Below are 72,089 nucleotides of genomic sequence, written 5' to 3'. Positions count from 1 at the left end.
AAACAAAAACTGTTGAAATAACGCTAATGACTGCATATATGTCATTTGTTATTTTGCCCATAGTTTCACTTTTAAGTTAAGCTATCCTAAAGAGGAATATTGGGAATACTGTTGCTAGTCATAGGTATCTATAAAAAGCCTACTCTAGTTTAATTTTCTAAAACTGGGGATGACTGACTTAAATAAGGTAACTCAGAGTCACTAGTTCTCAGCTATTGATATAGCAATATGCAGCGCTAGTATGATAATAATCCAATAACAAGACATATAGTGAATGGATGCACGATAATATCCAAATATTGCACTCAAACTATATGATGAAAGAATATTGCACTATATATATATGATTATAAACATATGTGAATATAGTGCCCAAGAGTGCTCAACAAACTGTGATCCAGTAATTATGTGACTGGATGGGAATATGAATAAATAGTGAGCACAGATATTGCACAAAAAAAGTAAATGTAAACATAGATGAATAAACGAATAAATAAAGTTCATAAAGTGACAAAAATTGCTCAATGATCCATAATCAAGTAAACTCGTGACTGGATGAAAATCAAAACGTTATCAAACTTCAAACACAATAGTGATTCTGGTGACAAGGATTAGGAATGAATACAGTGCTTGTGACTTCAGGTGGTGAATAATTAGTATGTGCTTGCTCTTACCAGAAGCGCAAGTCATATGCACATGTAGTAATGATATCCCAACAAAACCCTGGTGGTCATCATGGATCTGGTCATGGGCAAAAGGGGGGCTCCGCTGGCACACTCATACAGCAGGGGAAACACTCCACACATCCAACGGACCAATCCAGCACAAGGGGTGGGGAAGGGACTGCTCCTTATTACTTAATTCAGCCACGGCACTATTAGATGTCGATCTTCCTCCTTAAATGGCTCAGTAAAACAGGCCACCAGACAAGGATCATATAGTGTAGTAATTTATTTGAATGATGAGCCAAGTATTGCAAGTAGGTAAATAAAAAAAATCCAGTTTACTTCGTATGAGATAAAGATGGCGACTGGACCAACATGCGGCCTCGGCGACGTGACGTCAGCACGGCAAGGCTCCTCTCTGACGCGTTTCGTGCGACAGTACGTTCTCGAAGGGATGGTCTTGCCGCTGATGCCGTCCGCTATTTATAGCCCCCGCACGCATGCGTGACGCGGGCGCCATTTTGTTGAGGTCCGGCAAGGCACCCGGACGGAACGGTATCTCCAGGGAAAACACTTAGCTCACCAGGGAATACAATGCGATAGGTAGTAACCTCTAGACAGCTAGGGATATTATATAAGTGTATAAATGGCAAACTAAGAGACGGATAGAAAATGTATAGAAAACACGATGTGTAAACAACTGACGGCCGCCATTTTTTTGAAGATAAGTATTGCCATAAATGATAGGGTAATAGTATCCATTTTATTCTAGAACTAAAAATGATTATGATATATTAGAATAGAAATTAATGATATATTCAATATGAGGAGTGTGCATTATTGGTATACTAAATATTGGAATACTAGAAAAATATTAAAATAATCTGTCAAACAGATAGTTACATCACATTGCCAATCCTCTGGAGGACTACAAGTGCAGTGATGGGTCTATGGGCAGAAACAAACTAATTACACTGCAACAATGATATTAAGGGATGACTGTTAAAAATGAACTTTATTAACCTTTTGCCGCCCGGCCAATGGCCGATTGGTGACCGGAAAAATCACTGAAAGTTCCGGGTGGACGCCATATGGCATCCTTTGGGGCATACGCAGTGTGTGCGCCTGCAGAGCCATGCAGCGATGCGATCTGTCTCCGGCCGTGTACCTCGGACACGGCTGATGACAGATCTGAGTACCGGCCCCGTTGCCAATACCATATGACCTGCTGTAACCAATCACAGCAGGTCACGTGACAGTTGTATATAATGAATAGCTCCGTTCATGCCATCCATTGTATACTAGTGTGCCTAGCTGTGAATGGTCACAGCGATCACATGCACAAGCTGGGCCAATCACAGCCCAGCTGTGTCATGTGATTAGCCATGGCCAAATCACAGCTAAGCACAAAAAAAAACCCTGAATGAATCGATGTCATTCAGGTAAATGCTTGCTTATAGCAAAGTAATTCTTTGCTATAAGCAAATTGTGCAAAAAAAACACTGAACCGATGCCACTAACAATTGGTCGTCCAGGTGGATGGATGGGATTTTTGTGTATTTTTGGCAAACAGTAGAGTACTGGAAGTTTTGGAGCTATAGGACATAGGAAATCCTGCTCTTTTTTATTCAAAATACCAGTATCATAGCCTTGTTTAATTAGACCTTTAAGTTCCTTCTTATAGGAAGAAATAGGATTCTTCAATAATAATTTATAGGTATTGGCATCATCCAAGATAGTTTGCACTTGCTTAATATAGGTGGATTTATCTAGCAGAACCACACCTCCACCTTTGTCAGCTGGGCGAATTACTAAATTCTTATTTTCAAGGAGAGACTTAATACCTTCCTCAACGTTATGTTGTTTGTGCCATTTTTTTATCTTAAAGGCATCAAGATCTTTAGTCATATTACAGAAAATTCCAATATGGGAGTGTGAGGGTGGGTTGAAAAAATAAGCATGTTTTAATTGTGAGGATTTCATAACATTATTATGAATAATTTCTCTAGTAGGTGGGTTACTAATAAAGTACCTTTTAATGGATAATTTTCTGGTAAATTTGTGCACATCAATAAAAGTTTGAAATTTATTGAGCTTAGATTTCGGGGCAAATTTAAGGCCTTTATTTAGTAAATTGAATTCCTTGTCAGTCAAAATAGTTTGACTTAGGTTGAATATGCCATTATTGCTTACATCCTCCTTTTCTTGGGGTCTGTTGATTCTTTTGCCACCTCGTTTTCCTCTATGCGTACATTTCGCTTTCTTGATTGGCCTCCTCCTAAAAAATGACTTTGTTGATTATGAGTCTGAATATTGTGTGTATAATTTCCACTAGGGTTGTCATGGTTGTCATCATAATTATTACCCTTATAAATGTGATTCTTAGGATATTGGTAGTATGATCCTGAGTGATTTCTCTGTGGTCTTAATATTAACTTAACCTACCAATATAGTCAACAGGAGATTAATTTTTTAGACCTTACTCTTATTAACACAGCTATTAATATTATTACGAAAACATTTTTTAAAGTTACAGACCGTAATAGTTATATACCGAGAGACAGTTGTCACCATCCTGTCTGGTTAGATAATATCCCTAAAGGACAATTTTTAAGGTTACTTCGAAATTGTAATAATTTAGAAGATTTTCTTTCACAAGCTGATATTTTGAAAAAGAGGTTTTTAGAAAAAGGCTATGATATGGCCAGTTTGGATTTTGACATTAATGAGACAGCCAAACTAGATAGAAAAGACCTACTCACTGTGAACACAGGTGTAAAAACAACAAGAGTTTGTCCTTCTGTAACTAATTATTCGGTACAGCATAAAGATATTACCAGATTGCTTAAGAAAAATTGGGGTATATTGAAAAATGATCCAGTACTTGGTAATTCTCTCTCAGACAAAACGGAAATAGTTTTCCGTAAAGCCCCCACTTTGAGACATCAATTAGCACCAAATGTGGTTGACCCGCCTACGAACAATGGCCTAAAGGGGTTTTTCCCTTGTAATAAATATATAATTTGCACATGCAATGGATCTCTCAAGAGGAAGATAGAAAACTTTACTTCAAATGTTACAGGGAGAACATATGAAATAGAAACATTAATAATTTGTACCAGTACCCATGTAGTATACCTGCTTGAATGCCCATGCAAAAAGCAATACGTTGGTAGAACTACTCGGATGCTCAGAGATCGTCTCAGGGAACATGTTTGTAATATAAAGAAGGGTTACAAAGACCATTCATTATCTAACCATTATAGGTATCATCATCGGAGAGATCCAACCAGTTTAAAATTTGTTGACATTGATCTAATCCGACATCAATGGAAGGGCAATTTCAAAAGAAGGAATTTCTCTAAATTAGAGACCAAATGAAAATATGAATTAAAACCCCTGACCCCCCTAGGTCATAATGTGGAATTAGATAGAAATTGTTTTATCGGTATATATATATATATATATATATATATAAAGAACATTTTTTATAATAATTCTATTGACAGCAGTTCATTTTATCGATGTGTATTTTTTTTCTATTCCTATTTTTTACAATTTTTACTTTTTGTGTCTATTCTAGTTCATTTTATTTGTGACTATTTATTTATTTATTTTTTATTTCAGGTTCTTATATAGCACCGTCAATTTATGCAGCGCTTTACATATAGGTTGTACATTCACATCAGTCCCTGGCTGTCTAGTGGTTAATACCCATCACATTGTATTCTCTGGTGAGCTAAGTGTTTTCCCCAGAGATACCGTTCTGTCCGGCTGCCTTGATGGACGTCAACAAAATGGCGCCCGCGTCGCGCATGCGTGCAAGGGCTATAAATAGTAGACAGCATCAGCGGCAAGGCCATCTCTTCGAGAACATGCTGTCGCAGAAAACGCATCAGGGAGGAGCCTTGCCGTACAGACATCACGCCGCTAAGGCCACATGTTGGTCCGGTGGCCATCTTTATCTCATGTGAAGTAAGCTGGATTTTTTTGATTTGTCTACTTGCAATACTTGGCTCATTATTCAAATAAATTACTACACTATATGATCCTTGTCTTGTCGCCTGTTTTACTGAGCTATTTAAGGAGGAAGATCAACATCTAATAGTGCCGTGGCTGAATTAAGTAATAAGGAGCAGTCCCTTCCCCATCCCTTGTGCTGGATTGGTCCGTTGGACGTGTGGAGTGTTTCCCCTGCTGTATGAGTGTGCCAGTGGAGCCCCCCTTTTGCCCATGACCAGATCCATGATGACCATCAGGGTTTTGTTGGGATATCATTACTACATGCGCATATGACTTGCGCTTCTGGTAAGAGCAAGCACATACTAATTATTCACCACCTGAAGTCATGAGCACTGGATTCAATCCTAATCCTTTTCACCAGAATCACTATTGTGTTTGAAGTTTGAAAGCGTTTTGATTTTCATCCAGTCACGAGTTTACTTGATTATGGATCATTGAGCAATTTTTGTCACTTTATGAACTTTATTTATTTATTCATTTATTCATCTATGTTTACATTTAGTTTTCTGTGCAATATCTGTGCTCACTATTTATTCATATTCTCATCCAGTCACATAATTACTGGATCACAGTTTGTTGAGCACTCTTGGGCACTATATTCACATATGTTTATAATCGTATATATATAGTGGAATATTCTTTCATCATATAGTTTGAGTGCAATATTTGGATATTATCTTGCATCCATTCACTATATGTCTCCTTATTGGATTATTATCATACTAGCGCTGCATATTGCTATATCAATTTTATCAGAGGATTTAGAGGTTCTATCCTTTATACTAGCAGCTTTTTGTGTGTGTTAATTGTGCGCTCACCTATTCTATATTCAGTTCTCAGCTATTGTACACACAGCTGCACACAGGAATACAGTCTAAGTATTACTATGCAAATTCAAAGCAGTCTGTAGATCAATTACCATGCATGCATAGTCTACATATAATTAAGGTATATTTCCAGTCAGCCAATTATTTTTATGTACAGTGTTTCAAGAATCCATGATGAGAAATGCATTTTATTGCCTGCAAGTTTTCTTTTATATGCTTAGGATTAGCGGGAGGCTTTCAAGGGCTTCAATTTTATTCAGAGTGTCAGGAAATCAGATTATTGTATCCAGCTGCAGCTGCTTTGATTGAACTAAAAGTCTGATCCAATTTGGTTCAAATGGCAAATTGCTCCTCTATTTATCCTTGAAGCAAATGTACTGATGAAGTCTTGTTTTCAGTAATATTTCAGTATGGTAGTGACAGAAATGTTGTACAGTTATCATTCATTTAATGGTTTTCTTGGTACTGAACATGTTCCCCACTTTTGCAAAGTGGTTTAGAAGAGTGTCAACTCAGTATATATTTCTATGCACTCAAAGGCCACAGTACAATTGTTTTATATGCATGCGTCTACATGGTAATCTAATTTAAAAGCATTCATGCATACCATTTAGTTAATAACTCTGCTCTGTAATCATGGTATGTTGTAGAACTGCATGGGGATACGCTGATGTGGAGATAATCTCACAGGAGATGAGGTCATTATTATCATAAAACAAGGTGTAGCATATGCTTATTCCCAGTTTGTACAAATTGTTTACTTGGGGAAGAACTCTGGATTCTGTACCAGAGAATGACAAGGGTGCCATGTGAAGTTGAACCCCAAGCATCTGTATCTAGATACATTGTCAAACTGAATTTCAGGTAAATGTGAAGGACACAAATTAATGCAAATCTCTATTCATTGGTACATCATTAAATACATTTTTTTTAAATGCAAGTCGTGTAAGTACCTGAAATGACCTGGTATCCACCACTTACAATCTCTTGTACAGCAAAGCTCAGACTAGCAGAGGAAGAAGCAGCTCAAGGAGCCAATCAACATATGAGCTAACAGGGAACATGTTGACAGGAGGAAAATGCACAGTGAAAGAAACTGATTCATCAGCATGACACTTCTCCTGTTCAGTCACAAACTGTGGGAAGGACAAGTGTAAATGTTAATTAACTGCAGTAAAGAACAGTTAATTTCTGGGGGGGGGGGGGGTTAGCGCACCAGATTGAATTGTAAGTAAGTGGGTGTAAATGGACACAAGTTTACACCCCCTAGTCCATAGCGATACAAACCATCCACTCAGTTTGCCTGAAAAACTGATGGGCAGACCAGATCGGACCCCTCCATGTGAAAGAAGCCTAAACCTACAAGCATGTTTTTGAAGTGTGGAAGAAAACCCATGGACGCATAGGAAGAAATTTATGCAGGCAGTGTCCAGAATGGAGACCAAGGACCCCAGTGCTGCAAGACAGAAGTTCTAACCCATAAGCCATGATTTAGCCCCTGAGTATTTCTCCTGTGAAGTTGTATAATGTATTAGTTATAACAAGAGGTGGTAGTGCAGGTAATACAGTATACAAATTGTTTCAAAGACACATTGATATTATTATTAATAATAATAAGTGCAGTCAGGTAATGTCGACTCCTGGCAACCACATGGATAGTGTTTCTCCAGAATAATACATCTCCTTTTTGGGTCTAGTTCTTGCAGTTGCATGTTCATAATTTCTGTAACTGTACCCATCCACCTTATTGCTGGTCAGGTAGTAAAAAAGAAAGTAATCTTAGTTCATTGATTGAAGGTAATGCCTTGAACAGTATTTATTTATTTATTAAAACTGCATGGTGCAAAATCTGGTGCTACTCTGCACAGAAACCAATTAGATTACAGGGTTTATTGTCAAAGTTTAATTGAACAAGCTGAAGTGGGAAGCTGATTGGCTGCGATGCACAGCTGCACCAGATTCTGAGCGCACCAGTTTTAATAAATCTCCCCCTATGTGTGCTTGCCTGGGTAGTTGAACATTAAAGTAAAGTGGAAGTGAAAGTAAAGGCCAGGGGCGGGTTGACAACTCATGGGGCCCCCGGGCAATAGGGGATCATGGGGCCTCTATGTCCTTGCCCAAACTCAAAAAAGCCTATGAAAAAAGTACCAGGGGCATCTCATGGGACTCCCTACTGACCCTGGGCCATCAGGCAGTGCCCGAGTTTCCAAATGGTCAGTCCGCCCCTGGTAAAGGCTACATATAAGTTTGCTTAAAAACACTGCTTCCCCTTCCTCCTACCTATGTAGTATACTGCTGGTAAAAAAGATGTGTGTAAATATCTTTTTTCTTTTTTTTTTTTATAGTTTTTTATTCCAAGCAATTCTGAAATACAGAGCATAGTATTACATACTAAATGTGAAACAGTTATAAAGTTATCATAAACATTAAGACAGTGTTGTATAAATGATAAATGCTTTTTTTAATCTGCTGTGGTATGGTCACATAATGCAGATTTCTTGCTCCTCAGTGTCATTGAGTGGCTGCTGCAGGAGAGAACAGAGAGTGCTGACAATGGACAGGAAATGGAAGCCAATAATGACGCCAAGAATTTAGCTCCGTTGTTAAGCGCTCCATGACACAGGGGAGCCAGAGCTTCTGCATCAGGTAACTCCACAAAATCAAACTGAAAAAAAATGGTATTTCTTTTTTCAGATCTTCAGAGAGTTCTTTGCCATGAGGTGCCATATTGAACTTCCAGTGACCAGTATGAGAGAGTGAGAGCGATGACACCAAATTGAACACGCCTGTTCCCCATTCATACCTGAGACCTTGTAACACTAACGAGTTACATGACTCCGGGGAGGAAATATTGGGACCAATTTTGACATTTTCACTTAGGGGTGTACTCACTTTTGTTGCCAGCGTTTTAGACATTAGTGGCTGTGTGTTGAGTTATTTTGAGGGGACAGCAAATTTACACTGTTATACAAGCTGTACATTCACTACTTTACATTGTAGTGAGTGTCATTTCTTCAGTGTTGACACATGAAAAAATATAATAAGATATTTAATAATAAAATATTTACAAATATGTGAGGGGTATACTCACTTCTGTGAGATACTTTATATATATATATATATATATATATATATATATACAAGATGATACAGTTAAAGCATCAGAAAATCATCCCCTAGACTGTTTCTTGAGCCAATGGAGTGACTGTCCATGTGTGCCTAGCTGCAGGGCAACTATGGAAAAAGAACCAGGGACATACAAAAATTGATGGCTCCTAAGGGGATACTGCTACTTAAGTTAGCCAATCAAGGGTATCACCCGAACATTTTGCATACACTTCAGTCAAACAGTTGTTGACCAGGAACTTGTGTGATCTGGGGTTTTGGGAAGCCCTGAGGGCTCTGAAGATAAACTGAACCCATGAATAGGCACCTGGAGTTGTCTGCTAAATGGAGACTGAGCCACATTACAAGTTAATTTGGGCTCATATGCAAAAGGTGAAGGATTGCAACTAAACATAAACAACACAACATAAACAACTATATATTAGACAACACAATGTAGAAACAAAATGAAAAATGGACTTGCTGTGTTTACAACTTTGCTGCTGCCAAATTGTACCCTGCTACACTAGCCATTGGCCTTCAAGTGCCCTAAGGTAAATATTAAAGTGGATACTCAAAGCTTATGATCTCCACATCCAAAGTTGCAGATCCTCATATAAACAGACGTTGCAAAGACAATTTGTAATTTTGGCTAATAGATTTGTAGCATAACATTTCCATTTTAATTCTATGTAAACTGAAGGGCCTATCAAAAAAGTCACCATGTTTTTTTAAGCAAGCTATGGTCTACACAATCACTTATTTACATGTGACTACATCTGATTTTCTTCAGATTTATTATTACATTTATAAAAGTCTAACCCTAACACTTTATTCATATGCAAAACTGCTTAGAAGTCATATAAGTTATAAATCATAAAACATAGACCCACCAACACACATCTCAAGATTTGCCTCAGGCAAAGGGAAAAATCACAATAAGAATAGAACATTGCACTTTCCTGCAGAGGTCATTTAGAGAATAAGAATTTGGTTCTGTTTAAAGGAAAAAATAAAGCAAATTACAGTATTTCAATGTATAATAGTTATTCTTGTAGCCAAAGGCTGTTCTTTTTAAATGAAAGCTTCAGCTTCATCCTAGATGTGTACTAAATAACATTTTTATATGCATATTTGTGGAATAAAGGTTTCATCTATTTTCTTTAAAGTGGTTGAAAAGGCTCAAGTTTTTTTGCCTTCATTCATTCTATGCATGAAGGTAAAAAACCTTCTGTGTGCAGCAGCCCCCACCCCCTAGTAATACTTACCTGAGCCCCATCGTGGTCCAGCGATGTGCATAAAAGCCTCAGCTCTCCATGGACTCTTTCTTCTCATTTGCTGAGACAGCAGTGGGAGCCATTGACTCCTGCTGCTGACAATCACAGCCAACGAGCAAATGAGAGAGAATAAGGCTGGGCCAAGCCGTGGCTTTGTGTGTGAATGGACACACAAAGCAGCGGCTTGGGAGCGAAGGATCAGTTTAGGGAGGGGTCAGGAGTGCCAGGAGGGACCTGAGAAAAGGAGGATCGGGGCTGCTCTGTGCAAAACCACTGCACAGAGCAGGTAAGCATGACACCATTGCTTCTGGATAGAGCATTCACAAGTGTCCCTGTGTTGAGTTGGCAATAGCCAGCTGGAGCTAAGAGCGCTGTATGCTTCATCTAAAGATTGGGGAATTCTCCCTATGGCGGATGCACTCTGTTTGATGCATAGTCATCTATATTACAGCAGCAGACAGTTGGCACGTAGACGAATCAGCAAGCAAACAACACATACATAGCTCCTGCCTGCATTGTGCCTCTCTCTTTCTCTTCTTTGTGGACTTTATACCTTCTATAGTGCTTGAATGTGGAACTTCATTGATCGTGCCAAGAATATATGGATGGCATTAATTAAAGTGCACTTAACTCATTTCATTATATGTGAAACAGCTACTAAGCACAACTGAAATTAAAGAGTGCTCAGTATTATTATTGAATCCAGTACGATTTCATTCTGCCTGCTTGCACTGTTCCTGGACATATCATCTAGTGCGCTACTTAGCATACAATTGCTGACGATCTGCAACAATCTTTGAATTTCTATAGGACAACATACTAACAGCAATGCTCAGTACACTAACTCACATTATCTCTGATTGCTTAATTGCAGTTTATGCACTAGCTTTGTGTGGACATAATTACTGTTTTACTTGCAGTTGTATTTCCATATAAAGGTATAATTTATATAAGTCATGATCTAGTATCCCCATAGTTTCAGACATTTTTTTGTTTGTGTTATAGGCTGATAGATTATCCTCAAATTGTTTGACCATTAGGGTCAAAACTTTAATTTGATTTTGCCCAGGATTGAATGCCTATACTATTGGGGTCATCCTATGATGTACATAAACGCATTAATAGCCTTACTCAATAGCATTTGTCAGGAGTCTTGGCTTTACTGAGGTCTATTTGACATGTGCTATTGACTTTTGGTGGCCGCTGCAATCCGGATTGCTATTTTTAATGTCTGAAGGCTAACTTTAAAGTCACTCTGCTTCTGGAAGTTATAAGTACTTACTTTTTTTTCTAGATTTAAGACCTTTTTAATGTTTGACGATAAATATTATGTGTCCTTTTTTCACCTTTGCTACTCTGAGTGGGTGCTTGAATATTGCCTACTTTTTACTGTCTGTTCTCTACAGCTGTCACAATTATTAGTGTTCCTAATTTTGGGAGTATGCACTATCACCAGATTTTCATGAGTTAGAGGGCTAATTCACTAATTGCCCCTTTAAAGTTGTGGCTTTCTATAATTATTTATTCAAGTATGACATGTTTGTTATTTTTTTTAATTGCCTTTAATGTCACTTTAAGTTTTTGGAAAGTGTTGTATAATAGAGTAGAATATGAATATGTAAAAAGTCCCCACAGTCGCATGAACTGAGACACGGAAAGCAATTTCAGAAACACTTTATCAGTTGTATTACTTACTTACCCATCTCTAACAGTCATTTTTATTAGAATGACAGAGCCTTAATTTCGCTAAGCACTGCAGCCAGTGTCCAACACTGGATGACTGTCATGAAGAAACATAATTCCATGAAGACCTGGAGTAGTGAAAGTGCAGGGTCAGAGCCAGAGGTTAGTGGATCATATGTTTTCTGTTACCTTTCAATGAGGTTGAGGTATGGAGTTTGTGCTAAGAAGACAGTGTAGCCACAGTGTTCCTCAAAGTTTTTTACACTTTTCATCCCCCAAAGCCTCCAAGGGAGATTATAGTTAGAGATGAGCGAATCGAACATGGCGAAGTGGAATTCGTTTCGAAGATCAGGAAAAATTCGATTCGCGCCGAATCCGAAAATTAGCAAACTTCGGATGCACGAATCGAATTTTCCCAAAAATGGCGGCGACATGTGTGGCGACGGAGCGGGGATCTCTGGGAAGGCACGCAGACAAGTCGCGCTGACCCATAATGCATTCATTCATGACATGTGATCGCATTAGCCAATCAGCAGCCAGCCAGCCAGCACTGTGTAATGGTGGAGCTATAAATTGCGGCCATCTTACAATTCTCCATTAGCCTCCGGTCATTCAAGAGAGACAGACCTGTCTGTATTAGGGACAGAGTTAGGGCAAGAGAGACTTTAGGGCCACAGAATCGTTACTTAGGGACACAGAATCGTTACTTAGGGACACAGAATCGTTACTCAGGGACACAGAATTGTTACTCAGGGACACAGAATTGTTACTCAGGGACAGACACAGAATTGTTACTCAGGGACACAGAATTGTTACTCAGGGACACAGAATTGTTACTGAGGGACACAGAATCGTTACTGAGGGACACAGAATCGTTACTCAGGGACACAGAATCGTTACTCAGGGACACAGAATTGTTACTCAGGGACACAGAATTGTTACTCAGGGACACAGAATCGTTACTGAGGGACACAGAATCGTTACTCAGGGACACAGAATCGTTACTCAGGGACACAGAATCGTTACTCAGGGACACAGAATTGTTAATTAGGGACACAGAATTGTTACTGAGGGACACAGAATCGTTACTGAGGGACACAGAATTGTTACTCAGGGACACAGAATTGTTACTCAGGGACACAGAATTGTTACTCAGAGACAGACACAGAATTGTTACTCAGGGACACAGAATCGTTACTGAGGGACACAGAATTGTTACTCAGGGACACAGAATTGTTACTCAGGGACAGACACAGAATTGTTACTCAGGGACACAGAATTGTTACTCAGGGACACATAATTGTTACTGAGGGACACAGAATCGTTACTCAGGGACACAGAATTGTTACTCAGGGACAGACACAGAATTGTTACTCAGGGACACAGAATTGTTACTCAGGGACACAGAATCGTTACTGAGGGACACAGAATCGTTACTGAGGGACACAGAATCGTTACTCAGGGACACAGAATTGTTACTCAGGGACACAGAATTGTTACTCATGGACACAGAATTGTTACTCAGGGACAGACACAGAATTGTTACTCAGGGACACAGAATTGTTACTCAGGGACACAGAATCGTTACTGAGGGACACAGAATCGTTACTCAGGGACACAGAATTGTTACTCAGGGACACAGAATTGTTACTCGGGGACACAGAATTGTTTCTGAGGGACACAGAATCATTACTGAGGGACACAGAATTGTTACTCAGGGACACAGAATTGTTACTCAGGGACAGACACAGAATTGTTACTCAGGGACACAGAATTGTTACTCAGGGACACAGAATTGTTACTGAGGGACACAGAATCGTTACTGAGGGACACAGAATTGTTACTCAGGGACACAGAATTGTTACTCAGGGACACAGAATTGTTACTCAGGGACAGAGAATTGTTACTGAGGGACACAGAATCGTTACTCAGGGACACAGAATTGTTACTCAGGGACAGACACAGAATTGTTACTCAGGGACAGACACAGAATTGCTACTCAGGGACACAGAATTGTTACTCAGGGACACAGAATTGTTACTCAGGGACACAGAATCGTTACTGAGGGACACAGAATCGTTACTGAGGGACACAGAATTGTTACTCAGGGACACAGAATTGTTACTCAGGGACACAGAATCGTTACTGAGGGACACAGAATCGTTACTGAGGGACACAGAATTGTTACTCAGGGACACAGAATTGTTACTCAGGGACAGACACAGAATTGTTACTCAGGGACACAGAATTGTTACTCAGGGGCACAGAATCGTTACTGGCGGACACAGAATCGTTACTCAGGGACACAGAATTGTTACTCAGGGACACAGAATTGTTACTCAGGGACACAGAATCGTTACTGAGGGACACAGATCCGTTACTGAGGGACACAGAATCGTTACTCAGGGACACAGAATCGTTACTCAGGGACACAGAATTGTTACTCAGGGACACAGAATCGTTACTCAGGGACACAGAATCGTTGAATTAAAGAGTATGTCAGACAACACGCAGAGGAGTGGCAGAGGAGGCAATGTTTCAGGAGCGAGCAGACGTGGCAGCAGAGGAAGGGGTCGAGGCAGCACTAGTCGCAGCCAGAGGCCAGTGCTCCCGGTGTCATCCAGCGGTCGTGTCTCCACCGACAACCCTGCCGTCATCGATTGGTTGGCTCGGTCGTCTTCCTCTTCCCAGGTCACCTCTGACACCTACAGCCAACGGTCGGTGGGTACGTCAGACACAACCGTTAGTTGGCATGGCCCGGGAGCAAGCCCACTGAAATCACGTGTCCTCTACCTGCCCCTGTCCTTTGGTGTTCCCTCACCAAGCGAAGTATCGCATGCTGTGGGCTCAGCCCCACTGTACAGTGAGGAAGAGCTAACAGAGGGCGGTCAGGAACGGGGGGAGATATCCGCCTCTTCAGCAGCCAGGCGAAGAAGTACTGGCGAGGAGAGTGGCTCGGTAGCCGGTCTAGAGACAGGACTGTCTCCTGACCCACACGCAGCCGAGGGGGCTAGTAGTGAGGCGGAGACCCTAATTGATGATGATGAGGCTGATCGCACTTGGCAGCCTCGTCGTCATCAGGCTATTGCTTCCGCATCATCAGGAGAAGAGGGTGCCAGCTTGGCAGCGAGCAAAACAGTCGGTGGGTTGCCCAGGAGGCAGCAGGATCGCAGCAGTGTCAGTGGAGGCAAACGGCCACGGAGTAGAGCACCAGTTCCACTGCAGCCTACCACCACAGCCAGTAGTGGTGCCGGTGTGCACGGAGGAAGTAGCAGTCAGCCAGTGAGGAGTAGCGGGGGCAAAGTTTCCTACTTGGCGGTGTGGCAATTTTTCGTCAAGCCGCCCGAGGAAGTAAACGTAGCCGTATGTCGACTATGTGGCCAGAAAGTCAAGCGTGGCCAGGGGGCCCATGTTGGGACTACAGCGTTGTGTCAGCATATGCAGCGTCGCCATTCGGTGGCCTGGGAAAACCGTGATAAAGATACGGCGGTTCTGCCAGCCCCCGCTCCATCACCCGCTCCGTTACTTGCTCCGTCACCCGACGTCAATCGCCCTCTATCAGCCAGTCAAGGCTCCAACACCTCTGCTGAGGGGAGTTGTCGCTCGTTGGCATCTTCCGCTTGTTCAGATGCTCCTTCTCCTGCTACTCCTCTTCACGGATTCCGTCAGCAGTCTTTCTTGGAATCCGTTTCCAAGAGACAACAGTTTGCGAGCACGCACCCAACGGTGCAGAAGCTGAACGTCCTCCTGTCCAAGTTGCTGGTGCTGCAGTCCCTCCCTTTCCAAGTGGTGGACTCAGCACCTTTCCGAGAAATGATGGCTTGTGCCGAGCCACGGTGGAGAGTGCCAAGCCGGCATTTCTTCGCCAAAAAGGCAGTGCCAGCCCTGCATTCACATGTAGAAGAGATGGTGGGCCAGTCTTTGAGCATGTCGGTCTCTGCCAAAGTGCACGGCAGCGCCGACGTGTGGAGCTGTAACTACGGTCAGGGACAGTACATGTCATTTACGGCCCACTGGGTGAACGTGGTGCCGGCACAGCCGCACCAGCAACTTGGACAGGTCACGCCGCTTTTGCCTCCACGTTTGCACGTCCTTGGTCCAGCAAAGATGTCCGCCTCTACCACCTCTTCTTCCGCCGTGTCCTCAGCCGCCACCCCCGTGCCAAGTCCCATTACCCGACCGGCATATCACATGTGCAGGGCGCAACGGTGTCACGCTGTGCTGCACCTGGTATGCCTTGGCGAACGTAGTCACACAGGGGAGGAACTTCTGAGTGTAATGAACAGAGAAATCAACAGATGGCTGTCTCCGCGCAAACTGAAAATCGGAACCATGTTGACCGACAACGGAAAGAACATGGTGTCTGCTCTGCGTCAAGGAAGGTTGTGCCATGCGCCATGCATGGCTCACGTGTTCAATCTGGTTGTCAAGCGGTTCCTAAAATCCACCATCCCACTGCAAGACATCCTTAAAATGTCACGTAAACTTTGCATGCATTTCAGCCATTCCTACACCGCAAAGCACACCCTCCTTGAGCTGCAGCGGCAGAACGGAATTCCACAGCATCGCCTGATCTGCGACGTTGCAACAAGGTGGAATTCAACCCTACATATGTTAGACCGCCTTTACGAACAGCGAAAGGCCATCACCAATTTCCTGATGTTACAAGCGGATAAAGGTACTCCCCTGTGTAACTTAGATGTCAGCCATTGGCAGCTCATGCGTGACACCTGCCGCTTGCTCAGGCCCTTTGAGTAGGCCACGCTATTCGTGAGTCGGCAGGACTATGGGATGAACGACGTCATTCCTCTGTTGCACGTCCTGGAACAAATGCTGTTAACAATGGCTGGTCAGGGTGCGGTAGACGTGGCGCACAGATCTCAACGCCACATGACCCCTGTGGGGGCAGGACAGGAAGAAGAGGAGGAGGTAGAGGAGGACATTGGTGCTCAGGAATTATTGAGTGAAATGGGTGGTTTTTCCACTCAGCGGACAGGAGTGGAGGAGCAGGAGCATCTGGTAGAGGAGGAGGAGGAGACAGAGGACCCAGACGCACCGTGGCAGTATGCTGTGGAGATGGAGGCAGGGAGTCCCTCGCATTCCTTGGCACAAATGGCCCATAGCATGCTCGGTTGCTTGCGTAGCGACAGCCGAATAATAACCATCAGACAGAGGGATGACTTTTGGCTGTCCACCTTGTTGGACCCTCGCTACCGTTCAAAAATGGTGGCCTTTTTCACACCTGCTGAGAGGGAGGCCAAAATAACGTACTATAAAAACCACCTATGTAGTCAGTTGGTCTCTGCCTTTGTGCGCCAACTTCCATCCTCAGACACTGTGGGCCCTGTGCGCTCGCGTTCCGCTGCCATGGCAGCAGGGGAGGGGTGGGGTGGTAGGAGCAGTGGCAGCTCCACCAGCAGCGGCTGCCTCAGTCTGCAGTCGATGATGAGTAGCTTTCTTCACCAGCGCAGTGAGGAAACTACTAACCAGCCGCAGCAGCAGCAGCATCAGGTGGACCTGGAGCAGGACCTCAAACAACAGGCTTGGGCCTACTTGGACAGCACCCTGCCAACCGAGGTAGACAATCCCCTTGACTACTGGGCAACGAAACTTGACCTTTGGCCCCAACTAGCTGAATTTGCCCTTGAAAGGCTGTCATGCCCGGCCAGTAGCGTGGCATCGGAGCGCGTGTTTAGTGCGGCAGGAGGTATTGTAACTCCGCGGAGGACACGACTGTCCACCCAAAGTGTGGAGAGACTCACGTTTGTGAAAATGAATCAGGCGTGGATTAGTCTGGATTTCAAACCACCAGTTCCTGACACAACTGACTAAATCCGCCATGAATCATGCCCCAAACATGTTATTATTTTTAACATAGGCCTCTGTATGGCCTTCAATTTAAGCTGCTTACGCTTCGCCACTCTGCCATGGGCCCCTGTACCGCCTCCTCTTGCTGCTGCCAGGTCCAGAGTGTGTCATGGGTCCCTGTACGGCCTCCCATTGCTGTTGTCTCCATCGCCACACTCTGCCATGTGCCACTTTCAGGTCTCCTCACACTGCTGGTGGGTTCCATTTTGTCATAGGGTGCTGGCAGATTACGGGCCTCCCATTGCTGCTGCCAGGCCCGTAATCTGCCATGGGCCCCCGTACCGACTCCTCATGCTGCTGCCAGGCCCGTAATCTGTCATGGACCCCTGTACCGCCTCCTCATGCTGCTGCCAGGTCCAGAGTGTGTCATGGGTCCCTGTACGGTCTCCCATTGCTGCTGTCTCCATCGCCACACTCTGCCATGTGCCACTTTCAGGTCTCCTCACACTGCTGGTGGGTTCCATTTTGTCATAGGGTGCTGGCAGATTACGGACCTCCCATTGCTGCTGCCAGGCCCGTAATCTGCCATGGGCCCCCGTACCGACTCCTCATGCTGCTGCCAGGCCCGTAATCTGTCATGGGCCCCTGTACCGCCTCCTCATGCTGCTGCCAGGTCCAGAGTGTGTCATGGGTCCCTGTACGGCCTCCCATTGCTGCTGTCTCCATCGCCACACTCTGCCATGTGCCACTTTCAGGTCTCCTCACACTGCTGGTGGGTTCCATTTTGTCATAGGGTGCTGGCAGATTACGGGCCTCCCATTGCTGCTGCCAGGCCCGTAATCTGCCGTGGGCCCCCGTACCGACTCCTCATGCTGCTGCCAGGCCCGTAATCTGTCATGGGCCCCTGTACCGCCTCCTCATGCTGCTGCCAGGTCCAGAGTGTGTCATGGGTCCCTGTACGGCCTCCCATTGCTGCTGTCTCCATCGCCACACTCTGCCATGTGCCACTTTCAGGTCTCCTCACACTGCTGGTGGGTTCCATTTTGTCATAGGGTGCTGGCAGATTATGGGCCTCCCATTGCTGCTGCCAGGCCCGTAATCTGCCATGGGCCCCCGTACCGACTCCTCATGCTGCTGCCAGGCCCGTAATCTGTCATGGGCCCCTGTACCGCCTCCTCATGCTGCTGCCAGGTCCAGAGTGTGTCATGGGTCCCTGTACGGCCTCCCATTGCTGCTGTCTCCATCGCCACACTCTGCAATGTGCCACTTTCAGGTCTCCTCACACTGCTGGTGGGTTCCATTTTGTCATAGGGTGCTGTATGGCCTCCCATTGCTGCTGCCAGGCCCGTAATCTGCCATGGGTCCCCGTACCGACTCCTCATGCTGCTGCCAGGCCCGTAATCTGTCATGGGCCCCTGTACCGCCTCCTCATGCTGCTGCCAGGTCCAGAGTGTGTCATGGGTCCCTGTACAGCCTCCCATTGCTGCTGTCTCCATCGCCACACTCTGCCATGTGCCACTTTCAGGTCTCCTCACACTGCTGGTGGGTTCCATTTTTTCATAGGGTGCTGTATGGCCTCCCATTGCTGCTGCCTCCACCGCCACACTGTGGCTCCACACTCTGGTTTTGGCTCCGTGACTGCCCAAATGAGTGAAGTGTGCGGTGATTCTAAGATCGACGGCACTCATCTGCATGTCATACTGACTGACAGTATTATTTCTCTTCCCCAGCAGACTCCAAGGGCATTTAAATTAAAGGTACAGTGTTCTGCACTAATATAAAGGCTCTCTGAAGCCTAGAAACACCCTTTTTATAAGTTAAATTCGCAGCGAATATATTCGACTCGAATCGAATTTATTCCGCGAATTCGCCGAATCAGCCGAATCGAATTTTTGAATAATTCGCTCATCTCTAATTATAGTATAATATTCAGCTAGCTTTCCAAGGAACAGCATAATGTTATCCTCCACCCTTGCTTGGAGAATTCTCAGTTGAAGCCAGGTGCACTGGTATTTTCTACTAAGGGGACATAGAGCTCCTGCATACAGCTGGGACTTTGCTATTTCTACTAAAGGGACATAGAGTCCAAAAAGGCTGATGGGATATTCGTTATTGATCAATTAACCACTTCAAGTCCGGACACTTTTACCCCTTTCCTGTCCAAGCCAATTTTCAGCTTTCAGTACTATCACACTTTGAATGACAATTGCGCGGTCATGCAACACTGTACCCATATTCATTTTTTAGCATTTTTTGAAACAGATAAAACTATTTTTTGGTGGTATTTATTCACCACTGGGATTTTTATTTTTTTTGCTATATAAATGAAAAAGTACAAACATTTTGAAAAAAAAGTGTTTTTCTTATAACATTTTGCAAATAAATAATCTTTCTTCATAAATCTTAGCCAAAATGTGGTTATCTTTTTAGTAAAAAAAAAATAACCCAAATTAGTTTATAACCAAAAATGATAATTTTTAAAACAATTGTTTTACATTTGTATTTTTTTTAATATATATATTATTATTTATGTTTTTTTTTAACATATTGTCACCCTAGCAGTACAGTGTCGCCATAGTGACACTGTACTACTTGTGGGGGGTGATGAAGATTTTTTTTTTTTTTTTTACACTGATTGCTTTTACACTCATAAAGGCTGTAAAAGCAATCATTTCTCCTTCTCTCTGGCTGCATTCTTGCAGCCATTGAGAAATACTGTGAGAGCTGTGATTGGTCACAGCTTGTCACATGGTACAAGGCTGTTGTGAATAGCCTTATACCATGTGACCTCTGTGATCATTCACAGATTTCACAAGTAGTAAGCAATGATGTCAGAAGTGACATCTTGCTTACTACTATTCATGTGATCACTGACTGGCCAATCAGTGATCACTTGATCGGGACCTCACACAGCGGTCCCGTACTGTGATCGGTGTTCCGCTGTGTGGTCCGGACACAGCGGGCACCAGATCACGGTGCCGCGCGCTCCCAGGGAGCGTGCACAGCCTCAAAATGCTGTTTATGAATGCCAACCTGCTCCTGCACTGCTCCCGTCCAGCCATTTATGTACATGGGCCAGGCGGGAAGTGGTTAAGGACTGAAATTATTCCGGAGGGACTACAGTCTAGGATCCATTTTTGCTACAAGTTGTACATAGAGACCTTATTCTCTAAGTTGCTAGGGGAATTTTGACAGGGGGATTTTTTCTAAAGGTGAGCTCCTGTTGTGTCTGTTTGGATCTCTCTTTTCTGATTGGGGGAACATACTGGGGCTGGCTCCTACTGGATGTGATTTTCATTTTGTAAGTAAAATGATTACAGTGAAATCCATGCTAAGTCATATATACACTACAGTATCTCTGAAAATCATTGGATTAGGTGTTCTAACCACCTCCATGGCCACAGGTGTATAAAATCAAGCACCTAGGCATGTAGACTGCTTCTACAAACATTTGTGAAAGGATGGGTCACTCTCAGGAGCTCAGTGAAATCAAGCGTGCTACCGTGATAGGTTGCCTCCTGTGCAATAAGTCCATCTGTGAAGTTTCCTTGCTACTAAATATTCCACGGTCAACTGTTAGTGGTATTATAACAAAGTGGAAGCAACTGGGAACAACAGCAACCCAGCCACGAAGCGGTAGGCTACATAAAATGACAGAGCGGGGTCAGTGCATGCTGAAGCGCACAGTGCTCAGAAGTCACCAACTGTCTGCAGAGCCAAAAGCTAAAGACCTCCAAACTTCATGTGGCCTTCAGATTAGCACAACAGTGCATAGAGAGATTCATGGAATAGATTTCCGTGGCGTAGCTGCTGCATCCAAACCTTACATCACCAAGTGCAATGCAAAGCATCAGATGCAGTGGTGTAAAGCCCACCACCACTGGACTCTAGAGCAGTGGAGACATGTTCTCTGGAGTTACCAATCATGCTTCTTTGTCTGGCAATCAGATTGCACAGATGTGTCTGTGTTCGGTGGTTGCTAGGAGAACAGTACTTGCCTGACTGCATTGTGCCAAAATGTAACGTTTGGTGGAAGGGGGATTATGGTGTGGGGTTGTTTTCAGGGATGGGCTTGACCCCTTAGTTCCAGTGAAGGGAACTCTTAAGGCGTCAGCATACAAAGACATTTTGGACAATTTCATGCTTCCAACCTTGTGGGAACAGTTTGGGAACGGCCCCTTCCTGTTCCAACATGACTGTGCACTAGTGCACAAAGCAAGGTCCATAAAGACATGGATGAGTGAGTTTGGGGTGGAGGAACTTGACTGGCCTGAACAGAGTACTGACCTCAACCCAACAGATCACCTTTGGGATGAACTAGGGCAGAGACTGCGAGCCAGACGTTCTTCTTTGACATCAGTGCCTGACCTCACAAATGCACTTTTGGAAGGATGGTCAAATATTCTCATAGACACACTCTTAAACCTTGTGGACAACCTTCCCCAGAAGAGTTGAAGCTGTTATAGCTGCAAAGGGAGGGCCAACTCAATATTGAACCCTACGGACAAAGACTGGGATGCCATTAAAGTTCATGTGCGTCCCAATACTTTTGGCAATATAGTGTATATATATATATATGTATGTGTGTATATATATATATATATATATATATATATATGTACTGTATATACGTATGTGTGTGTGTATATATATATATATATATATTAAAGGAACACTGTTTGATATATTTAATTTAGTATAGCATCAAGTCAATTAAACTCCTGGGATATTGATCTGGTCAGTTAAGTAGCAGAGGGGGTTGTTAATCAGTTTCAGCTGCTTTGGCGTTAACAAAATTAACAACAGGTGCACTAGATGGGCAACAATGAGACGACCCCCAAAACAGGAATGGTTTTACAGGTGGGGGCCAGTGACATTTTTTTCCCTACTCATCTATTCTGACTGTTTTTCATTAGTTTTGCATTTGGCTAGGGTCATTGTCACTGCTGGTAGCATGAGGTGATACCTGGACCCTACAGAAGCTGCACAGGCAGTCCAACTCCTTAAGGATGGCACATCAGTACGTGCCATTATTAGGAGTTTTGCTGTGTCTCCCAGCACAGTCTCAAGAGCATGTGCAGAGCAGAATATATTCCAGGAGACAGGCAGTTACTCTAGGAGAACTGGACAGGACCGTAGAAGGTCCTTAACCCAGCAGCAGGACCGGTATCTGCTCCTTTGTGCAAGGAGGAACAGGATAAGCACTGCCAAAGCCATACACAATGAACTCCAGCAGGCCACTGGTGTGAATGTCTCTGACTAAACAATCAGAAACAGACTTCATGAGGGTGCCCTGCGGACCCGACATTCTCTAGTGGGCCCTGTGCTCACTGCCCGGCACCATTGAGCTCGATTGGCATTTGCCATTGAACACTACAATTGGCAGGTCTTTCACTGGTGCCCTGTGCTTTTCACAGAAGAGAGCAGGTTCACCCTGAGCACATGTGACAGACATGAAAGGGTCTGCAGAAGCCATGGAGAATGTTATGCTACATCGTTCAGCATGACCGCTTTGGGGGTGAATCATTGATGGTCTGGGTAGGCATATCCACCTCTAAATGCTAGACAATGGCACCCTGACTGCCATTATGTATCGGGATGAAATGCTTGGACCCATTGTCAGACCCTAGGCTTGTGCAGTGAGTCCTGGGTTCCTCCTGGTGCACAACAATGCCCGGCCTCATGTGGCGAGAGTATGCAGGCAGTTCCTGGAGAATGATGGAATTGATACCATAGAATGGCCCCCATGCTCACCTGACCTAACTCCAATAAAACACCTCTGGGATATCATGTTTCGATCCATTGAACGATGCCAGGTTGCACCTCAAACTAGCCAGGAGCTCAGTGATGCCCTGGTCCAGATCTGGGAGAAAATACCCCAGGACACCATCCGTCGTCTCCTTAGAGGCATGCCCCAATATTGTCAGGCATGCATACAAGCACGTGGGGGCCATACAAACTACTGAGTACCATTTTGAGTTGCTGCAATGAAATTTCAGCAAAATGGACTAGCCTGCTGCATCATTTTTTCATTTTGATTTTCAGGGCGTCTTTGAATTTAGTCCTCTGTAGGTTGATCATTTTCATTTCCATCAAATGATTGGGTATCCTTACGTTCCTAACACATTACCCAGTCTATATCAGTATAGATATCCAGCATGATATTTTTCCCCATTGAGATCTGATGTGTTTTCAAAGTGTTCCTTTAATATTTTTGAGCACTGTATATACAGTATATATATATATATATATATATATATATATATATATAGTGCTCAGCATAAATGAGTACACCCCTTTTGAAAGATACGATTTTAATCAATATCTCAATGAACACAAGAATAATTTCCAAAATTGACAAAACTGAGTTTTATAGAACATTTGTTTAGCTCATTACATGATAACAAGGTTAATAATATAACTTAGATTACAAAATCTTCAGTTTTACCCAAATTAGTTGATGCAAAAATGAATGCACCCCACAACAAAAACGACATTTATTTTTTTTTATGATCTCCGAGATTTCTAAAGACAGCACCAAGTCTTCTAGGTATGGAATGAACACGTTGGCAACATCTATCTTTTTCCATTCTTTAAGAATGACCTCTTTCAGAGCCTGGTTGCTGGATGGAGAATGATGTTCAACTTGTCTCTTCAGAATTCCCCATAGGTTTTTGATCGGGTTCAGATCAGGAGACATACTTGGCCATTGATTCACTTTCACCCTGTTCTTCTTCAGAAATACAACAGTGGCTTTAGATGTGTGTTTTGGATCATTATCATGTTGGAAAAGTGCACAACGACCAAGGGCACAGAGTGATGGTAGCATCTTCTCTTTCTATATAGAGCAGTACATCTGTGAATTCATAATACCATCAATGAAATGCAGCTCCCCGACACCAGCAGCATTCATGCAACCCCACAGAAGAACACTGTCACCACTTCACTCTAGGCACCATGCATTTTTCTTTGTACTCCTCACCTTTGTCATGCCATACAGTTTTGAAGCCATCAGTTCCAAAAACATTTATTTTGGTCTCATCACTCCAGAGCACAAAGTCCCAGTAGTCTTCTTCTTTTTCAGCAGGGACCTTGGCACATTCTAGACTTTTTTGTGCATGCGCTTTAAGAGAGGTTTCCTTCATGGACGACACCCATGCATGCCATTCCTTTGCAGTATACGCCGTATTGTGTCATGGGAAACAATCACCCCAGTTTGGATTTAGATAACTGCAATGAACTTGCATGGTGATTTTCTTTAACCCTTCTCATCAGAAGATGCTTCTGTCAAGGTGTTAACTCCCATGGACAGCCTAAATGTCTCTGTGAAGTGGTTGCAGTTCCTTCTGTGTTAAATTTTTGTATCACTTTTGCTACAGTATTCTGACCGATGAGTAAAGCTTTACTGATCTTCTTGTAGCCTTCACCTTTCTTGTGTAAGGAAATTCTTTTCTTTCTCAGGCCTTGTGACATTTCTCTTTCATGTGCCATTGCTGACAGCATGAAATGGGAAGAAGTTTTCTTTGTTAAGTAACGCCCTTTTATAATGAACTGTCTGTTGGACACCTGTTTAATGAATAATTAGACTCACCTATAGTTGAATTCTTGTTAATTAGGATTAAAATTTAGCTTTCCTCCTAAGACTTTCATTGGGTTGTATTCAAAAAAACATTTTTAAAATTCTGACATATATACTCTTACAACCCACTTGACAGGGGCAGGATTCCATCAATTAGAAACAAATAATTTTAATTAAATTAATTTAAATTAATTTAATTTTTAATTGATGAAATCCAGACCCTGTCGAGTGGGCTGTAAGAATGTCATTTTACATGTAGCCAATAATAGGATTTCTTCAAGTGGCCAGATTTATGCATTGTGAACTTCTGCTTTGGGAGGTGAATGTCCCGACCAGAGCACCAGTCCCCAGTTTTTGAATCCTGAAAACAGCAGTTGAGCCTTTGAGTAAGGTTGGTCACATAGGCTTCTGATGCTGTCAGTCAAATTCTGTGAGAAGGGATTGGGGAATGTGGCCAAGCCATGCTGTGTGTGTCTATGGACATGCACAGGCCTGTTCAGGAGCACATGTGTTTGAGAACTGGCTAGCTGGGGGGGCATTCAGAGAAGATGAAAAGTGGAGAAAAATGCCTGGAAACTCCAGAAGAGGAGGAAAGTTACCTTTCTGTGCAGTATGATTGCACAGCACTAGTAAGTATAACTCTTCTATTATTTTAAGACAAAAAAAACTTTGTTATTAGTATCACTTTAAATTTTCACAATGTAAACTCTGGTATGCATTATACAGCTTTCAAAACAATGTTTGCATTCACAGGCTGTAACAGCAGGTTAAAGTGTGGAGATATTAGATGCACCATTGACTTCTTTCTGTTAATCCACTTGAAAAAATGTAAATTTATAAGCTACAGGTGAAAGGAACAGCAAGCTTCCTTCACTGCAGCCTCTAGAATGAAAAGTCTGCCTCGCTCTACTACAGAAGGGATCAGACCTATACACCGGGAAGTAAAGTGCCCATGTGCTTTTTCATATTGTTTTCTACAAAGACTCTAAGATCTAAATAGAACCCAACAAAAGTATTTTATAATCCCAAACATTATTTGTAAGCAACCTTATGAGCAATTTCAAAATCCTAGAAACACTTTACATCTTTGTTCAGATGATGTCAATTAATTGCCAGCCTTGACTGCCAGTAGATAAGTCACTTTAGCTCCATCTGCTATGTGCTTATGTCTTCTTGACTTAAGAATTGTTTTCTTCAGTTTGTATCAAACATAAATTCTTGATCTGATGCCATTTAGTGAAGTTTCCAACCTTCTAACTTCTCTACTACATAGAAGTTCATCTTCAACCCTCTTTTGTACTTATTAAACAGGAAAACACATCTCAACCTTTAGCAGAATGGAAGTGCTAAACAAACTGAATTAACACACAAGAGACTCTCAAATGTCAATGTTTTTTTGTTTCAATATGCAACAGGTCTAATGCCAAGTACATTTGCACATCTTTTTAGAAGTTATGAAAAGCATCCCCCATTTCCCCATTCCTATGACTATTGTTCCAGTTCAAGTGATTGGTTATCCAACATTTTTTAGAGTGCCTTGCAGACTTTTTCCAAACCACATTGCCAATATTTGCTTTACTTTTGAATCAAATGTTTTTGCTTATTGTAATTGTAACATGTATTTGTAAACCAATTTAATTTAATTGTAAATGTAATTGTTTTCTGCATACGTTACCTGATCAGAACAAATACATCCAGCCAATTGTTTATTTTTTTTAGCTTTGGATAAAAAGAGGAAGAATTTGAATCTGTGTAATGTTTTAGTGTTGGAGAGTTTTCCCACCAGACAATTAAAAAAAAATTGTTTTTAGTAGAGTGTGAAAACCTCTGATTTTTTTTTTTTGCTACTTGTGTCTTTCTATCCTGGTGACCCCCAATTCCCTTAATTTCTTCTCCTGGTGCCACAGGAATAAATAATAAGGGGCCACAGGGAATTTCCCTAACTCTCAGTCACTCTAAGTCACTTACAGTAATTAAAACTCACACAACATTTCTAACAATTCCCTTTCTACTTAAAAAAACTTTTGTTACATACTGTACCCTGCAAAATTCATGCACATTGCACAACTTTCCCATTTGTCCCACTAGTGTAGTTTTCGACAATCACTATGATATCTTGGTAAAAAGGTGAGGTATAGAGCAACTAGAAGAGTTGTCTTTGTTTTCGCACAACATCAGAAAATGTGGTTTGGCTTTTCAGGAGTGCTTTCATCTAGCCTGATGTCTTGCTGGTGTCCAATGTTAAGGGGCAAGCATAGCGCATTTGTTTTAAAATGGTTTACCTTCATGTAGTTTTTGTATATGATTGTAATCTCATTGTTGCGCTTTTCCCTTCTATGTATACTGATGACCATTTTCAATGAAAAAGAAAGTTACACAATTAATCTGGTTGAAAAAAGACACTAGTCCATCCAGTTCAACCAACATATATAAAAAAAAAAAGACACACACACAAATAGAAAACCTCAATATACTGTACAGTATTGTATCCTATACCCAAAGTTTATCCAGAGGAAGGAAAAAACCCAAATAAAGCATGATCCAATTTACTCCAGCAGGGGAAAGAAATTCCTTCCTGATCCACCAAGAGGCAATTGGATATTCCCTGGATCAATTTACCAATAAATATTAGTGTCCAGTTTATATTGTGTCCATTTAGGAAAGAATCCAGGCCTTTTTTAAAACAATCTACTGAGCTGGTTTGAACCAGCTCTTAAGGGAGTCTATTCCACATTTTCACAGCTCTTACTGCGAAGAAGCTTTTCCATATTTGGAGATTAAATCTGTGTTCCGCCAGATACAAAGAGTGACCCCTTGTCCTCTCTGATGACCTTAGAGTGAATGACTCTACACCGAGTTCACTATCTGGATCATCTATGTATCTATACAAGTTGATCATATCCCCCTTAATCTCCTCTTCTCAAGAGAGAATAAATTCAGTTCCTCCATGCCTCTTATCAGTTTGATTGCCCTTCTCTGCAATTTTTCCAGTTCCCCGATATCCTTTTTGTGAATTGGTGCCCAAAACTGAACAGCATATTGAAAATGAGGTCTTACTAATGAGTTGTACAGGGGCCAAATAGTATCTTGCTCTCTGCAGTCCATACCTCCTTTAATACAAGAAAGGATTTCACTTGCTTTGGAAGCTTGGCATTGCATGCCAGTATTAGGCTTATGGTCAACCAGAACACCCAGATCTTTCTCCACCATTGATTTCCCAAGTTGTACTCCCCTATGCATATTTTTAGCCCCCAAGTGCATAACTTAACATTTATCAACATTAAACCTCATTTTGCAACATAGTTTCTGTCACGATATGAGTTCTCTGCCAGCCCAGTTATTAATCCCCAGGTATTAATTCCTTGTTCCCTTCCCTCCTGGCCATAGGAAGAGCCTCCTCCAATTAGTATTCACTCCTGTGTGCCAAAGGCCCCTAGCTGTAATTAAGGCTCCCCCTCCACAAAAGGTCCCAAATTCATCTAGTGTATACACCACTTATTAGTGCCTTACCTTTGTACTAATGTATTTTCCCCCAGGGTTACACTGTTTACAGCCACAGATTGAATTATTGTGTCCATCCTGTTCAACCAGTCGTTTGCCTAATTCTATTATCCTCCCCACTAATTAGTGCCTTACATTTGTAGTAATGTATTTCCCCCACTATTACAATGTTTACAGCTGCAAATCCAATTATCCTGTTTCAGTGTACAGCCTGTCCAACCCGTCTTTTCTGTTTACAGCTGCAATTTAAATTACTGTAGTTCCATTCCTGTCCATTCTCTTCATTGTCACCTGCTAATGACCCCCCTCCGCCTCTCGTCCCGCTCAGGGGGTTTAAGAGGCCAGTGCTGGTCTCTCTTGTTGAGCCATTCTGCTGGGCAACCACTGAGGGGTCCAGCTGGACTCTAGTGGCCCCCCGGCTCTGCCTGAGCCCCATTGGAGGAAGGTGGATCCCAGAAGCTAAATCAGCCCTGCCTGGAACGCTGTCAGCTCTGCCTGAGACTATCGCATCAACTTTGCATGAGTGTATGCTTCCCTTGTGCTATCTGACTGGTTATGAACTGCCGCTTGGATTACAAATTGCTGTAGAGACTTTAACTTTGCCCACCGGGGCTGGATTACAAGTATTTTGGACTCTCTCTCCCTGCACTACTCCCCATTGAGTGACTGTTGGCTGTTTTAATAAAGCTTTAAGTGTTTGCCGTCTGCCTTGTGTGTTCTGTCCCGCTTACCCTCCGTCACAGTTGCCCTATTAAACAATGCATTGAGGTCGTCTTGTAAGTTGGAGACATCCTGTAAGGAAGTTGTTCCACTGCATAGGTTGGTGTGATCTGCACAGACTGAAATAATAGTTTTAATCCCAGACTCTATATGATTTATAAATATATAAAAAAAATAAGGGTCCCAACACTGAACATTGGGGTACACCACTAATAACCTTTCAGAGTATGAATCATTAGCCACTACTCTCTGAATACGATCTTTTAGCCAGTTTTTTATCCATTTACATACTGATATTCCTAAGCCCGAAGACTTTTATACATTAGCCGTGTGTGGGAAACTGTGTGAAATGCTTTTCCAAAATCCAAGTACACTATGTCCACAGCAGGCCCGGACTTGCCATAGGGCGCACCAGGCATTTGCCCGGTGGGCTGGGGCCGCCATGCAGAACCCCCGGGCTGGTATCGGTCTGTGGCCTGCTGATGACTGGGCTGCACAGTGGGAGGCAAGTGGTCTGGACAGGGCTAACACAGACCGTCGTCACCACTCACCTCCTGCTATGTGGCCTTACCTGTTTCTCCTCTCTTGTTCTACTGTGAGAGGAGCTGGAGATCTGAACTTACCCCCCCCCCCCCTCCTGGCTGATCCAGCCCTGATGCCCCTGGAGCAATGCACAGATGAAACACAGAAGATTGAGGTGTGATGAGGGGGTGGGACCCTGACTGACAATCAGGGAGGAGCGTTCAGGGACCACACCATGCCTGGTCATTGGTTGCACAGCGATGAAAAGTGATCTGTGGAGAGCCAGAAGAAGTAGAGGTACAGAGAGAGCTCCGGTGGCCACAAGAGTGTGTGTGAGAGAGAAATCTACTACAGAGAGAAATAAAGATCCCAGAGAGAGGGAGATATAGGAGAGAGAGAAAGAGAAGGCACAAACAACATCTAGGGACAACAAGAAGTTATCACGGAAAAACTACTACAACTACAACTAACAGAGACTGCACAACAAAAATTTCCAGAATCCAAAGTAATACTGTTTTCCCTTCTTTCAATGAAGGACATATCAAACAATATCAGGGGTGTTAGATAAGGGGGGGTCAGACTCCCCCCAGAGGAGATTTGCCAACCATCCCTGCAGCCCTTGAAATTTCCACTTGCCTGTGAGTAGAAATAAGGTGGGGGCGGCGAGCAGTGTCGGGATTAGGGGTGTGTGGGAGGGGTGGTGGTGGGGTCGGTGACAAGCAGCGATCTCCTGTATGGCTTTCAATGAAGCAGCTGGAAGCCGCGGGAGGAAGAGGACGCGACTTCCAGCTGCTTCATTTAAAGCCATACAGGAGATCGCTGTTTGTCACTGCCCCCACCGCTGCACAGAACATTCCTGATTGTTCCATGTAATGGAATCGACCCAGTCTGCGCTTAAGTACTTCCGTTATACTACCGCTTCTCCAATGGAACACCGACCACAGACACCACAGCAGACCATACAAGACTAGACGACACCAGTCTTGAAGTAAACCAGGAAATAGACTACTTTATTTTAACACAGGTACAAGATATATACATTCAAGAGAACAACCCCCCCTCCCTGCATAATGACACAGGGCGGGGCTATTTACATTTAGTAACAAGAGACACACCAACAGACAGTCCCATCAGGAGGGAGGGCTGCTGGAAACACCCCCCACCAAGCCAATACACAAACACATACATCCCATAATAGTTTGCTCCCAAGCAAGACACACAATAGAACAATGGGATGCAACCACATGGCATTAAACAATCAACAACCCCCCACCCCAATAATAGGACAGATCGTCCTGTACCCCTAACAGGCACAGGGTGACTTACACATAATAGGGTTATGAGGAGCTGAGACAGGGGTCTCCCCACCTCTCCAAAGTGAGCTGTGTTCCATGGGCCCCCTTCCCAAAGTGACTCCAGTCACATATCTCCCCTTTCAGCAGGAGACTAACTGTCAGGGCTCCCGGGTATGACCAGAGGTGTGTGACTGACGCAGGGAAACGCAGACTTCAGATATGTTATAAACAATGTAATTTATTAACACTAACCATACAAACATAAACGCAGTGCAATACTAAAACATAACACAGTGCAAACAAACCAACCAACCACCCACAGATAACAGTACATACAATGCAAGCGTCGTCAGGCAGGCCGGGTCAATATCAGTCGGGCAGGTAGGTACAGGGGGAGCAAGCGGAGAATGGTCGGGGTCACAAGCCAGGTTCAGCAGGTAGCGGGCAGCGTGGTACAGAGGGTCAGGCAGAGGAGAATGGTCAGACAAGCCAGGGATCAGAGCAGGGTCAGCAGAGAATCAGACAGGAACAGAGAGCAGGAACAGGAACAGGATACAGGGCCCAAGAGAAACACAACACCAAGGCAGAGTCTGCAGGTCTGAATGTCCCTTAAATACACCAGTATAATTAGTTCCAGGTGTTTGACTGGCTGCAAGGTTGAGTCTCTGATTGCTGGGAGCACCCGCTGGCCAGCCCTGGTACTGCAGATCATAAGGCAGCTGAGTCCCACTATTGCTGGCCAGTCCATTCCTGACAGTACCCCCCCCTCAAGGAGCGGTCTCAGGACGCTCCAAACAGTCCTAGCTGGGCAAAATGTTCCACCGCCCGGGTCTGGTAACTGGCGGGATATCAACGACTGGCACACCGGGCAGGACTCCGGGCAGCGGCACTCCGGGCAGAGGCACACTGGGCAGAGGCATATCAGGCAGAGGCACACCGGGCAGAGGCACATCGGGCCGGACTCCGGGCAGAGGCACATCGGGCCGGACTCCGGGCAGAGGCACATCGGGCCGGACTCCGGGCAGAGGCACATCGGGCCGGACTCCGGGCAGAGGCACATCGGGCAGGACTCCGGGCAGAGGCACATCGGGCAGGACTCCGGGCAGAGGCACATCGGGCCGGACTCTGGGCAGAGGCACATCGGATTACCAGGCGAAGCAGCAGGCAGCGGGCCACCAGGTGGGGCGACAGGCACCGGGCCCCCAGGCGGGGCGACAGGCATCGGGCCCCCAGGCGGAGCGGCAGGCATCGGGCCCCCAGGCGGAGTGGCGGGCGCTGGACCCCCAGGCGGGGCGACAGGCGCCGGACCCCCAGGTGGAGTGGCGGGCGCCGGACCCCCAGGCGGAGCGACAGGTCTCGGGCCCTCAGGCGGAGCGGCGGGCGCCGGACCCCCAGGCGGAGCGACAGGTCTCGGGCCCTCAGGCGGAGCGGCGGGCGCCGGACCCCCAGGCGGAGCGACAGGTCTCGGGCCCTCAAGCGGAGCGGCGGGCGCCGGACCCCCAGGTGGAGCGACAGGTCTCGGGCCCTCAGGCGGAGCGGCGGGCGATGGACCCCCAGGCGGAGCGACAGGTCTCGGGCCCTCAGGCGGAGCGACAGGTCTCGGGCCCTCAGGCGGAGCGGCGGGCGCCGGACCCCCAGGTGGAGCGACAGGTCTCGGGGCCCTCAGGCGGAGCGACAGGTCTCGGGCCCCGAGGCGAAGCGGCGGGCACCGAGTCACCAGGCACGACAGTGGGCTCCGAGTCAACTGGCATGACCGCTGGCACTGGGTCAGACATTGGATCGTCTGGCTGGACAGCGGGCATCGGGTCACCAGGCATCAGGTCATTTGGCTCGACAGCGGGCACCGCGTCATCTGGCAAGGCAGTGGGCTCCGAGTCAACTAGTATGACCGCGGGCACTGGGTCAGACATTGGATCGTCTGGCTGGACAGCGGGCATCGGGTCACCAGGCATCAGGTCATTTGGCTCTACAGCGGGCACCGCGTCATCTGGCAAGGCAGTGGGCTCCGAGTCAACAGGCACGACAGTGGGCACCGGGTCATCAGGTACCGGATTGTCTGGCTCGACAGCGGGCATCGGGTCACCAGGTATGACAGCGGGCACTGGGTCACCAGGCATCAGGTCATTTGGCTCGACAGCGGGCACCGCGTCATCTGGCAAGGCAGTGGGCTCCAAGTCAACTGGTATGACCGCGGGCACTGGGTCAGACATTGGATCGTCTGACTGGACAGCGGGCATCGGGTCACCAGGCATCAGGTCATTTGGCTCTACAGCGGGCACCGCGTCATCTGGCAAGGCAGTGGGCTCCGAGTCAACAGGCACGACAGTGGGCACCGGGTCATCAGGTACCGGATTGTCTGGCTCGACAGCGGGCATCGGGTCACCAGGTATGACAGCGGGCACTGGGTCACCAGGCATCAGGTCATTTGGCTCGCCAGCGGGCACCGCGTCATCTGGCAAGGCAGTGGGCACCGGGTCACCAGGTATGACAGCGGGCCCTGGGTCACCAGGCATCAGGTCATTTGGCTCGCCAGCGGGCACCGCGTCATCTGGCAAGGCAGTGGGCACCGAGTCACCAGGTACGACAGCGGGCTCTGAGTCAATTGGCACGACAGCGGGCACCAGATCAGGTACCGGATCATCTGGATCAACAGCGGGCATCGAGTCAACTGGCCTAATAGGATCGTCAGGCTGGATCAGTTCATCATGCTGGGTAGAGGCATCGGGCTGAATGCCGGCGTCCGGCTGAGTAGAGGCTTCAGGCTGAGTAGAGGCTTCAGGCTGAATAGAGGCTTCAGGCCGAGTAGAGGCTTCAGGCCGAGTAGAGGCATCAGGCCGAGTAGAGGCATCAGGCAGAGTAGAGGCATCAGGCCGAATAGAGGCATCAGGCCGCGTAGAGGCATCAGGCCGAGTAGAGGCATCAGGCCGAGTAGAGGCTTCAGGCCGAGTAGAGGCATCAGGCCGAGTAGAGGCTTCAGGCCGAGTAGAGGCTTCAGGCTGAAGAGAGGCATCAGGCTGTGTACAGGCATCAGGCCGAGTAGAGGCGTCAGGCCGCGTACAGGCATCAGGCTGAGTACAGGCATCAGGCTGAGTATAGGCATCAGGCTGAGTAGAGGATTCAGGCTGAGTAGAGGCTTCAGGCTGAACCACGGAAGGCAGGTTCACCGGTTTGGATACTGGCAGGATGGTATTGGTTGGAAAGAATTTTCGCTTTTTTCTGGTTTTAACTACTGGAGCACTGCAAGTAAACGCAGGTCTGCAAACGAATGGAGCAGCTGGAGACAGAGAAGAACTGGAGGATGGAACAGGAGAGGGAGCAGTTGCTACAGAGGGCTTTTTTACAGGGTTAAAGGCAGGATAGGTGCAGCGAGTGGGAACAGGGTACTGACATGCGGTAGATAGCAGGGCAGGAGGAGCTGTTGGGAATGCAGGAATAGAGTTTTGAGGAAATAGATTAGAAGCAGGACTGGGTTTTTGTAAGCTGACTGAGGCTGGGTGCAACAAGTCTGTCCATGTCTGCAGTATGGGTTGAACAAAGCTGAGCTTACACAAAGCCTGTCTGACCAAAGACTGCACTGCGTTTATACAATCTCTTAGTGTCTGTGGTGAACATGTGGAATAACGCTCCAGAAAGTAACCCACATCATCCTCTAATAACCACACCAGGGACTCTACCTGGTCTGCACTAAATGGTGGCAAAAATTCATCCCTGCATTCGGGGGTACCAGATGAAACCAACTCAGCACAAACCTGAATCAAAGGCTGCACCTCAGAGAACTCTGTGCCCTGATCTACTAGAACAGTGGTGGGCAACCTTTTTTTTCAACTGAGCCAAATCTCGCCAAAACCATGATTGAAATTTATTTTGAGAGCCACATTTTTAAAACTGAAAATACATCTCCCATATAGTAATTCATCCCCCATAGTAATTCATCCCCCATATAGTAATTCACCCCCCATAGTGTAATTCATCCCCCATAGTAATTCATCCCCCATATAGTAATTCATCCCCCATCGTAATTCATCCCCCATAGTAATTCATCCCCCATATAGTAATTCATCCTCCATATAGTAATTCATCCCCCATAGTAATTCATCCCCCATATAGTAATTCATCCCCCATAGTAATTCATCCCCCATATAGTAATTCATCCCCCATAGTAATTCATCCCCCATATAGTAATTCATCCCCCATAGCAATTCATCCCCCGTATAGTATTTCATCCCTCGTATAGTATTTCATCCCCCGTATAGTATTTCATCCCTCATATAGTATTTCATCCCTCATATAGTATTTCATCCCCCATATAGTAATTCATCCCTCATATAGTATTTCATCCCTCATATAGTATTTCATCCCTCATATAGTATTTCATCCCCCCATATAGTATTTCATCCCCCCATATAGTATTTCATCCCTCATATAGTAATTCATCCCTCATATAGTATTTCATCCCTCATATAGTATTTCATCCCCCCATATAGTATTTCATCCCTCATATAGTATTTCATCCCTCATATAGTAATTCATCCCTCATATAGTATTTCATCCCTCATATAGTAATTCATCCCTCATATAGTATTTCATCCCTCATATAGTATTTCATCCCTCATATAGTAATTCATCCCTCATATAGTATTTCATCCCTCATATAGTATTTCATCCCCCCATATAGTATTTCATCCCTCATATAGTAATTCATCCCTCATATAGTATTTCATCCCTCATATAGTATTTCATCCCCCCATATAGTAATTCATCCCTCATATAGTATTTCATCCCTCATATAGTAATTCATCCCTCATATAGTAATTCATCCCCCATATAGTAATTCATCCCTCATATAGTAATTCATCCCTCATATAGTATTTCATCCCCCCATATAGTATTTCATCCCCCCATATAGTATTTCATCCCCCCATATAGTATTTCATCCCCCATATAGTAATTCATCCCTCATAAAGTAATTCATCCCTCATAAAGTAATTCATCCCTCATATAGTATTTCATCCCCCCATATAGTATTTCATCCCTCATATAGTAATTCATCCCTCATATAGTATTTCATCCCTCATATAGTATTTCATCCCCCCATATAGTAATTCATCCCTCATAAAGTAATTCATCCCTCATATAGTATTTCATCCCCCACAGTACTATCCCCCCCCCCCCTTCTAGTAAGCCAAGTCCCCCGTGTCAATTCACTTACCTTTTGCGTTCCTCTCGCTGTCTTCCCGCGCCGTTCGGGTCTTCAGGGCGGACTGTGAGAGGAGCCTAGCTCCCCTCCCCTCACGTTCGGCACGCTGCCCCGCCTACACACATCCTGACAGCCACATCCGCGGGCCGGATTAAAAGGTCCGCGCGGACTTTTGGGGCTGCCAACCGAGAGGAGGCAGGGGAGCGGCCGACCGAGAGGAGGGAGGGGAGCAGGCGCCCGGCACACAGAAGAGCCGCATTAGAGTGGGTAAAGAGCCGCATGTGGCTCGCGAGCCGCGGCTTGCCGACCACTGTACTAGAACATGAGCGAGCCGTATACATTCTAGCAGTTCATCCCTGGGATACTCCTTCAGAGTCTGATAAGCATACTCCCTGTCATCAAACACTAGCAGATATAAATACGCAACCTCATCCAGATCCATCCTTCCCATCAACAAACCAAGATGGCTTCCTTGTGCAGCCACTTCTGGTCAGGATTGGCCTTGGTGTAATGTCAGGGCTCCCGGGTATGACCAGAGGTGTGTGACTGACGCAGGGAAACGCAGACTTCAGATATGTTATAAACAATGTAATTTATTAACACTAACCATACAAACATAAACGCAGTGCAATACTAAAACATAACACAGTGCAAACAAACCAACCAACCACCCACAGATAACAGTACATACAAAGCAAGCGTTGTCAGGCAGGCCGGGTCAATATCAGTCGGGCAGGTAGGTACAGGGGGAGCAAGCGGAGAATGGTCGGGGTCACAAGCCAGGTTCAGCAGGTAGCGGGCAGCGTGGTACAGAGGGTCAGGCAGAGGAGAATGGTCAGACAAGCCAGGGATCAGAGCAGGGTCAGCAGAGAATCAGACAGGAACAGAGAGCAGGAACAGGAACAGGATACAGGGCCCAAGAGAAACACAACACCAAGGCAGAGTCTGCAGGTCTGAATGTCCCTTAAATACACCAGTATAATTAGTTCCAGGTGTTTGACTGGCTGCAAGGTTGAGTCTCTGATTGCTGGGAGCACCCGCTGGCCAGCCCTGGTACTGCAGCTCATAAGGCAGCTGAGTCCCACTATTGCTGGCCAGTCCATTCCTGACACTAACACAGGAGGAGACCCCAGATGGGTGGACTCCGAAGTTAGTCTGTACTTCCAGTCCCCCAATGCCAGCACCCACACAGTACCCCAAACAAATTGTCCCACACAAAGCATTACTCACCCAGCCAACCTCTGCCTCTCGTAGAACATACCCGCCGCTATGGAGAAGTATGGACTGGTCCTTCTCCCTGAAGTCCTCTCAGCTGCTGGAGAGAAGACAGGGTGGCTGGGTCGACTCCATCATGCTGTTGGGAATCTGGGCCGACTGTCCAGGATCCCTGGGGTATCCAGGTGGTGACTGTAGTTGCTAGGCAGAGGCCAGCGGCACTCTGTCCTGTTGCTAGCACTTCTGCTGGGGACACCACGTCTGCTTTGCCTAACCGTGGGGGAGGGAGGCCGGCTTCCTCCACTCCCAGACTGTGGATCTGCTGCTGGGATGACATTTCTCTGTCACTGTCCTCCTGGTGCACAGATCCTGGCTTGTGAAGGAAGACAGTTTCCTCCACTCTGGCTGACTGTGGGGGAGAGAGGACAACAACCTCCTCTCTCTTCTTCCCCTGGGCCTCGGAAACTACCACAGGTGTGGGGCAGAGGTCCTGGAACCTCTGTCCAGTTGTCAGCGCTTCAGGTGGAGAAGTTTCTTTTACCTCCAAAGATGCTGCTGGCAGGAAATCCCATGTACCTGTCAGTGGTGTAGGAGAAAGGCTGGCCACCTCTTCTCTCAGGGAGACTGAAGCTGCTGTTGGTGCTGGGTAGAGCTCAGCAATGTTTGGCCTTGTTGCCAGCTCCCAGCTCTTCTGCTGGAGGCTCACCAGGTTGTTTTTCCTCAGCAGAGAGGTCTACCAAATCCCCAGTCTCTGGAATGGCTAAATGTCCAGGGCACTGGCTGGTGGCCCTTGGGCCCAGTGCCAGCACTTTGGCAGGTGACTCATCACCCATAACATCCTCCAGTGAAAAATCCATTAGATCCATAGATTCTGGGATCTGTAATTGGAGGAATGAGCCAACTGCTCCATCTTCCATACCCTCATCCAGTTGTTGGACAGACGCATTCCTCCATCCAAGTGCGTCCTGTGCAGAAACAGGATCATCTAGGTAAGCCAGCACTTGCTGCATCCGCCATAAGACCTCGATTTCCATAGCTGCGGGTGGTATCTGTATCTCTTTTCTCCTGCTATCTGAACCTTGGATCCTGGTGGAGATTTGGATGTCCCAGACTGCAGGGGACTCATCACCCATAACATCCTCCAGTGAAAAATCCCTTAGATCCATCCATGCTGGGATCCGTAATTGGAGGGATCAGCCGACTGCTCCATCTTCCATACCCTTATCCAGTTGTTGGACAGGCACATTCGTCCATCCAAGCTTGTCCCATGTAGAAACAGGGTTGTCTATGTAAGCCAGCACTTGCTGCATCTGCCATAAGACCTCTGTTTCCATAGCTGCGGGTGGTATCTGTATCTCCTCTCCTGTTATCCGAACCTTGGATCTCGGTGGAGGTTTGGACGTGTTCACAGCCAGGAAGCACAATCTCACCGCTTGCCACCAATTTAACGGAACCGACCCAGTCTGCACTTGGGTACTTCCGTTATACTACCGCTTCCCCGATGGAACACCGACCACAGACACCACAGCAGACCATACAAGACTAGACAACACCAGTCTTGAAGTAAACCAGGAAATAGACTACTTTATTTTAACAAAGGTACAAGATATATACATTCAAAATAACACCCCCCCTCCCTGCATAATGACACAGGGCGGGGCTATTTACATTTAGTAGCAAGAGACACACCAACAGACAGTCCCATCAAGAGGGAGGGCTGCTGGAAACACCCCCCACCAAGCCAATACACAAACACATACATCCTATAATAGTTTGCTCCCAAGCAAGACACACAATAGAACAATGGGATGCAACCATATGGCATTAAACAATCAACAACCCTCCACCCCAATATTAGGACAGATCACCCTGTACCCCTAACAGGCACAGGGTGACTTACACATAATAGGGATATGACAAGCTGAGACAGGGGTCTCCCCACCTCTCCAAAGTGAGCTGTGTTCCATGGGCCCCTCACCCAAAGTGACTCCCATCACATTCCATTTTTCTGTCTGGTCCCACTCCTCTCCCCCCACCGCCGTTGTGTTCTTCTCAGTACCCAGCCCCTTCCTCCATTCTCTAAACCAATAGGAGAAGAGGGGAGAGAGGCTGGATCTACTCTGCTTCCCCCTGTGCCCACCCACATGCCAGTACGTGCAGCTACAGAGGATGTGTTGACAGGAAATTGAACACAGAGGGGCCAACAGCTCTGATGAGTCATGGTGAGTCCAATCTACCTTTCTTCCTCCCACCCACCCCCCCTTCCTCCTTTCGTTCCTTCCTTCCTTCCATCCACCTCTTCCTTCCACCCACCCCTCCCTTCCTCCTTTCCTTTCTTCCAACCACCCACCCTTCCTTCCACCCACCCCTCCCTTCCTTCTACCCACCCCTTCCTTCTATACACCCATTCCTTCCTTCCACCGACCCACCCTTCCTTCCTTCCACCCACCCCTTCCTTCCTTCCACTTACCCCCTCCTTCCTTCCTTCCTCCCACCCCTCCCTTCCTCCTTTCCTTCCTTCCTTCCACCCCTCCCTCGCTTCCACCCACCTCTTCCTTCCACCCACCTCTCCCTTCCTTCCTTCCTTCCTTCCTTCCTTCCACCCACCTCTCCCTTCCTCCTTTCCTTCCTTCCTTCCACTCACCTCTTCCTTCCACCCACCCACCCTTCCTTCCTTCCTCCCGCCCACCCACCCTCCCTTCTTTTCTTCCACCCACCACTCCCTCCCATCCTTCCACCCACCCCTCCCTTCCTTCCACCCACCCCTCCCTCCCTTCCTTCCACCCACCCTTCCTTCCTTCCTTCCTTCCAATACCCCTCCCTTCCTAACTTCCTTCCTTCATTCCACCCACCCCTCCTTTCCTTCCTTCCACCCACCCCTTCCTTCCACGCAGCCCTCCCCTCCCATTCACCCCTCCCTCCCTTCCTCCCTTCCTTCCTTCCTTCCATCCACCCCTCCCTCCCTTCCTCCCTTCCTTCCTTCCTTCCATCCACCCCTCCCTTCCTTCTTTGCACCCACCCCTTCCTTCCATCCCTTTCTTCCTTCCACCCTTCCTCCACCCTTCCTTTTATCCACCCCTCCAATCCTTCCTTCCTTCCACCCACCCCTCCCTTCCTTTCACCTACCATCCCTTCTTTCCACCCACCCATTCCTTCCTTCCACCCACCCCTCCCTTGCTTCTTTCCATCAACCCGTCCCTTCCTTCCACCCACCCCTCCCTTCCTTCCTTTTACCCACCAATTCATTCCTGCCACCTGTAAGCTGTGTACCGGGGTGGGCTCCCCAGGATACAGTGAAGTCACGAACGAAGAAAGCAACCCCAATACCAGCTTTTGTCACAACAGAATTTTACTTAGATGTGGCAAATAAACACAACCACAAATGCTGGAAACATACAATAAATTTACATACACCCAGCCCAAAGGCTGAGACCCTTGTGCTGCACAGCATGGCACCTTCTGATGGATGAAGGTAGAAAGTGAAGTAATTTACCTACTGGCAGGCACAACTAAGCTGCCACACCTTACCTGTTATTACCCTAAAAGAGCAGGAATCAGTGTATGGGTGTATGGTATGGGCTAGCCTGCGATGCAGCACAACAGCTTACAATCTTACACAAACCTACAGTATTCCCTCTCCCATAACTGGTCCTGTAGCACGTGCCTGAGTATTCCTTCTGAGCAAAACGCCAGTCTGGCTTGAGTTTGTAGGATTTTATCAGCTCTCCAAATTGAAATGTCACTTTAAGTTGTGGAGTCCTTCCAATGATCAGTAACAACACTTGTGGCCTGACACAAACAGAGACCCTAACTAACTATAGGCCTGGACTCAGTCTCAAGGCACCAACACTGAAATGACGTGCGTGCACGATCTTACCGACCCGGGTCTGCTTTTCATCTGCTGGTGACTCTCTCCAACAAGCATGCGGTCTCACCGTATATGTTGCTTAGTTCCTCTGCTCTCATCAGCCTTCCTGGCAGCAATTTCATCAGCATTCCTGGCAGCAATATCATCAGCTTCCTGGCAGCAATCTCATCAGCTTCCTGGCAGCAATCTCATCAGCTTCACTTAGCTACAGCTCTGGTTACGGAGGGACGCTTTCACACCTGGATGTCATCAGATTCTCAGATCACAGGGCTCTTTATTCACCATGCTCCAAAACATGGCTTCACCCTCTCCTTCCTGTTCTCTCCAACTCTGTGTGCAAAAAAAAAACCTCACCTCTTCATGAATATCCAAATATCTATGCAGTCTGAGGCTGTGTTAGAAAAACAGTGACAGAATGTCAGTCAAAACATTAATTTACTTCCACACAAACAGTGTTCAAACAATGAGAGCTGCTTCCCCATCTCACACACCAACCATTCCTTCCTTCCTTCCACCCACCCCTCCCTTCCTTCCTTCCTTCCTTCAAGGGGGAGAAGTTGGTGGGGGGAGTGGTAAAAATGCAGCTCAGCTGCAAGCTGAACCCCCCCCCCAGAGAAAAAAATTATCTACAGCCCTAAACAATATAAGCCAGTGAATCAACACAGAGCTGGCAGATAAAACCAGGTCAAAGACTTCCATTCACCTGGCACAACATCACTCCATAATGCCCAAACACCTCTATGACAACAAACACCTCAACAAACAAGGGGTCAGTCACCTGGCAAGAGAATTCAAAGACATAGTACTGAATAGAACTAACAACCCTGGATCTGACACAAAACATTCTCAGACAAACACAGTTACAACTACAAGAAGAACCCAAGCCTCACCACTAATCCAAAACAACAATACAGTCAACTAAAAATCAGGGCCACAAATATGGCAAGAATGGTGGAAACCACCTGCATCAAGATGCAGACCAAGACCATCACAGAGAAGAGAAATGGAGGAGATACATTATGCAATAAACACATTATGTAATAAACTAATGTGACTGAGCTCAAAAAGCAAAAACACTATGACAACCACCCATAATCCAGTTTTGCCCCAGGAAATGTACTAATTTCAAGGTATATAACTACAAAATGACGTCATTAGTAATCAGTAGCTGGAACATTCAGGGTCTGAATATTTCAGTCTTCGGATCTAAAGTACCGTATATACTCGAGTATAAGCCGACCCGAATATAAGCCGAGGTACCTAATTTTACCACAAAAAACTGGGAAAAACTATTGACTCGAGTATAAGCCGAGGGTGGGAACACCAGTGGGAAGAATCGTGCCTCATCATTGGTGTCAGTGGGAGGAATAGTGCCCCATCATTGGTGTCAGCGGGAGGAATAGTGCCCCATCATTGGTATCAGTGGGAGGAATAGTGCCCCATCATTGGTATCAGTGGGAGGAATAGTGCCCCATCATTGGTATCAGTGGGAGGAATAGTGCCCCATCATTGGTGTCAGTGGGAGGAATAGTGCCCCATCATTGGTGTCAGCGGGAGGAATAGTGCCCCATCATTGGTATCAGTGGGAGGAATAGTGCCCCATCATTGGTATCAGCGGGAGGAATAGTGCCCCATCATTGGTATCAGTGGGAGGAATAGTGCCCCATCATTGGTATCAGTGGGAGGAATAGTGCCCCATCATTGGTATCAGTGGGAGGAATAGTGCCCCATCATTGGTATCAGTGGGAGGAATAGTGCCCCATCATTGGTGTCAGTGGGAGGAATAGTGCCCCATCATTGGTGTCAGTGGGAGGAATAGCGCCCCATCATTGGTGTCAGTGGGAGGAATAGCGCCCCATCATTGGTATCAGTGGCAGGAATAGTGCCCCATCATTAGTATCAGTGGGAGGAATAGTGCCCCATCATTGGTATCAGTGGGAGGAATAGTGCCCCATCATTGGTATCAGTGGGAGGAATAGTGCCCCATCATTGGTATCAGTGGGAGGAATAGTGCCCCATCATTGGTGTCAGTGGGAGGAATAGCGCCCCATCATTGGTGTCAGTGGGAGGAATAGCGCCCCATCATTGGTGTCAGTGGGAGGAATAGCGCCTCATCATTGGTATCAGTGGCAGGAATAGTGCCCCATCATTAGTATCAGTGGGGGGAATAGCACCCCATTATTGGTGTCAGTGGGAGGAATAGTGCCCCATCTTTGGTGTCAGTGGGAGGAATAGTGTCCCATCATTGGTGTCAGTGGGAGGAATAGTGTCCCAACATTGGTGTCAGTGGGAGGAATAGTATCCCATCATTGGTGTCAGTGGGGGGGTGGAGGAATAGTGCCCCATCATTGGTGTCAGTGGGGGGGAGGAAAAGTGCCCCATCGTTGGTGTAACTGGGGGGGAGGAATAGTATCCCATGATTGGTGTCAGTGGGGGGTGGAATAGGGAATAGTGCTCCATGATTGGTGTCAGTGGGGGGTGGAATAGTGCCCCATCATTGGTGTCAGTGGGGGGGAGGAATAGTGCCCAATCGTTGGTGTCAGTGGGGGGGAGGAAAAGTGCCCCATCGTTGGTGTCAGTGGGAGGAATAATGCCCCATCATTGGTATCAGTGACACCAATGATGGGGCACTATTCCTCCCACTGACACTTGCTGACCCCTGTTCCAGTACGGTGCTGCTGCAGCCAGCATATGTGGTTGCAGCAGCACCTAAGCACGGCACACCTGTATCTCCTTCACTCGATTTTCGCGGGGCCGCTCAGCTCCGCCTCCTCGCCGGTGATTGGCCGCCTGTGTGCCTTTCCTGAGCTACAGTTCTGGCGGCCAATCACCGGTGAGAAGTCGGAGCCGAGCAGCCGCGCGAACATCCAGTGGGCGAACCGAATGAAGCTTCCTGGACCGGATCGTCGTGGGACCGGAGCCAGGTAAGAGACAGCAGCCCCCTGCCCACCCCTGTACTTACCGTAGTTTCCCTTCTGTTGGAAGGGGGGGGGGGAGCCATCTGCAGACGTTGACTCGAGTATAAGCCGAGGGGGCCGTTTTTCAGCACAAAAAATGTGCTGAAAAACTCGTCTTATACTCGAGTATATACGGTAAAGGATCCAGATTTCAACCAAAGACTACGTGAGACTGACATACAAATCCTCCTGGAAACATGGACCTGAGCACAGGATGAACCACTAGCACCCACTGGCTATAGGGAATTATCTGTACCCAGTCAGAAGAATAGAAATATCAAACAGGGTCAATGTTCAGGAGGAATACTAGTCTGGCATAAGGAGGAGCTACATGAAAACATCAATGTAATAAAAAAAGGAGAGAGACACATCTGGCTAAGAATAAGCAACTCCATCCTCACCTCTCAGTCTGACATCTACCTGTGTGCAGCATACATTGCCCCATCAGAGTCCCCATATTTCAGACAAGATATCTATGGGATCTTACAAAGTGAGGTCACCCACTTCCAATCCCTAGGACAAGTGCTCATCCTTGGAGACCTTAATGCTAGGACAGAAAGTTCTGATGGCAACACATACATACTGGGCCCTGCAAGTTACTGTCACAAATTAACACAGATGCAAAGAAACTGCTATGACAGCATAATCAACAAAAATGGAAGGAAACTGCTGAATCTTTGTTGCAGTCTGGGGCTCTAAATCTATCTGTCAAGATACACATTAAACTCCCATGTAGGCAGCAGTGTGGTAGACTATGCCATCACAGACATGAACCCTACACTCATCAATGCCTTTGCAGTAACTCCACAAACACACCTATCAGACCACAGCCAATTACTGCTATATATTACATCTTCAAACAAACCATCTCCAAAACTCCACCGGACTTACCTCTGCAACCTGCCACCATCATTTAAATGGTCTTAAGAGTCTACCACAAAATACAGAGAGGTAACTGACAGACCTAACATAAAAAAACAGCTTGAAACCTTCCAAAATAACACCTATGAGGTAAGCAAATGAGGTGTGAACCAGGCAGCAAAGGGTCTCCACAAAATATTACACGCATTTCAGAAAAAGCCCAGCTAAGAAAAGTCAACCAGAAGAAACCATTGAACAAACAATCCAATAAATAGTTTGACAAAGAATGCAAAGCATTGAGGAACACCTTACGCACTGTCTCAAATAACAAACACAGAGACCCCAACAACACTGACCTAAGGATAGCCCATGGCACTCTACAGAAAAAATACAAACAACCCCTTGAAAAGAAAAAGCAAAAACTTAATCTCCAACAACCTGCAACAGTTAGAAGAGGCACTTCAGGAAAACGCTCTCTGGGAGGTATGGAAGAATATTGGCTCAGCACCCAGGAAAAATAGCCTCCACATCCAAAATGGTGCCACCTGGTTCAACCATTTTAAGAACCTTAGCAAAGATATTCCAGAAGAGGCGCTAACTGTGGAACAAAAAGGCATCATCAAAAGACTGAATGATATGGAGGAAAAAATAAACGATTTTCAAAATCCCTGGATGTGTCGATTACACTACATTAAATAATGGAGAAAATTCAACACCTGCAAACTAAAAAAGCCAGCGGAATGGATGGAATCCTGCCAGAGAGGATTAAACATGGCTCCCCAGATACAGTTGCAAGAAAAAGTATGTGAACCCCTTGGGATTACGTGGAGTTTTGCATAAATTGGGCATAAAATGTGCTCTGATCGTCATCTAAGTCACAACAATAGAAGAACAGTCTGCTGAACACAATACTACACAGACATTAGATGTTGCCATGGTTTAATTGCACATAACATGTAAACATTCACAGTGCAGGGAGGAAAAAGTATGTGAACCTTTGGACTTAATAACTGGTTGACCCTCCTTTGACAGCAATAACCTCAACCAAACGTTTCCTGTAGTTGCAGATCAGACCTGCACAACGATCTGGAGTAATTTTGGACCACTCCTCTTCACAAAACTGTTTCAGTGTAGCAATATTCTTGGGATGTCTGGTGTGAATCGCTCTCTTAAGGTCATGCCACAGCATTTCAACAGGGTTGAGGTCAGGACTCTGACTGGGCCACTCCAGAAGGCGTATTCTGTGCTGTTGCAGCCATTGTTTTGTTGAATTACTTGTATGCTTTGGATCATTGTCCTGTTGCATCACCCATCCTCTGCGGAGCTTCAGTTGGCGGACAGATGGTCGTACGTTTTCCTGCAAAATGTCTTGATCTCCTAGATTGTAAGGTCGAAAGAGCAGGGCCCTCAATCCCCTCATGTTTTGCATTGTATTGGTATTGTTCTGTCACATGTTCTGTCCCCCTTTGTAATGTACAGCGCTGAGCGAACTATTGGCGCTTTATAAATACTGTATAATAATAATAATAATAAACTCTGGAATTCATTTTCCCACCAATGACAACAATCCGTCCAGGCCCTGTGTTGTGTTGTGTGTTCTTCCCAAACAACTCAATCTTGGTTTCATCTGTCCACAGTATATTTTGCCAGTAGTGCTGTGGAACATCCAGGTGCTCTTTTGCAAACTTCAAACATGCTGAAATATTCTTTTTGGACAGCAATGGCTTCCTCCGTGGTGTCCTCCCATGTACTCCATTCTTGTTTAATGTTTTCCTTATTGTAGATGTGTCATCAAAAATGTTAGCATGTGCCAGAGATTTCTGTAGGTCTTTAGCTGACACTCTGGGATTCTTCTTTACCTCATGCAGCATTCTGCGCTGTGCTCTTGCAGTCATTTTTACAGGACGACCATGCCTAGGGAGAGTAGCAACAGTGCTAAACTTTCTCCATTTGTAGACAGTCTGTCTTACCGTGGACACATGAACATCAAGGCTTTGGGAGATACTTTTGTAACCCTTTCCAGCTTCATGCAAGTCAACAATTCTTGATCGTAGGTCTTCTGAGAGCTCTTTTCTGTGAGGCATGGTTCACATCAGACAGTGCTTCTTGAAACCAGTAAACCCAAAACTGTTTTTTAAGGGCAGGACAGCTGTCAGCAACACATCCAATATCATCACACTGATTGGAGTCAAGGTTGGCTCACTCCTGGCTCCAATTAACTCTGGGAGAAGTCATTAAGCTAGGACCTCACATACTTTTTCCTCCCTGCACTGTGAAAGTTTACATGTTATGTGCAATTAAACCATGGCAACATCTAATCTTTGTGTAGTATTATGTTCAGCAGACTGCGTTCTTCTATTGTTGTGACTTAGATGACGTTCAGAGCACATTTTATGCCCAATTCATGCAAAACTCCACGTAATCCCAGGGGGTTCACATACTTTTTCTTGCAACTGTATATATGCTGCAATATATAAAGTATTCAACCTGATCCCGAGTGCTGGTCACTACCCTCAATTATGGAACCAAGGCCTCTTAACACCCATGCATAAGAGTGGAGACCAGTATGATCCAGCCAACTACAGAGAAATATATGTCAACAGCACACTGGGGAAACTATTCAACAGTATCCTCAACAAAAAGGATCTTCAACTTCCTGATGCAACATAATGTCCTTAGTAGAAGCGAGGTGGGGTGCATGCCAAACCACCGCACTACAGACCACATCTACACCCTGTACAGTCTCACCAAGAACCATGTCCACAATACAAAACATGGAAAGATATTTGCCTGTTTTTTGTACTTTAAGAAGGCATTTGACTCAGTGTGGCACCCAGCCCTGTTCCTGAAACTATTAGAGAGTGGAATAGAAGGGAAAACATATGACATCATCAAGAGTTCATATACCGAAAAAATCTGCAGCATAAGGGTGAACGGGAAAATAACAGAGCACTTCCGGCAGGCCCGTTGAGTCAGACAGGGCTGCAGCCTAAGACCAACCCACTTCAACATCTACATCAATGAACTGGCTGCAGCTCTAGAATCCTCCCCAGCACCTGGACTGGTTCTACATGACACCAAGGTGAAGCTCCTGCTGTATGCGAATGACCTCCTACTACTGTCACCAACAGAGAAAGGCCTACAGGACAATCTGGAAGTGCTGGAGAAATACAGTGCCACATGGACACTACCTATCAATTAAAAGAAAACAAAAATCACGGTGTTCCAAAGGAAGAACACAAAACAAACTAAGAGCCCTTCCTTTACATTAAACAAATGCACTCTTGATGAATCCCACAGCTAAACATACCTTGGCCTAGAAATTAACCAATCAGAAAGTTTCAAGCCAGCCACAGAGGCCCTGAAAGACAAGGCATGCAGAGCCTTCTATGCCATCAGGAGACAGCTGTACCACCAGTAAGAGTCTGGCTTAAAATCTTTGATAGCATTATCACCCCAATTCTTTTTTATGGCAGTGAAGTTTGGGGTCCTGTCACCTACTCAGACCAATCCAAATGGGATTCCAGACCACCAGAAATATTTCACCTGGAATTCTGCAAGCACCTCCTCCAAGTCAATCGGAGCACCTCCAACAGTGCTTGCCAGTCTGATCTGGGCAGATATCCTTTGCTTCTCGCAGTACAGAAGAGGGCTCTATCATACTGGGGCCATCTACAAAACAGCAGTCTTAACGCATACCACCATATTACCCTACTGACCAATAAGGACCAGTCAAAGCCATGTGGCCTGCAACAACTCATCAGCGCCTTGTATATCCCAAACACCCAACAATCTAGCCTGACAAAATTGCAAATAAAAAACATAATGAACGATTCCCAAGAAAAATACATTGAGAAATGAAGAAATGAAATAGTAAACTCAAAGAAACTGTTTAAGAATTACTGCAGAGAGTCTACAAACTGTCCCCATACCTGAAGGTTCTACAACACCCCAAAGACAGACAAACCCTGAGCTGGTACATACTGAGTACCCACAGCCTGGAAATTGAATAAGGATGGCACAGACAGACCTATAAGCCCAGGGAGAGTAAACTGTGCCAGCAATGTGACCAGGGGGTCCTGGAGGATGAGGACCACTTCCTGCTACAGTGCCCCAAGTACTCATCAGTGAGGGACACCTACTTCCAGAGACTCTCCGCTCTCATTCCGCACTTCACTTCTATAGAAGAGAGGAGGAAACTCCAAGTTCTGCAGGGAGAAGATGAGCCAATGGTGAAAATAGCTGTACAATATGTGACAGCATGCCACAGACTGAGAGGGACATGAGGTAAGCAGAGAGAGAAAGAAGGAGAGAGAGATAAGGAGAGAAAGACAGAGAGAAAGAAGGAGAAAGAGAGGAGAGCGGGAAGGAGAGAGAGAGAGGAGAGAGGGAATGAGAGATAGAAGGCAAGAGAGAGAAGGAAAGAGAGAGAAGGAGAGAGAGAGAAGGAGAGAGAGGGAAGAGAGAAGGGGAGAGGGAGGGGGAGAAGGAAAGAAAGAGAAGAAGAGAGAGAGAAAGAGAGAGAAATAAGAAGAGAGGAGAGAGAGAGGAGAAGAGAGTGAGAGAGAACGGGGGAGAGAGAAGGAGAGAGAGAGGGAGAGGGAGAGAAGGAGAGAGTGAAAGAGAAAAAAGGAAATAGAGGAGAGAGGAAAGGAGAGAGGAAGAAGAGAGAAAAAGAGAGAGGAGAAGAGAGAGAAAGACAGAGATAGAGAGATAGAGAATGGCAGAGAGAGAGAAAAGGAGAGAGAGATAAGAAGAGAGAGAGAAGGAGAGAGAGGAGATAGAGGGAGGGAGAGAGGGAGAGATGAGTGAAAGAGAAAAGGAGAGAGAAGGAGAAAGAGAGGAGAGAGAGAGAAGGAGAGAGAGGGGGGAGAGAAGGGGAGGGAGAGAAAAGGAGAGAGAGCAGGAAAGAGAGGAGAGAGGGAAGGAGATAGAGAAGAAGAGAGAAAGAGAGAGAGAGAGGAGGGGAGAGAGAAAGACGGAGATAGAGAAGAGAGAAAGAGAGAGACAGAAGGAGAGAGAGAAGGAAAGAGAGAGAGGGAGAGAGAGAGAAGAGAGAAAGAGAAGGAGAAAGAGAAAGAGAGAAGGAAAAATGGAGGAGTGAGAGAGAAAAGGAGAGAAGGGAGAGAGAGAAAGAGAGAAAATAAGAGAAAGAGATAGAGAAAGGAGAGAGAGGGGGGGGGGCGAGAAAAGGAGAGAGAGGGGGGAGATAAGAGAGAGTGAAGGGGAGAGAGAAGAGAGAAGGGATGAGAGAGAGAAAGACAGAGATAGAAAGAAGAGACAAGGAGAATCAGAACAGAGAGAGAGGGGGAAAGAGAGGGGGGAGAGAGAAGGAGAGAGATGAGAGGGGGGGAGAAAGAGAGAGAGAAGGAAAGAGAGGAGAGAGGGAAGGAGATAGAGAAGAAGAGAGCAAGAGAGAGAAGGAAAGTGAGAGGAGGAGAGAGAGAAAGAAGGAGATAGAGAAGAAGAGAGAAGAAGAGAGAAAGAGAGGAGAGAGAGAAGTAGAGAGGGAAAGAGAAGGAGAAAGAGAGAAGGAAAGAGAGAGAAGTGAGAGAGAAGGAGAGAGAAGGAGAAAGAGAAGGAAAAATAGAGAAGGAGAGAGAGATAAGGGGAGTGAGAGAGGAGAGAGAGGAGGGGAGAGAGAGAGGAGAGAGGGAAGGGGAGAGAGAAGAAGAGAGAAAGAGAGAGAGAGAGAAGGAAAGAGAGAGGGAGGGAGAGAGAAAGAAGGATATAGAGAAGGAGAGAGAGAGGGCGAGAGAGAGGGGGGAAGAGAGGAAAGAGGGAAGGGGGGGAGAGAGGGAAAGAGAAAAAGAGAGGAGAGAGAGAGAGGGGGAGAAGAGAGGAAAGGAGAGAAGAAGAGAGAAAGAGAGAGAGAATGAAATAAAGAGGAGAAAGATAAAGGAGAGAGAAGAAGAGAGAGAGAATGAGAGAGAGAAGGAGAGAGAGAAGGAGAGAGAGAAAGAGAGAGAGAGAAGGAACGAGAGAGGAGGAGAGAGAAGGAAGGAGAGAGAAGAAGAGGAAGAGAAGGAGAGAGGGAGAGAAGGAGAGAGAGAGAGGAGAGGGAAGGAGAGAGAGAGAGAAGAAGAAAGAGAGAAGGAGAAAGAGAGGAGAGAGAGAGATGGAGAGAGAGACAGGAGAGAGAGAGAAGGAGAGGGAGGGAAGGAGAGAGAGAAGGAGAGAGAGAGAGGGTGAGGGGGAAGGGGAGAGAGAAAGATAGAAGGAAAGAGAGAGGAGGAGAGAGAAAGAAGGAGAGAGAAGAAGAGAAGGAGAGAGGGAGATAAGGAGAGAGAGAGAGGAGAGAGAAGGAGAGAGAGAAGAAGAGAGAGATAAGGAGAAAGAGAGGAGAGAGAGAGAAGGAGAGAGAGGGATGGAGAGAGAGAAAGGAGAGAGAGAAGGAGAGAAAGGGAAGGAGAGAGAGAAGGTGAGAGAGAGGAGAGAAATAGAAGGAGATAAATCTGATATAAAGAGAGGAATCCCATATATAAAGAGAGAGGGATCTATTTAGATAGATCTGATATACAGAGAGCTCAAGAGAGGGGGGAGCTATGCGGCCATGCCTGTGTGTCCTCTCTAGGGTCTCCCACCCCTCCGACAATGTCATCCTATCAGCAAAGCAGGGGGCGGAAGGAGCTAAAGATCTGCACAGAGAGCTGGAATATTTTCATAGTCACAAGTGGGTAATCATCCACTTAATAGTGTGATCCAGATCTGCAGCTCCTTCCGCCCTTGCTCTGCTGATAGGATGATATCGTCAGCGGGGCAGAAGACCCTGGAGAGGACACACAGACTGAACCCTGTGTTTTCCCTGCCGAAGGTAGGACTGTGCAGGGGAGGCAGAGAGTAAAAGGAGGGTACTGTGATTAGAGAGAAAAGAGGCAGAAGCATGACTGCAAGGGTCACTGTGACATAAAGGGGACAGCACAATAATCATTTCAGTGACCCTTTACATTACAATGCAGAGCATCTAAGGACCTACTCCTTGAATATCCTGTCACCACCAACCTCCGAATGTCCACTACCCTCAGGCCCCCTCAGGCAAACCCCCCCCCCCTCGAAAAATTGGCTGTACATTCTAAAATGCCAGGCCTATTTTTGTCCCAGTCCGGGCCTGGTCCACAGCCACCCCTTTGTCTAAGGTTTTGCTTACCTCCTAATAAAAAGAAATCAGATTTGTTTGACAACTTCTGTCTTTCATGAATCCATGCTGACTTTTGCATGTAATCCAAAATGTCCTATTAGGGGAAAGAGGTAATGGGAAACCTTCAAATGAGTACACTTATTGTGGGAACAATGGTCTAAGTGGAGAATTCTCCTCACTTTGGGAAATTTCTTCTAACTTCCTGCTACATCTATGTGATGGAAATGTCCCTACTTGTACATAGACAGCAAAAAACACCTGACGGGTTTTTAACCCTTGACCACTCTATCCAAAAATAAAAAGTGTTTCGCTATACATGCAGCTTAAATGTAAAGTGCATTATATTAGTCAGCTGAGTTATTTTCATGTCTGTCCAGTTTATATGAAGAAAGAAGTAAGGTCACAGATCTCTCTTACTGGACACAACTTTGAATTGAATCATAATTGGGATGTCTATGTTGTTCTTATACTGTGCTCCATTAGCTACAGTGGAGTACAGGAAAGACATTCATTCATTTAGTTCATTTACTAAAACTGGAGAGTGCAAAATCAGACTCTCTCCTGCATAGAAACCAATCAGCTTCTAACCTCAGCTTGTTCAATTAAGCTTTGGCAATACAACCTGGAAGATGATTGGTTTCTGGGCAGAAGTGAGTCTGATTTTGCACTCTCCAGCTTTAGTAAATAAACCCCTAGGCGTCTAATAGACCCCTGTTGTCACCATAAAGAAAACCTGTCACAACCTATATGATATTGCATAGGGGGCTATTGGTTCTCTATGTAATAGCAATAAAGTTATGTTTAAAAAAGTTTTAAACATTTTAAAGTGACAAAAGAATTGAAAAAAAGAAAAAATATGTTAAGCCCCCCCACCTTCCACTCTAAACTGATAAGCCATAGGGCCTGTAGACAATGTTGGTTACTGATAGTTGTTGCTGCTTCACTGGCGCACACAATTTCCAGGCTTGACATGTTGGGTGGGTGTCTATTTACTCAGCACAACGTCTTCTTTTATGGTTTACCAAAAAAGTGTTTGCATGTACTAAAATTAACCACAAATATGGGTTTACCATAAATATGGGTTTGATAAACTGTTGTCATATGGCATTAAAAATTGCAACTACTCCTATTTTCTTCTCCAAGATCCCAAGTTTGAGAAAATATATAGAGTTTGAGGGTTTTAACTAATCCTAACTAATGCCTAGATGTGCATTTTAACATGTTAAAAAAATAACAAAATGGCTCTAGGACTGAGGTAGCTAAAATACAAAAGGTCTGTAACAGAATTTTGGGAGAACCCGTTCTTTTTTTTTGCATGGTGTGGCCCTTAAAATTTATACCAGACCTGAAGGGTCATCTAGGAATTTGGGGGGGACCCCAAGCTTTTTTTTGGGGGGGGATAAAGTGGCTGGGAGCTGTCATTTTAAGTTTATACACACTTTATTTTCTTTGTAAATATAAGTGTTGCTGTAGCAGGTTGAATATAATGCACAGATGCATCATTTCACAGGCAGAGTCAGGGCATCCCCCAGGCATGTTATTTCATGGAGTTTTGCATTTTTAATATTAATCACTTTAGGCATTTGTAAAATCATTTCTCCCCGCCGAATGGATTTTTTAAAACATTTTTCTGCTTCAGTACTTGTTCCCCAGGGCAGTGCCCAGCCCTCTATGCTATTTGTTTGACAATCCCATGCCTATTAGCCTAGAAAACAGCCATTACTGTTTTTTAACATCTAGTTCTGATTTTCAGAATTGCACAATTGTATTCTACATTATAGCTAGACCATTCTACTGACAGTCTAGAACAGGCCTTACTTGGAACCAGGGGCAGACTGACCATTTGGAAACTCGGGCACTGCCTGAGGGCTCGGGGTCAGTAGGAGGCCCCATGAGATGCCCTTGGTACCTTTTTCATAGGCTTTTTTGAGTTTGGGCACGGACACAGGGGCCCCATGATCCCCTATTGCCTGGGGGCCCCATGAGTTGTCAGTCCACCCCTGCTTGGAACTCAGTCTTCTACAGTACTGGAGACTCCTTTATCAGTCAGGGCAGAGTCAGTTCAGCAAAGCTCCTGCCCTTCCTGCTTCAGTGGATTGGCTGGCCTTAGTATTACATTGAGAGCTTTTTCACGCCAGAATGCATTGCCAGAAATCCGCATTCTGTGCCTGTTTCCTGTACTGCATTTTAAATGCATTGGATGTGCGATCTGCTGCAGGTGTCAATGTATTCCTAATGATGCAACAAATGCAGGTCACATACAGGGGCGGACTGACCATTCGAGCACTCGGGCACTGCCCGAGGGCCCGGGGTCAGTAGGGGGCCCCATGAGATGCCCCTGGTACCTTTCATTGGCTTTTTCATAGGCTTTTTTAGGTGTGGGTGAGGACACAGGGGCCCCATGATCCCCTATTGCCCGGGGGCCACATGAGTTGTCAGTCCGCCCCTGGTCACAGAGTACGTTTGTCTGCATGAGATGCAATGCATTTTTTAGAAGTAGCACATGCACTAAAAAGCAGGGTTTTTTTTTCTTGCACCTAATTACGTATTCTTTATAAAGCAAAGCTTTTGCACATTCACTAAGCTCTGGAAAAATTAGTGTGTGAGAGTGAAACTGCACTTGCAAAGTGCACAGTCTATTTGCCCTTAGTAAATCAACCACATTGTGTTGCTTACTTGGGCAAGATCTTGTTCAATGTTATCTGGAAGTTCATGTTTGAGAAATAACAGGTAAAGCACAGTATACCTTGAGCAGTCATCAATGAATGTGAGAAAATACTTTTTCTTTCGTGGAGTCCAAGCTTTCACAAGATCACCTAGAACTGAATAAATTATGTCCAGGGACTGTTGGGCTCTGCTGTTGCTACTATAAAAAAGATTTCATGGTCATTTTCCCCTTAGGCAGCTGATACACTTGATACACGTCATTAATTGACTTCCATGGTCAATTTTTATGTTACTGGATGCGGACCTTCAGCTAGATTATTTATAGTTTCAGGATTTCTGTATCCAAGATGACAGTGCCAGGTGCGCATACAGTTTAAATGTTCTGCTCTTTGAAAATATTTAGCCAAGTCACTGATTTCCAGAGGATGAAGTTTATCTTTGATTTTTCTTTAGCTAGCATGTGGCTTCCCTTTTAGATAATACACCTGTTACCTGTAACTTCAAGAGTAAGAACATATAGTATATCTTTGATAAGTAAAGATTCTGGTGGCTAGACACAGCTGATCACATGACAGCCGGCATCATCGGCTCTTTAGTGTGATCGGGGATCCGCTGTGTCCCAGGGACACAGCGCACTGCCAATCGCCGCACATGCGCAGTTAGAGAGGGAGAACATCATAAGACGTCCTCCCAGAATGAGAGAGCCGCCGCCTGTCATTTCCTTATATGCAGGCGGTTCAAATGGAAACATGTAATGAGAAGTACAGTTTATTGCTAAGATTTGCCCTCTTATGTACTTTCTGTAGCGCCTCCTTAATTTCTTTTGCTGTTTCACAGTAGTATATGCACATAAAAGTAGTATATATGAAATGGTGCTGCGCTACTTATTCATACAGTGGGTGAACAATCAGCATAAAGAACATAAATCATGTGCAAAGGGAACAACCCATATAAAAAAAAACTATACCAGCAGGTGTAAATTATTATTACTATTATTATACAGGATTTATATAGCACCAACAGTTTGCTCAGTGCTTTTCAATATAACAGGAGACAATACAGCAACAATACAGTTCAAGGAGGGCCCTGCTCCTTGGAATTTACAATCTAGGAGGGAGGGGCTTGTGGTACAAAATGTAGTAACTGTGGGGGATGGACTGGTAGGAAGAGTAGAAGATTCCATTATTAGCTGAGGGCAGGATAGGCTTCCCTGAAGAGATAGGTTTTCAGAGATTGCCTAAAAGTGAGCAGAGTAGGCGATAGTCTGATAAATTGGGGTAGAGAGTTAAAGAGGATGGGGGAAGCTCTGGAGATGTCCTGGAGACGAGCATGGGAGGAGGAGACAAGGGAGTTAGAAAACAGGAGGTTGTGCGAGGAGCGGAGAGGACTGTTTGGGTGATATTTGGAGACATGATTGGTGATGTAATTTGGGGCAGAGTTATAAATGGCTTTATATGTTATTGTTAATGTTTTGATTTTATCCATTGAGCAATCGGAAGCCAGTGGAGGGATTGGCAGAGAGGGGTAGCAGATACAAAATGGTTAGTAAGGTGAATGAGTCTGGCAGCAGCATTCATGATAGACTGAAGAGGGGATAGCCTGCGATGAGGTAAGTCAATGAGGAGGGAGTTACAATAGTCAAGACGAGAGATAACAAGGGAGTGAATAAGTTGCTTAGTGGTTTCAGAGGTTAAGAATGTGCGTATCTTGGAGATGTTGCGTAGGTGAAGTCTACAAGATTTGGACAGCGATTGGATTTGGGACTGAAAGGATAGATGGGAGTCTAGGATAACACCTAGAACCCTTGCCTGAGTTGAGGAACTGATGGTTGTGTTATTGATCTTGATGGAGAAATCAGGGGAGGGGGCACGGGCTGGAGGGAATACTAATAGCTCAGTTTTGGAAAGATTTAGTTTGAAGAAGTAGAGTGACATCCATGCCATTATGTCGCTTAGTAGGTTAGTAATGCGAGAGGAGACTGAAGGGGTGAGGTGAGGAATAGAAAGATAGATTTGTGTGTCATCAGCTGTAAGGGACCACCTGGCGGCACCTCTAGCAACCCACTGGTCAGGTTTCCCCAGAGTGAGGAGTCGAAGTCCCGGAGCACTTGTTCACCAGGGCCCCTGATAGTGGGGATGGACTTGGAGCTCACCGACACCAGGTCGCGACTACTGGGTACACCCACCAGTGGTAGAGGAGTCCGCCAGAGGCTCCCGCAGGATTAGAGCCTGATGTGAGGGGACCGGGAGGTCCCGGTGGGATGGAAAGATGGATGGATGGATGAGCTAATGCAAAGTCAGACAATCAGAGTTGGTAGCCGGGGGGTCGGTGCGGTACAAAGCAGCAGGCAAAGAATGGTCGGGTCACACACCAGGTCGGTAACAGGAGGTCAGATCTATACAGGGGCATTCAGGAGCAAGGTCAGGCAAGCCAAGTGTCAGGACAGGAGAAATAAACAAGGTCAGGCAATCCGGGTCAGTAGTACTCACAACACAGGTTTCAAGGAACAGGAATCACAGGAAGACCATACGGCAACCAGTGACAGCACAGGGGGGATTTAAATACAGCGCCCTGTGCTGTCATTGGTGCCAGGCGCGCACCCACGGTCCCCAGTGCGCATGCACGAGTCGGCATACTGCGCCTGCGCTGGGCCCAACGCCGCGGCGATCCCTGACATCAGCATAGAGATGGTTCTTAAAGCCATGGGAGTTTATCAAGTGACCAAAGGAGGAGGTGTAGATGGAGAAGAGAAGGGGTCCAAGGACAGAACCTTGAGGGACCCCTACAGAAAGAGGGAGTGGAGAGGGGAGCCAGAGTTATAGGTAACACTAAAGAAGTGCTGTGATAGGTAGGAGGAGAACCAGGAGAGAGCAGAGTCTTGGAGGCCAAGAGAGTGGAGTTTTGTGAGGAGGAGGGGATGGTCAACAGTATCAAAAGCCGCAGAGAGGTCATGTAGTAAGAATATGGAGTAGTGGCCATTGGTTTTGGCAGTTAGTGGATCACTAGTGAGTTTTAATAGGGCAGTTTCAGTGGAGTGGAGTGAGCGAAAGCCAGACTGTAAAGGGTCAAGAAGGTTGTTGTCAGTGAGGTAGGAGCTCAGGCGATTGCAGACTAAGCGTTCTAAGAGTTTAGAGGTAAATGGGAGCAGGAAGATGGATCTTAAGTTGTTCAGGTTAGTGGGGTCCAGGGAGGGCTTTTTAAATATGGGAGTGATGTGTGCATGCTTTAGAGGGGAGGGGAAGGCACCATCGGAGAGGGAGAGATTGAAGCTTGAATGAGGGAGCATAGGATGGAAGCAGAGTGTGACGATAGTAGGTGTGAGGGGAAAGGATCCAGGGGGCAGGTAGTGAGACTTCTGAGAAAACCTTAGTGACCTCTTTGGTAGTGTAACGTACATGTGAATGATGTAACGTGCATGTGACATAAAGGTACAGATATGAGTAGGTAAAAATGTGATCAGTAGCAATATGTAATCGGAGGGACATTCCATCCATTGTCATTAAGGATGTGTATTCAGTCCTTGTCATTGGGGGAATGAGATACTCAGACAGTGGTCATCAATTAGCATCAATAAGTGGTCATCAATTAGCATCAATTAGGTTGAAAAGCCTGGCTTCCTGGATGTGACTCCTTTTGTGTGTTGATAAGGTTGGCACCTTCTGGGAAAACCGGTTTGGAGGAAATGACAGCATACAGGGTGTCTGCCGGACATTGAAAGCTCTAAAGGGATCCATACATCAAAAGGGGTATGTTTAAGCTCTCATCAAAGCTAAAATGTTAATTGCAGAGAGATGAACATGCTCCCTTCTTGTAGGGCATTCTGTGCGCTACATCTGCATATAAAAATCATATTTGTGGCTTGGGGAGAATACCAGGAAAATGCAAGGAATGGTTAGGTGGCGCTGGATGGTGACAGTCAAATGGTGTTTGGTACTGTCGCGATCGGACTGATGCGCTGGTGTCGGAAATCCAATCCCCAACTTGGTGTTCAAGCTAGTCTTGGCCCGATTGAACTTGGGCAGGTCAGCACACAGTACCTCCTGTGGGCAGGTACAGGACCAACCCCCTAGGGTCAATTGGCCGAGGACTGATGTCCCGCCTATGTCCATATCCCCATAAATTGAGTACACGGGCATTGGGACATGGGTGATTCGTATGGAGCTGGTCGATCGACTAACGGATTGCTGACTTTTCTGACTTGCTCCAGTCACAAGGTAAAGTTTTATTCTGTCTTTTATTCCCTTTTATTTCATAGTAATTAGTCATTTGTGTGTCTTCTTGTATTTTTTGTATTTCTGTAACTTTTCATATTTTGTACATATTTTATGCACTGCCCACTTCGGGAAATTAAATCTTAAAATAATTAGTGACTTCTGTGTATTTAAGCACGTGCTCATATCTTCGGAGAGATTGGAGAGATTAAATTTGAGAGATTAGATTGGATTAGATTAAATTGTATTGTATTTTAGTGCCTTTTAAACGCTCGGTCAAACTCATTGCCAATCTGTATGCAATTGCACTGTGTGTGGGCAGATTGCGTGCAGATTGTAAAAGGTAACAGATCGGCCAGACGGAGATCTGTGTGTGTGGGGTATCCCAGCCGACCGTTCTGCGGATAAACTGTTGGGTGGTGGCAGGCTACCTTTTGTTGTGTGTCTAGTGCGGGGGGGGTGTGGACAGTGGAAGGGTGATTAACATCGGGGTTCAAGCTGTAGATAGCTGGAGGGTCCTTAGAAGGGTGTGTAATTACTAAACTGGTCCACAACTCTAATCAGTGCACCAGATTGTATGTAAAATTTGTATCTGCCAGTGTGTGGTTGACCAGCTGGATTGGAGTGGAGTCTCCATCTGGTGGTGGCCAAAGATAGTGCGGGCTGTGAAAGTGTGTCACAGCTGATCTTATACACGGTTTTATATATATTCAACGTTAAGTCCCCTTTATTCCCTCTTTACCTCACTGTCACGGCCGCACATGCGGGCCTCAGTTAGCTAGTCGCTGTAGGCGTGTGCGTGTGGGGGACCCGTGACAGGTTGGTCGTGACAGATTGGCGGCAGCGTGCGGGATCTGCTTAGTACATTAGTGCATGGTGTATTCATTTAACCTGTGTAGTAAAGGTTGGAAGCTTGGTAGAAGTGACTGAACTACAGAAGCTCACTCAGTGCATATTTTTTGTTTTGTAGAAGACATACTTGGCTATTTGCTCCCCCCCCCTCTTTGTTTTTCTTTTCTATCCTTTATTTGGCCAAAAACGTGAAGATGGTAACCCAGGAAGATGAGTTAATACGCTGGTACCTGAGACAATCCAATGAGACTGTGATAGACCTCTGTGATCTAAAGGACATCAATACAGTTGGCAAGATGAGGTACCAGCTCTTACGTGATCTGATAGAGATGGAGTTAGAACAGCGCACCATGTCGGTGGAACCCTGCAACTGTGCCACTCCAGATGACTGCGTGAATCGGTGTGACTCTGTTCTCAAACCCTCTCGGTACAAGAAATCAGAGGATCTTTCTCTAGGAACAAACCTACAGCTTTTGGGAAGTGATAACCCCGAGTTGCAGTTTCAGCTCATAACCATGTTACTACAACTTGAGAAAAAGCACCAACAGCGGATGGAGCGAACTGAGAGAATGCACAAAACCGAGAGGGTCCAAATCCAGCAGGGTAATGCATTGTTACCTGTACCATTACTCCAGTCAATTTCCAGGTAGTTAAAATCCCCTATTATTATCACTGTCCCAGCCCTTGCAACCCTTTCGATCTGTGCAAGGAGCTGAGTCTCCACCTCCTCATTAACATTATTTGTCAAAAGTATTGGGACACCTGCCTTTACACGTACATGAACTTTAACAGCATCCCAGTCTTAGTCCGTAGGGTTCAATATTGAGTTGGCCCACCTTTTGTAGCTATAACAGCTTTAACTCTTCTGGGAAGGCTGTCCACAAGGTTTAGGAGTGTGTCTATGGGAATATTTTGAGCATTCTTCCAGAAGCACATTTGTGAGGTCAGGCACTGATGTCGGACAAGAAAGTCTGGCCCGCAGTCTCCACTCTAATTCATCCCAAAGGTGTTTTATTGGGTTAAAGTCAGGACTCTGTGCAGGCCAATCAAGTTCCTCCACACCAAACTTGCTCATCCATGTCTTTATATACCTTGCTTGGTGTGCTGGTCATGTTGGAACAGGAAAGGGCCATCCCCAAACTGATCCCACAAAGTTGGGAGCACGAAATTGTCCAAAATGTCTTGGTATGCTGATGCCTTAAGAGTTCACTGAACTGGAACTAAGGGGCCAAGCTCAACCCCTGAAAAACAACTCCACACCATAATTCCCCTCCACCAAACTCTACACTTGGTACAATGTAGTCAGACAAGTACCGTTCTCCTGGAAACCGCCAAACCCAGACAAATCCATCAGATTGCCAGACAGAAAAGCATGATTTGTCACTCCAGAGAACATGTCTCCACTGCTCTAGAGTCCAGTGGCAGCGTGCTTTACAAAACTGCATCCGAGATCATTTGTCTTAACTCTGAGCTGTATGTGCAGCAGTGTTTATTACTTTGGCTATTGGAAAGCTACTGCAGATAAGACACTAACCAGTCAAATTAGTATTAGACACATGGTTAATCCCTGTGTGTTTTATTGGAAAACAACACGTACATGGAAAAAGGAATCTACATCATAATCATGTAGTTCCACTGAGAAGATCCTTACATTATACAAGTTTTAAAAGTAACCCTACCACCCAGTGTCTGAACTACTAATCACATTAGAATATTGAAGATCTCCTTGATAAAGTCCTTTGTGATGAAACATGCTGGAGCTCGGTACTGTCAACAGATAGGTGCTTTGTACATTCCTGAGCTTTATGGTAAGCTGGGAGCTGAACACCCGGTGGCTGCTGGATGTCTCCAATTCTTACTAGTGCCAATTAAGCTTCACAGTTCCTATTTGCATGTATTATTTCAATGTCTTCTGTACTTTTGTGAGTATATTTTAATTGTTGACAATAGAGATGTTATCACAGCAATTACATACTATGTGAAGTATCATTCTGTGGTGTTCATCCATCCATCCTGGGACTTTGGAGTGTCACTGTGAGTGTGATGGTAGTGGAGGATTATTCCCCCTGATGCTGTCCAAGTGGTGTTTTCATCGTCCCTGGCAAGCACTTCTGGTTAGTGCATTACCAGAGTTTGGAGAAGTGAGCATCACTGAATGAGATCCTTTTCTTATTGACGATTCACCTTTTTTTTGGTCAAGAAGCTTCTCATGAGCTTCTTATATATATTATTTTTATATTCATGCATCTGCTAGGTTTTGGTTGGACTTTTTGGAGCACTTTGTTAATAATATGGATATACAGTATGATTTTCACTACACATACAGGATTTGTTATGTGCATATATATATTTGCATTGATTTATGTTTTACACGAGAATTTTTTTAACTACACTTTGGTATTGTTTATATATGAGTTCATGAATACTAGTGCTGTACTTGATGAGGAGTCCATATATTTAGGATCCTCATATATTTTTGCAATATTAGAGAAGGGCTGTTGCGCCTACTGTATATCTGTATCAACACTATGATAGCATACACTATGTACAACACAGAGGTTTATTTGTCAGGGTTTATAATACTGCTTGATATACTTCTGCAGAGGTTCAAAGTTATGCATAAAATACATTAATGGCATATGGAACATAGCAGTTGCTGATGTTTACTGCATAGCATTATTAGTTCATTGAATTATTTCACTTGTTGCTTGGAATTGCTTTTTAAATGACAAAATAATATCAGTGCTTTTCCTTTGGGCTCACAGAGATGGAGGTCAGAGGAGCTTTGGTCCATCATAAATATTGAGAAGATTCAAATGCTGCCAGGGTAAATAGCACTTCCCAAAAGTATATACTTCTGAAAAGGAATAGCTTATTTGTGAACTGAATGCGCACAGCAAAAATTGCCGAACTGTGGTTTCTGAGAGCAAATGTCACAATGCAAATATTTATTTGCATACACATACAAATGTTATGCTAGAAGTCTCCAAAGGGTAAACGTCAGGGAGCATGGACAACCTTTATATAGAATCAGCATTCTATTCTACTACCAATAATGCTTGCATTCTACCCATTTCATGGTCATCACATGCGATGCTTGAAATCATGCCTGTAGAATTGTTCTGTAAACTGTGTCCTGTGTTCAATATTATATGCAGAAAGAAGCTGTATACATATTTAGGTAAAACCAGAAATATATTTGTAAAACAAGTATATTAAAAAATATATATATCTGTGAATAAAAGCAGACTGAATCTTGTTATTATATTTACAAATATTGCCAAATATTTTAATTTGAAATGTATCCAGCTCATCCATAAGACTGTTTTTATATACAACTAGCTTTAATTAAATTATATGAGATAGATATTTTTTGGATTCCTCGCAATCATAAAATTGTACATACTCCACTTTTAGAAAAATAAATAAAATGGCATTAGCCAATTAGGAAACCAGTCTCTGAAAGAGTATAATCTGGTGTTTTTACATAAATTGTAAGAAAATGCAACAGATATGGTATTAAATTACATACCATATACAGCACATGCTCTGTATTGTGGTGTAGTCGATCTTCAGATGATTAGTTGGTCATGTGGTCTGCTGACTGTGCCCAACTGTTTATGTTACCATTCTTATAGTGCTCTTTCTATTTTCCATAGGTGCTGCTGTACATCTCTGCTCTTGAAGAGATGCTTCTGTCCTCCCTGGGTCCTGCTTTTTCTGGTTATTGGTTTTGATCTTCTCTGTCATCATTCTTGGCTTTTCCTACACTCTAGGCCCATTTTTGTTTACCCAGTATGAGAATACCTAGCATTTGCTAGTTTGTGCATCTGTATAATCCTGCTTCCATTCTATGTTGTCCTCATTATCCTGTCCCAGTTACCCTATATTTGCAAAATTCCTATATTCTTCACTCTATACCCTAGATTATTTGAGTCCTAGTTCCTGTCCTGTCTCAGTTTCCCTACTCTTTGATCCACTGTACTACCTAGATCTGACCCTTACTTTGATGCTCAGCTCTGCTTTTCCCCATCAACAACTTTTGGTTACTTACCTTGACAACTCCATTCTTCCTAGATTCTTCTTGCCGTGTAATGGCTTCATGTTCAGACCTGATAATCCAAGTTACATCCAAGTACCGGCGCACACATCTAAAGCACCTTCCAAAAGGGACTGCTAAATGTGGCACCCTGTAATGTAAAAAAGCTGTAAAAGAGGAAATGATAGGAGGATATATATATATATATATACACATATTTATATATATATATTTTTATTTTTATATATATATATATATATATATATATATATATATATAAATAACATTTATTTATTATTTCAGGTACTTATATAGTGCCATCAATTTACGCAGTTATATTATTTTTTTTCTTTTTATGAAGTTATATTTAGCACATCTAACGACAGGAGGTTAGCAGTATATATATATATATATATATATATATATTCTTTTTTTCTTTTTCTAAAGTTATATTTAGCACATCCACTACTGTGGATATATGTTATTGAGGGCAGGATGATGTACAGTACTGTTGTCTGTGCAATGCTGGTTTTCTTTGCTCAGGTTCCAATATAGACACAGATGGCATGCAGTTTGCATGATTTTTCTTTTGCATTTGATTGGATTTTTAAATTAGGCAGTAGGGTTTGCTTGTGTACCTTCTGGTATAATTTAAAGGTGCTCTAACCTAAAGCAAACCTCATACAGGTATGCAATGCAGAAGAGGGTTGAATTTAAGTTTAAATGAGGATGTGGGCTAAATATGCGGGCAAAGCATTTATTTAATTTGCACTCCCTCTTAAATTTACCACAAAATATAATCAAGTCTGCTTAATAAAACAATATCACATTAGTGCAACATTTATGTGTAACCCATTGAAATGTTATTACTTGCAATACATTAAGATAGACATTAGATGGCAGTGGCCTGCCATTTAGGGTCACTCACATGGACAGAACAGCCCTCTGGAACTTGTATGTTGAACAGCGGGACTCAGCTGGTGAGCAGGGTGAGCAGAGACTATATTTCCCAAGAAAGGAAATATAAGGCCGAAATATAAATATCCAAGCCTGGGAGATTGAGCAGGAAGGTCCGGGAAGAGACTGAAGGAAAAGGAGGTTTGCTGATGGCTGAAGTGCAGAACTAGGCCACGGAGTCAGGGTTGGAGAGAGAGGAAGAGCAGAAAGAACCCAATGACCACCCAGTCTGCCACACTGCCCAGCAAGCCAATCTGACAGCAGGAGATCAGACTGGAGGCCGAGTCTGAGCCGGATAGTCCATGGACTGATCCTGTCTCAAGGGAAGGACAGACCGCTACGATATGACGGACTACTTTAATCGGTGAGAGAGACCCATGCACCCACTAACCAAGTGAATACAGACAGTTTGCCAACTCAGCTATCTACCTACACATAGTTATGAAAACTACATACAGTTGCCACAGTTTAGGGTCTAGTTCTCCCAGCCACCATCATTGGGATACATCTGCATTACAGTTTATCGTCCAAGCTGACCACAGGACATACAGTTTCAGGTCAGGATACAGCAGTGCCAACTGAAACAACAAGTTTTCCTTTTTAAACAAAGCAGAGTTACTACTACTGTTCATTTTGCCATTGATATTCAGAGGAGGTTGTCTTTGTCCTATGCCAATTCTTGCTATTCAATACTTCACGCCTGCCCTATGTTTAGTGCTTTAAAGGGGACCCTGCACTAATTCGCTACCACCAAGAGGAAAAGTGTTAAATCTCCCCTTTTCCCTCACTATATTTGTGTTGCCTTACTGAGGAACTATATTCCATATCTTGACTCAACTTCATACCAACTGGACCCCAACAAGCACGCAGAAGACACTTTAGTGCTTTTAACCACTTCAAGTCCGGACACTTTTACCCCCTTCCTGTCCAGGCCAATTTTCAGCTTTCAGTGCTATCACACTTTAAATGACAATTGCGCGGTCATGCAACACTGTACCCATATTAATTTTTTTGAGACAGATAAAGCTTTATTTTGGTGGTATTTATTCACCACTGGGATTTTTATTTTTTTTGCTATGTAAATGAAAATGTCCAAAAATTTTGAAAAAAAGTGTTTTTCTTATAAAATTTTGCAAATAAATAATTCATCATAAATCTTGGCCAAAATTTATTCCGTTATCTTTTTAGTAAAAAAAAAAAAAACAAATTAGTTTATAACCAAAAATTATAATTTTTAAACTTTTTTTTTTACATTTTTATTCTATTGTCCGAAGCGCACACAAGCAGGGGGCGGGGAGGCCATTTATAAACGGCCACCTGACCCTGCACTGCCACTGTCCGGCCATTTATATACAATGGCCGGACAGGAGGTGGTTAAAGGGACATTGCTCAATTCCAAATTAGAATTCTCTTTACTTCACATCTAATCCTTATCATCTAGATCTGAGGACCTACAGTGAGCTTATCTGCTTCTTGATCACTGGGGATTCAACAGTCCCCTCAGATTAGAGACAGTGGATTATTTCTGAAAGCAGGCCTGCTAACAGTTATTGTTGCTTTACTGTGAATGTCATTGCTTTTGCTCGCAATTACCAAGAGTGATTGTATTTGCTGCATATATCAGTGTGATTTTGTTCTTTTTGATCAAGTTACCTTTAATTCCAATATAATCTTCATATTGGTTTATACTAACTTGTGTTTGAGTCCATTTTACAGTTGTGATTTATTGTGGTCACAAGAGCACAGTGGTGTCAGCAAAGGCAGGGCTTTCAGCAAGAGGTCCAGATTGACAGGGAACCCAAAAATTACTAAGCAACCTACAGAGGAAATATTTTTATTTACCGTTATACAAATGGTTGCTTTTGTCCATATCAACCAAAAATTGGGGAATTTATCCATGCCCCAAAAGTACAGGTGCTGCATAAAAATACCTATGTAAATGAATAGCTGCGTGCAGTTGTATACTGATACTCAAGTAAACTGCCATATAGCGTATGGGTGTATTCCATTACAAATAAATGTCTGTAGGAGGCTCTCTGTAGGATTATGTCTATACTAGTGTAAACATGCCTATAGTGTAAGGAAATACGCCGTTTATTATACGCATGTTTTACGTGAGTGTTGACATATACTAGCACACATCTGTGCACAACTATTTATTTCACGCTCAATTCGTTCCAAATGTGGCAAAATGCCCAAATTTACCTGTATAGCAGATCCCTCCAGCAGTGCACTGTCACCGCTGACAGGAATTCCATCGTCACCTAGTCTTCCTTCTGAGTTCACAGGTGCCAGTCGTTTGAATGGCTGAGTTGCAATAACGTCACTCCCATGCATGCGAATAGGAGTCATGTTTGTGGCACAGTACTTTGGATTGTCGGCACATTTAAGTGATTCACGGTGAGGTCACCAGCTGCAGAAATTGTGAATAGCATGTTTAGGGGATATTCATTGTATCTACAAGTAAGCATATTGTTATGATCCGCCAGGTGGTGCCTCAGGCTGCCAACTGACAGACCTACTCAGAGCGTGGGGTCTAAGCCCGGGCTGTGCTTTCACCAGAGCCCCTGATGGTGGGGATGGACTTGAAACAGTCCCGGGCCAGGTCACGACCTCCGAGCAGGCCCGCCAGTGGCTGAGGAGACCCTTGGGGACAGGTACCGGGAGAGCCAGATATGAAGAGGATGGCGGCCCCAGCAGGGTAGTAACGGATCGTGGGCCCGTGAGGGTAAGCGGGGTACAGAATCGGTAGGCGAGAGTAGTCGGGTCACACGCAGGGTCAGCAGGGAAGTCAATCCGTAGAATGGTCAGGGCAATCCGGGTCAAACGCAGGAGCAGGCAGAGTAGTCAGGACAATCCGGGTCAAACGCAGGAGCAGGCAGAATAGTCAGGACAATCCGGGTCAAACGCAGGAGCAGGCAGAATAGTCAGGGTCAATCAGGGTCACAAGATAGGTGCAGGAACTCAGGATCACAGGAAGACCTTGCGGCAATCTGTGACAGTGCAGGGCATCTTTAAATAGTGCGCCCTGCACTGTCATTGGCCGGCTAGGACGCGCCCCCGGCTGTCATTGGACGCCTGAGGCGCGCCCGCGGCGCCTACTGCGCATGCGCGGCGTCCTGTCAGCCGCGGCTCGCCGGGACCTAGTGCCTGTGTCCCGGCGCGATCCGCCGCCACTGCGCATGCGCGAGGGACGGAGCCGCGATCGCGGACCAAGGAGCCGTGGTCCCTGACATTGCCCCCCCCCAATGGGCACCCTCCGGGAGCCCCACTGATCTCTCCATCGCGGGTGAGCACGAAAAAACTCCCGGATGAGCCTGGGCGCGTGGACGTTCTGGGCGGGTTCCCATGAGTTCTCCTCAGGGCCATACCCCTTCCACTTTATCAGGAACTGTGTCTGGCCCCCCCTCCTTCGGCAACTGAGGATAGTCTCCACTTCAAATTCCTCCTGGTCACCTATAGTGACTGCCTCGGGAGGTCTGGATTCACGGTCCGGGAAGGGATCCGGTCTGGATGGCTTCAGGAGAGATACATGGAAGACAGGATGTATCTTGAAGGTCTGCGGAAGCTCGAGCTCGTAGGCCACCTCGTTAACCACTCGCTTTACCGGAAAGGGGCCGATGAACTTGGGTCCCAGCTTCCTTGAAGGACATAGCATCTTCAAGTTGGTTGTTGCTAGCCAAACCTGATCCCCCGGTTGAAGCAGTAATTCTCCTCTTCTCTTTCTGTCGAATGCCCTCTTACTGTCCTCTTGGGCTTTAGCGATGGCTTCCTGAATTGTCTTGTTATTGACCGAAAAGAAGTTCAAGATGTCTTGAGATGCTGGTACCGGATTCTCAGGCATCAGATCAGGGAGGAATGTGGGATGATACCCATAATTGGAAAAGAACGGGGATTGACCCGTGGCTGAGTGACTCGAGTTGTTGTACGCGAATTCCGCGGAAGGCAGCAACGACAGCCAGTCGTCCTGAAGGTAGGATGTGTAGCACCGTAAGTACTGTTCCAGCGTCTGGTTTGTTCTCTCAGTTTGCCCGTTGGTCTGTGGATGGTAGGCGGATGAAAGCGACAGCTTGATTCCCAGCGATTTACATAAGGCGTTCCAGAACCTGGAGGTGAATTGGACCCCCCGATCAGATACTATATCTTCGGGAACACCATGAAGCCTAACCACTTCCTTGATGAAGATCCGTGCCGTTTCCGGTGCTGATGGGGTCTTCTCCAGGGGCACGAAATGTGCCATCTTTGAGAAGCGGTCGACGATCACCATTATTGCAGTGTAGCCCTGGGATGGTGGAAGTTCGACCACGAAATCCATGGCTATCATTTGCCAAGCCCGCTTGGGTATGGGTAATGGACGTAACAATCCCCATGCCCTGCTCCTGGAGGGCTTGTTCCTTTGACAGGTGGAACACGTTCGGACGTACTGCTCACAATCCTTGATCATGTCTGGCCACCAGAACGAGCGCCGTAGCAGATCCAGCGTCTTCGTTACCCCGAAGTGGCCCGCCATAGGATGGTCGTGACAGTGCCCTAGGACCAGGGTTCGCACTTCTTCTGGGACCATGATCCGGTCTTCCTTCCAAATTAGCCCACCGTGGCTCTGGAGGGGTGATTCAGACGGAACTGGTAGTCCTACAGAAGCATCAAGAAGCCGGGAGCGAAGTTCCGTTTGTAGAGCGAGGAAACTCCCAGAAGGTAAGATGGTGTCAGGTAGCACAGCGTCGTCGGGGTCCTCAAACATGCGGGACAGAGCGTCTGGTTTAGTGTTCTTAGTACCGGGTCGGTACGTTATATGGAATGAGAATCGAGAGAAGAAAAGCGCCCATCTCGCTTGGCGAGGTCTCAGTCGTTTTGCCGTTCTCAAATATTCAAGGTTTTTGTGATCTGTGAATATTAGGATTGGGTGTGTGGCTCCTTCCAGTAAATACCTCCATTCTTCAAGAGCAGTTTTAATGGCCAGGAGCTCCCGATCTCCAATGTCGTAGTTGCGTTCCGCTGGAGTCAACTTCCTGGAGAAGAACGCCACAGGGTGCAGAAGTTCCTTGGTACCATTCCTTTGGGACAAAACCGCCCCTACAGCATTTTCGGAGGCGTCCACTTCCAACACATATGGGAGAGAAGCATCTGGATGGCAGAGAATGGGAGCAGAGGTGAACAATTCTTTGAGCTTTTCGAAGGCTGTCTGCGCTTCGGGAGTCCACTTAAAGCGGACCCCTTGTTTCGTCAGTTGCGTGATCGGGGAGACCAGACCGGAGAAGTTCCTAATAAACTTCCTGTAAAAGTTGGAAAAACCGATGAAACACTGTACCCCCTTTTTGTCGGCGGGTATTGGCCAATCTAAGATCGCCGTGACTTTCTGGGGATCCATCGCGACCCCCGCGGAAGAGAGAACCAGTCCCAAGAATGTGGTTTCGTGCTGTTCGAAACAGCACTTTTCTGCCTTGGCGTATAGCCCGTGTTGACGCAACCGTTCTAATACCCGTATCACGTGACCACGATGAACCTCCAGTGAAGGGGAAAAAATTAAGATGTCATCCAAATAAACCACCACAAAAATATCAAGAAGGTCACGAAAAACATCATTGATAAAGTGCTGAAAGGTCGCCGGTGCATTACAGAGCCCGAACGGCATCACCAAGTACTCGTAGTGACCGAATCTCGTACGGAACGCCGTCTTCCACTCATCCCCCTCCCTGATACGGACAAGGTTATAGGCCCCCCGCAGGTCTAATTTAGTGAATATCGTTGCCGATCTCAATCTCTGGAGGAGCTCGGGGACTAGGGGTAAAGGATAACGATTCTTTACCGTTATTTTGTTCAGGTCACGGTAGTCTATGCAGGGCCGTAACGATTTGTCCTTCTTCTCTACGAAGAATAACCCGGCCCCGGCTGGGGATGTGGATGGACGAATAAATCCCTTCCGAAGGTTCTCATCAATGTATTCCCTCAGTACTCCTGATTCTGCTTCGGACAAGGGAAAGATTCGGCCGAATGAGATTTCAGATCCGGGTAGGAGGTCTATGGGGCAGTCGTAGGAACGGTGCGGAGGGAGAACGTCAGCTCCTCGCTTACTAAAGACGTCTAAGAAGTCATGGTAGGCCGGGGGAATAACCTGGGATAGATCGGTGTCACCATCCAAGCAAAGGAGGAACCGGGGAACCACGGATCCTGTGACGTGGCAGTGACTTAAACAATAGGGTGAGCAGAATTGAACTGTTCCCTTTTCCCAGTCAATCTGGGGGTTATGGGCCCTCAGCCAAGGGAGGCCCAGAATGACTGGAAAAAGGGGGGATGCGATGGCATCCAAACGGAGAAACTCCTGGTGATGGTCTGCCATTGTGGTGAAAATGGGTGGTGTCTCCTGGTCCACCACCCCTGATTTTATACGAGACCCATCTGCCAAGAAGATGTTGAACCCCCTTTCTTTGGTCTGGAGAGGGATTTTTTGCCGGTGGGCAAAAGTCAGATCGATGAAGCAACTACAGGCTCCTGAGTCAACGATTGCGGTCACCGACAATGTTCCTCCGGGGAGCTGTAAAGACACAGGAATGGCCAGGTAACTCGACTGATCATCCCTTCCTGCGGGTAGAGTAAAAGAAACGGGCGTGGACTTACTCATTTTAGCAGGACAGGAGCGCACCTGATGACCAGCTTCCCCGCAGTACAGACATAGGTTCTGTGATAGTCTCCTTTGACGTTCCTCGACCGATAAGTGAGAACGGGCCAATCCCAGCTGCATGGGTTCCGGGTGGTCCCCTGTTTCCGTGCTTCGCGGATGGTTCCCTGGGGTTGGAGCTGTATCTCTGGAAGGAATCCATGCCACCCTTTGACCCTGACTGCTCCTTTCCAGCCGACGTTCCCTTAGTCTACGGTCAATTTGAATGGCCAACTCAATCAGTTTTTCCAGGGAGTCAGGTAGGCCTACTCGCGCTAGTTCGTCCTTGAGAGGCTCAGACAGCCCGATGCGGAACTGGTGACATAAGGCCGCATCGTTCCATCTGGTGTCGCCCATGCAACGCCTAAAATCGGACGCGTATTCTTCGGCTGTCCGGCGGCCCTGCCGCAGGGAGTATAGAGTCGCTTCAGCGGAAGCAGCTCGCTGAGGGTCGTCATACAAGACGG

The sequence above is a fragment of the Staurois parvus genome, unplaced genomic scaffold (assembly GCF_062004578.1).
Source record: "Staurois parvus isolate SC_StPar_1 unplaced genomic scaffold, SC_StPar_1.0 ptg000334l, whole genome shotgun sequence".
NCBI classification, from domain to species: Eukaryota; Metazoa; Chordata; class Amphibia; order Anura; family Ranidae; genus Staurois; species Staurois parvus.
The sequence above is the reverse complement of the archived record's forward strand: the minus strand, read 5'-3'. Positions refer to the sequence as shown.